Raw genomic sequence first — 65,796 nt, forward strand, 5'->3', positions numbered from 1 at the left:
GTGCTCCTATGGAATAGATGAAGATTGAATCCAGGCAGAGATGGTTGGTAGATGTTTCTTCGCTGGACCTGGAACAGTGCTGGTACTTGTATCCAGCAAATGGAAAAATGTTAACCTAACTGTCAATAGTAGGCCTGGACAACGTGTGGCTCCCCAGCTGTTGTGAAACTACAAGTCCCACCATGCTTTGCCAGTTGAACGGTGGGAGCTTATGCTGGGACTTGTGGTTTCACAACAGCTGGGGAGCCACAGGTTGGCCAGGCCTTGTCTATAGACTGGGGTAATATAAACTGTATTATGTTACTGTTTTAAATGGACACAAGCTGTATTGACAAAGTTCATGCCCACTTGGTGCCTACTTCATCACAGGGTATATAGTCCAAGATGTGTCCACCATTGATTATAGCCCCAGTGTTCCCTATGTCATCTTCAACTCAGTTGTAAAGGTGATACGTTATTATTATTTATTTATATGTATAAATGTTTTTGTATTGTATTGACTGAGAACATTTTGTTTTTCTTTGTTCCACCAGCTCCTAGGACAGTGGTTACCAAACTTTTTTGAATCACGGCATCCTAGAGTATCAGAATTGTTTTCACGGCACCCCTAAGTTTAGGTTTGTTATTGAGAGATTCAGAAAAAAAGTAAAGTGAAGTATATTGTGCTTACCTGTCCTCCTTAGGGTCAGTTATATGGTGATGGACATGTTTGAGCTTCTGTTTGCCACATATTTACATTACATTGACCATAAATAATTTGATTTGGTGCTGGACCACCAACCTGAGGCACCCCTGCAAGTGTCCCAAGGCACCCCAGGGTGGCACGGCGCACAGTTTGGGAACCACTGTCCTAGGTGATTGTATGTTTGCACACTGTGTTCTATTTTACTGTTTGATTACCTTTTGATAAACCCTGCGGTTGGACCAGCCTACAGTGGCCTAATTCTTTGTTCCCATTGATCAGTTTAAATTTTCAGTCCCATATTTAATAGCCTGCAATTTGCGAGCATCAGCGTGATTTCGGCGATAGAGCTGTTAGACTTAAAACTCAGGCTGGATACACACGTAAAGATTTTCTGTCCAACCATCCAACTAGATGATTGGTTGGAATGAAAATTTGGTAACGTATGGGAGTATATGATGATCAGCAATTTGCTCCTAAATGCCAGAAAACAGATGAAAATGGTCGTCAGACAAGTTTGTTAAATGTTTGATCTAAACAATTTGTGCAAACAACAGTTTTTGTAAATTTTCTGGCATTTGGGAGCAAATTGCTGATTGTCATTTGCTTTCATTCCTTACCAGATTTTCATTCCAACCAATCAACTAGTTGGATGGTTGGACAGAAAATCTTTACGTGTGTATGCAGCTTAAATGTGACTTTACACCTAGCAGCTGACAGACTAAAGTCTCTCACCAGTCTTTTTTAACTCAAATTCTGTCTGTACATGTGCACCAGCTCCTGCCTCAGTTTATAGCCTAGGAGGTCCTCCTCGGGGTATGAAAGGAAGTCGTATCCTCGCAGAAGTTGTTAGGTTATTGGTTTAAGTTCTAGCTCCTGTGTATGGTACTCTGGGCCTAATTCAGACCCGCTCGCGAGCGCTGAGCACTCGCAAGCGGGTTGATGTTAGGCCAGTGCGCATGCGCACGACGGAGGCGGCTCCGTCGTGTGCATGCGCGAGACCCGGATAGCGACGGGCAAGCCATCGCTATGGGTTTCGCTACAAAGGGGGGGTGCTGTCGTTGTTGAGTGACAGCACGCCCCCTTTGGTAGGCGTGCCGGGGGCATGGCTGCCCAGACGGAGGCGTTCCCTTGGGAATGCCTACTGTCTGGGGCTGGCCCCACTGACATCACAAGTGATGTCAGTGGGAGTGCTTTCGGCTCTGATAGAGCCGAAAGCACTCCAGGGCTTGCGGCAACGAGACCCTACCACAAGGGCCTCGTCGCCAGCCCGATGGTCGCGATGGTCTTGACCATCGCAACCATCTTTTTGGCCACTTGCTATAGCTGTGGGTGGTCACCCACAGCTATGCGAGCGGCTAGGAGGACGCTCTAAAATTCAGAGGGACGGCCCTGATTCAGAGCGAGCGCTCTGTCAGAGCGTCCGGCTCTGAATCAGGGCCTCTGTTTGTTATTTCCTTCTTATATCCTATATACCAAACCCACTGCTCTGTGCATCACCCCGCTCCTGCTTAGCCCTCTTATACTGTTGCGATTGATTAAACACCGTGTACCAGAGCTGTGCCTTAGCCTGCCTGCCCTTGTATCGTGCCATAAAATAATAACAATAATAAGCTGGTGTCTCTAGTCTCCGTTGCTGTTTGTCCTCCTACGTCTCCTTCCCGTCACTGGGGCCGCGCCTCCTTACAGCCTGTGTACCAACCCCGCATTGTGCCTTAAATATATATTTAGTCTGTGTTGCTCCCAGCCATTGTAGCCTACCCATGAATCTTACAACCAGCTAACTATTGTGTTAACAAGGCAGCTATTTATGTAAATCGACTAGTCTTGTCTAGTTCTTATAAACTTTGAATGTCCTCTACAAATTGTCCCACATGTTAACACAAAATAGCAAAAGAGCAAGTTGTAGCAACTTAAAAAATAGATGTCATATGTACCCAAAATCATTCAGATCTTTTGAACAAAAACTGAGCATTCTGTTGACAAATAGCCGCTATCTGCCATCCGCAATAGTCCCCTATGTGATTTGGTCAATCAACAAATCACATGTGTACCATCTTCCAAACCATATGGGTTATCTCCCCCTGTGTCATGTGACTTGCTTTATACAGAAACCAGAAATGCAAGACAGCAGAATTAGGCGGTTGAAATGAAAGGATCTTGTACCTTAGGTATTTACTGTGTTACAATGACATATATATATATATTTTTTTATAACAGATGATCATGGTGCAAGAAGTTTTCCTCAAGGTTTGACCAATCCAGTTACTACACAAGATGGTGGAATAGATCATTCTAGCATTAAGACTCCACAAGGCGGACAACCCATAAATAAAACCAAACAAAAGAGAAAAGGGCACCCAGTGAGGTATGTTATCGAGGATTCAGCCTGGGACCGAGGCACTGAAATGTATACGTGCACGGGTGCGACAATAAATATATCCAGTAATATGAAGGGAAAGTCTGCGATTTGTGAGGAAGAAAATCTCATTGACGTTTTTGCTACGGGATATGTGACCTCATTGAAGGACGGACATGTTAAGGATGATTGCAACCTGCGTAAACAACAACTGCAGACTAAAGATACAGCGGATTATAGTAAGGGTGAATTACCCTCTAGGAAACAAGGCAATGAACGTGTCGACATTTGTTCTGTAGAGCATAAATATAATTTTAAAGAAGAGTCTGTCACACGTGCAGGAGAAAATGTCATAGACTTTGTGCATATTGAAACAGCATCAGTGCATGTTAAGCATGAGGGAGACACGTCTGCAGGCATAAACAGCATTATAATATCAGACAATTCTATGAGCTTGTGTAATTTGTCTCATGATGAGGCAGAGAACAGTACTGGAGATCATATAAACCAGATGAGGTGTTCTTACATATGCCCTTATTGCGGAAAGTCCTATAACCACAAAACACACTTCAACGTGCATCAGAGGATTCACACGGGAGAGAAGCCATTTTCTTGCACCGACTGTGGCAAACGTTTCATACGGAAGTCAGAACTTGTGGCGCATCAGCGAATTCACACTGGGGAGAGGCCGTTCGCCTGTCCTGTGTGCGGGAAACGTTTCAGTAACCGCTCCAATGTCACTGCGCATCAGAGAATTCACACAGGGGAGAGGCCATTTGCTTGTCCTGAATGCGGGAAGAGGTTCACGGATCGATCAGGCCTCCAGACGCACCAGAGAATTCACACGGGAGAGAAGCCTTTTCCATGTTCTGACTGTGGGAAATGCTTTGCAAACCGCTCCCATCTTACTACGCACCAGAGAATTCACACAGGAGAGATGCCGTTTTCTTGTTCTCAGTGTGGAAAATCCTTTACGAGTAGCTCAAATCTTGCCACACACCAGAAGATTCACACTAAGCAGAAGCCATTTGTATGTTTGCAATGTGGGAAATGTTTTGCCAGCAATGGTAATCTTGCGACACACCAGCGCCTTCACACGGGAGAGAAGCCATTTTCTTGCTCTGTCTGTGGTAAATGTTTTACGGATCGCTCTGCACTCTCTATACATCAAAGGACTCACACAGGAGAACAGCCGTTCCCATGTCACCAGTGTGGGAAATGTTTCCCCAGTCGCTCCCATCTCCTTACACATGAGAGGATTCATACAGGAGAGAAGCCATTTTGTTGCGCGGAATGTAGCAAATCTTTCAACAGTAAGGCCAGCCTTATCACACACCAGAGGATCCACACGGGAGAAAAGCCTTTCTCCTGCTCAGATTGTCCGAAGTGTTTCACCGACCGCTCTGGGCTTATTGTACATCAGAGGATTCACACAGGAGAGAAACCATTTTCATGTAGTGAATGCGGTAAATGCTTCACTGGTCGGTCAGGACTGGTTACACATCAGAAGATTCACATGGGGGAGAAGCCCCACAAGTGTTCTAAGTGTGGAAAATGCTTTGTGTTAAAGAGTTACTTGACTCGCCATATGGTAATTCATGCTGGAGAGAGATGTTTGTCATCATCATAGTATATGCAAAATTACAGTAATCGCAAAGGAGAGCATTCCCCTTCCAAGTGTACAGTGTAGTCTTCATTCTAGCACCCTGCACCTGTTAAAACCAGTGCAGTTCCTCTATCCTGCCTGGGGTATCACTCTCTGCTCTGGTGCTTCTAGCACACTCAGCTAATGCAACAAACTACTAAAATACAAACCAGTGTATGCTAGAAGCACCAGAGCATAGAGCGACACCCCAGGCAGGATGGAGGAACTGCACGGGTTTTAACAGTTGCAAGGTGCTAGTATTAACACTAGTACAGTGACCTCACTGGTTATGCTGCTGTATTAGAATTTACCAAATTCTACAGATTGCTGCTGTTACTTAGGAGTCTGCAAGACAGTCTCATACGTCCTATGAAGCTTAGGCTTCGTTCCACCTTACCTTGTTTCCTTCCCTATTCCTGTATGATGGAAAAGCTACTGCACCGTAAAATAGTTTCTGAATGCATCCAGTAAGGGAGGTGGTTGAGAATAAGCTGGACACACCCCTTCATACCATTTCACCTCTTTGGTTTATATTAATGTCCACTAATGAGTTTATTTGCTCTTTAACTGGATTAAGAGCCCTAAGGGTCATAACCTCTTTACCTATTACTGATTTATTTATTTTTTTAGTACAAAAATCAGTATTTTGATTTAGCTGGTTCCAAGAACCCTAGAAAAATCTAGGGATGTGCAGGCTTGGATAGGTTCGAGTTTGCACGTTGAGTTCGGATTTTTCCCTCCAAAAAAACGGAAAAACAAAAGTCCAAGAATGATGATGTTCGTCCATGTAAGATGACGTTTAGCCTCTTTCTGAGTTCCGTTTTTTTGGAGGAAAAATCCGAACTCAACGTGCAAACTCGAACCTATCCGAGCCTGCACATTCCTAGAAAAATCCTGAACTATTTCACTGAAAACATTTAAAAAAAAATAATTCTACCAGTAACAGAGATTCACAAAGTGATGTAGCTCCGGTCTTATAGCGCATTGATGGGTAATTCTATTATAAGCCTAACCACTAATGTAGAATGGAGGGGTCCATTATGGCATGATCAGGTGTCCACTGCGCTGCTTGCGCACTGGAGTCTGCCTTTTGTAATAATGCGTAGGTCAGCATGGCGGTGTTTGTAAAAATAGAACTATATAGCCGGGACAAGCAGTTCATTAAATACAGATGCGTCCTCATACACATTATTTTTGTGCCATATGGCGCAAACCCACGGATAGCGATTCCCGTGCTGCATCCTTTTTTTTTTTTTTTTTTTTTCCATTTCTGCGTCTTTAGAAAGATAAATAGAACTACATAATGTTTTTAATTAAAGCATGTATTAATATAATACTAAGTGTGTGTGCTTAATGTGTTATATTTTCGATGTGTGTATTGTTACTAGATCCTTACTTCTTAGCTGTACCTATAATAAGCGCACAACACATGATATATTAAATTTAAAAAAATATATTTTTAACACAGAATTTTTACTTTTTAATTTGTGAATTTTCGTAAAAAATATTCAAAATAAAATGTAAATTAAAAAAAGAAAAATCAGAATCTGCTTGTCACTTTATGTACAAATGCAAACAATAACATAAAATACAAACTTGAGCACAAAATTAAGTATTTTGAAGATTTCCTAAAAGAACATCACAGTTTAAATAAGTCTATTACTTGAGATAAATAAATAGGGGATTCGTGGATTACACTAAATAAGCTGGGTTTGACCTGGTATGTGGAAGAAGGTTCCAAACTGGGTCAGACCTGGGACATACCCCCTTCATTCTCCTTTCAACCCAGGTTATTGTGCAGTGTGAAAGGGCCAGGTTGAAATAACCAGAGCCGTAACTAGACTTTTTGGTGCCCTGTGCCAGAAAGAGCATTGGCGCCCCCCTCATTTTTCAAAGGGACATGATGCACCCAAAAAAGGGGAATTGCCTCATGGGGAAGGGTCAGGGAAAAGATAGGGGAGGCCAGGAGATGCTGGGGATGAAATAAGAGGAAGCTATAAGTGAGAATGATAATAAACAGGAAAACTGACATTCCCAACAGCGCCCCCTGACCTGTGGTGCCCTGTGCGATGGCACCCGCCGCACTACCCTAGCTACGGCCCTGGAAATAACCATGGTCATGAGAAAGGTTGAACACATTTCTTCATACTGTGTGATGGGCTTGGGAGAGAGGTTGCTGCCTCTGCCTCACAGGGAAAGAGCGGCTGAGCGTGAAAGGAAGGGAAGAAGAGGGGAGGTCTGTTGCTGGAGGGTAGAAGGTGGGGAACGTGCCGGCAGCCGCTGCTGTGAGCAGGGCTGGTGCTACCATTAGGCAGCTTTAGGTGGCTGCCTAGGTGCGCCAGCCACTGGAGGGCGCCGCTGATTCCACACAAAAAAGGAATTTTTTTTTCAGTCCCAGCTGGGTCTACTGATGACCAAGGCTAATGCAGGTGTGTGTGTGTGTGTGTGTGTGTGTGTGTGTGTGTGTATTGGGGCATGGATGTGTGGCATAATGTATTGGGGGCACAGTTGTATGACATATAAAGAATTTAGGGCACATGTGTGGCATATGTATTAGGGGCATTGTATAGCATAATTCACAGCATTGTGGCATTCACGGCTATGTGGCATACAATACATTTGGTGCACATCTGTGTGGCATATGTATTGGAGGCATTGATGTATAGTATAATTATGAATTGGGGATACAGCTGTATGGTATATAATGAATTTGTGGCACAGTAGTATGGCATATTATGAATTGGGGCCAGTGTTATGAGGCATAGCATGATTGTGGGGCTTTGCTGTGTGGCATATTAGTTGGGACATTTCTATATAGTATATTATGAATTTGGAGTGTGGCATATTATCAATTGGTGTCACTAATGTGTTGCATAGTATTGGAGGGAGCAGGGGCGGTGGATGAAATGTTGCCTAGGGCACTCAGACAGCTTGCACCGGCCCTGGCTGTGAGGGAAGAAGGGGAGAGGTCTGCAGCTGATGCGGGAGGTGGAAGGGGGGGGGGGCGCAGGCTGTCGCTGCTGTGAGAGGGAAGAAGGGGAGAGGCCTGCAGCTGATGGGGGGGGGGATGCTGGCTACCGCTGCTATGATAGAGCAGAAGGGGGAGGTCTGCCAGCTGATGTGGGAAGGGGGGGTGCTGTCTGCTGTGCACTGGGGGAGAATGGGGGCTCTGGCTGTTGCTGGTGAGAGGAAGGGGGACACATAAAAGACACCACTGGAGGGAGGGGGCGGAGAATTTCAATGAAAGGGGTGGAGAGTGGGAGGAATGGGGTGGAAAGGGAGCTGCAGCAGAGCATTGTGGGACCATAGCGCTCGCCAGCACTGGATAACAGCATCTCCAGGACGGAGAAATCAAACTAAGACAATGAGCGGTAAGGTCAAAATACAGCTCGTTGATAAATACAAGTCTGCATAGATTGTAAATGGGGGTATGAAAAAGAAAAAGGCTAGCTGAAAACCAGCGCTATTTACATTAATAAATACCAGATTCCTCCTCTGTAACACATGTTCAACACACATCACCTCCGCATGGGTCTGTGAACACCTGAAGGAGACCAATCAACAGATGATGTCACTGCCATCATACCAGCGCCACATATTAGTAAGAGGCAAAACAAGGTCCTTACAGAGGCGATGTTCAGATCTCATAGTGGCACCAAAGTTCAGCCTAAAGATTATGGGAAGATCTGGAGTGAAATTACTAAAAAAAAAAAAAAAAAAAAAGTGAATTCTGTGGGCTCCATTATCCGTAGCGCAAAATATCCTCGCAGATGCTAATATTCTAAAAATATATATATATTTAATATTTTTCTTTTAAAAACCAACAACCCAATAAATAACTTCAAAATGGGTGTGTGAGCAGATATTATGTGTTACGAGCTGCGTATAGTCTAATTGTGGAATATGCTTATTACTTCTGTTGTAAATAACATCCTTTATTTGCAAAAAAATTTCATATATTAGAATCAAAATGTTTTTAAGATGGAGTGACCTTCGCAGCAGGCTCAGGACCAAGTCGAAATCCCGGATCCAGCATGAAAGTGAGCGTGGTGGTCCCATCCCATCCCTCAGATCTTGGAGTTAACTCCACAAGACTTGTTAATAGTGGGGTCCTTAGAACGGGGGTTGTTGGCAGGTGCACACTTAGGACATAATTTTTTTTTTCATCTATCTAAATTTATCCATCTAAATATTTTTATTCTTTTCAAGAGAGGTCGAACATCAAGGGCTGCAGTCGGATGGGGGGGCAGACACAATCTCCACCATCGGTGTCACCCCCATCCACCACTGCCGCCCTCATAGATGTCCTCAACGGGATTAGGGTGGCAGTGGAGAGACAGACTGCAGCCATTGAGAGTATGCATAATACTATCCAGACCAGCTTGCGGGAGAGAACCCCTGTTCTAAGGGAAATACCCCAAGATCTGAGGAAGTAAAGACAGACTACCTGGCCCAACTTCCAGCTCACAATAGGTGGACCAGCGACTTGCACAGCCAGGAACCAGCTCTGGTCAGGGTACACCACAGTCCACTTGGATCCGGGAAACGTCAAGTCCTCAGTCTGCTGCGAAGCGTCCAAGCACAATAATTTTATTTTGGGGTCATTTCAAGACAGATGTTTCCATGATCTATTTGAGCTTTGAACTACTATAAAATATGGACATTGCCTCTTTGATGATGTGCCGCCCCCTCTATCTCTTACTAATACCTGGCACTGGTATGTTGCCATCCTATGAGGAAGTGGAGGAGGAACATTTATTGCTTGAGCATCACCACCATCACACATCTACAAATGTGTTACCCCTACAAATCCTTCTAGAAATTCTTATATGGAAGAAAAAAAAAAGGAAAACACACAATTGTTTTCTTGATCCGGATCTCCCGTCTAAAGTGACGGGAGATTGTGGGCCGCTATTCAATTGCTCCTGCTGATCGCGCCCAAAGTGCCCGTGTTTAGCCGCGTAAATCGGCTACCCCTGACCAAAGTGCTGGGCGCGATCGCGAAAAGTGCCGTTTGGGCGCTCAAACAGGTAGCTTTTCGCCCGTGTTTAGCCGCGTAAATCGGCTACCCCTGACCAAAGTGCTGGGCGCGATCGCGAAAAGTGCCATTTGGGCGCTCAAACAGGTAGCTTTTCGCCCATTTCAGCTCGCACCCTCCTGGGGCTGAGAGCTGCAATGGAGCGCTGGCAGCTAATCGCGCCCGGCAGGAGCAGCAATTAAATAGCTCCGTCAGGCGCAAAGGGGGTTGGAAACAATTGAATTCCGCCCATTGTGTTGATTTTATTTGTTTACCAAGTCAAATTTAAAAATAATTAGCAAAAAATTAAATATTATTTCCACACTCAGATGATGTGTATGTGTTTTCTGTTTAACTATCCCTCATTCTACCTTGTCTGTAAGAATATCTAAGCATGATATTTAATATCCGGAAACATTATATAGTATATTTAAAAATATTTCGGTTTCAACAGAATAATTTCTAGCAACAAAATATGGTAACATTAAAAGTAAATGAGGATACTATGCCAAACAAATGTCAAGAGTACATAAAGAAAAAAAAATATATATATATATATATGGAGCAATATTAGACACGTTTTTGGCAAAGGTGAGGGAAATGTGTTGCATCTTTTTATTGTATTCTAAATAATTTGTGCTAATTCAATGATGACAACCTTTTTTATAGTGCAATGTCAAAATTCTCTAAAAGACACTATAATACAAAGAAAAACACAGAAGCACATCCAAATAAGCTGAATTGTGCATAAGTATACAAGCCAATGTGCTCATACCTTTTGTAATGACTATTGCTCAGCGGCATTCTCTGCACCTGTCATACACTTTAGTTGCAAGTACCATAATGAATCACAGGTGCCGTCGTTCCCAGGCCCAGCACACTCCTCCAGTACTCCTCCTCTTCTGCGAAAACATCGGTACCATCGACAAACATCAACCACTCTCGCTACATTTACAACAGCTCTGACCTGCTGCAGACACTGCAAGTCTCTCTCAAGCAGCTTATGTAATTGCAGTGCCCAATTTATGCACGCCCAAGCAACGGTGTTGAAACGGACTAGTACGTCTGCGTTTTTCTGACCACTCCCCTGTCACCTCCTCCAAACGCTCACAGCCTGTCACTCCCTCTGCGATGGATTCCTCTGTGCGTGCATAATTTCAGTACGCGCGTAGTACGGCTTATACTCATACGCAATGACAAACAATCACTGGATCTGCGTACATAGTTGCGTTTGCGATCACTGCTGGATCAGGCCCTTAGTTCGCTAATTGTGAACATACCTAAGTCACAAACTACGTGGTGCGCTAAACGGCTATTTGGCGTGATTTGAGAATAGGTGTATGTGGACACATCTGTACACAAAACACTTACATTTCGCTGTGTCCTTTTCTAAATCCTGTTCTATTTTATAATATATTCTCTCACTCCCTTCAGCTGGGTACACACTAGACAATATATTGGACGATTTGTCATTTTAACCGAATTGGAACAACATATTGTCCACATCGTCTATAGTGTTTTGCGCGCTACCGTGCGTTGTTCCTCACATCTTATCTGCTGTACTGCACGACAAATGAGAAGATATCTTTAACGATTTTGAGCAAATCTTGAAGTGTGCACACGCAACCGGACCACCAGGCCATATTTTTGTTCCGAATTGGGCTCTGAAGAGCGACTCCCATATCCTCCATTTTTCTCTTCCTACACTCGACTCTTTACATGAAATCGTTAAATTGGTCATATGGCATTTAAAAAGCAATCAATATATCATTAACGATCTAACAACCAAACAATGCAAGATATATCATTCCGTCGTTTGGAGTGTGTCACACTATACCAGTGGTCGCCAACCTTAATTGAGGTGTGAGCTACTTTAGAAAAATGAAACCTTCTGAAGAGCTGCTAAAATTGTATAACAAAAAAAATGGGGCTAATAATCGAACAATTGAAGGTAATTTAATCAAAAGGAAAAAAATGTTTCATAGAAAATAACAAAGCATTTAATTATTACAGTGATATTGTTGTAGCGTGTAAAAAAATTTAAGCACAGGCACATTTCACTGTTAATTGCCAACTCCAAGGTGGTACGTGCAATAGAGGAGCAACAGTTATAGCTAGGGCTGCTGTGTGATTTTCTGGCAGGGCTGGGCGGTACTCACTTCCTCCATCGTAGCATAGACGCCATGGGTGGAACCACGGGGAAGCACGTCAGGTGATTCATGTAGAGGCCCCGGCAATCACCTGACGTGCTTCCCTTTGGTTCCAACCATGGCGTTGACACTACGGGGGAGCACACTTCAGAGGTCACTTCCTCCTAGTTGATTCGACAGTACTGCAGCTAAGTGAGCTACCAAAATTAAGACCGCAAACTACAGGTTAGAGACCACTGCCCTATACCGTTCTGGGGATCAATGACAATTGCGTCATTTGTACATCATCCTTCCTTCTATCTCATTCTTCAGATGTTCATCTCTCCAGTTCTATTTGATATTCTTAACTTAGGTGAATTAGGCAAGCACGCAAGATGGTTCTTTGCTTGTAGCAGTAATTTTCCAATTTTCTTCCTGATCCAAAACTCTCAGGATACCGTGTGACGGTATGTGTGTAACGGACTCTGCAGATGTAAAATATTCTATTGTGTTGCCATGAGTTCATTATTTATTAAAACCATATGTATATCTTGAGAAATATTATACTCTCACCACCTATTTGGAGATTTGTCTGTGCCGGTTGTCCATGTATATTCATGGGGTCACAGAACTAATGCCAGCCTAGGTTCCTGCTTTTCGTGAAAGCCTTTATATCTAGTGACGCTGCAATAGGGCTTGCAAAATGCTGAAGTGTGGATGTTCCGCTAATAAGGAAAGAATAACTTCTATAGGGCGTGATGTACTAAACATCGCGTTAAGAGCTGTCCCTTTGCAAAGAGGATACTTCCAGGTTTTTCACCCAGAAGTACCTCTGCACGTGTGTCACAGGGATGCTGGGAGGGATCTTATTGAATAGTCCATAGGCTTCAACTGGGCAACGCCAACTATAGATGGCGTTGCCCACCGGGTCCAAGCTCCAGAAAGTATTGTATTACATATGTACATATTGGAATGCAGGCAAGACTCCAAAAACTGCAGTTTTCAGAGTTTTGGACGCATTTTTCTTTTTAGTACATACCACCCATATACTTTAGTACTCGCTTGTCTAATTTTTATTGAACCATTCCAGTCTGACCTTTATACCAACAACAAGCTTGCTTTAACTGTTCCCAGTATTACGTAATGGCTGAGTAAGGCACTACATGCAGCAGATTATACTGCTGGCCATAGCAGACACATGAGACAAATATCTTAACCAGGAGTCTATTTAAGAAATAAATATATATTTTTTTTAATATAAATATATACTGTATATCTAAGCTAAGTATAACAGTTTGTTTTTTTCAGGAATACATACAGAATTAATATTTTGCATTATGTGCAATTAGATTTTAATTGGTAACTGTAGATTTGGTTAATTAGAGGGTACCTTTACTCTGTGTATTTTATAAAAGATGTATGGAAATCTTCCTTTGGATTTCTGCGTTGATTTTTTTATGAACTGCAATGAACGATCACATCTTCTACAACCATGAGTATAATCACCAGGCAGTGTACAGTTACAGGTAGAATCACCAGGCAGTGTACAGTTACAGGTAGAATCACCAGGCAGTGTACAGTTACAGGTAGAATCATCAGGCAGTGTACAGTTACAGGTAGAATCACCAGGCAGTGTACAGTTACAGGTAGAATCACCAGGCAGTGTACAGTTACAGGTAGAATCACCAGGCAGTGTACAGTTACAGCAAATCAGCTTTGCTATAATACACAGTGAATGTTGTTTTCAATAAATCTCATAGGAAAAAAAAATTATCTTTTCCTAACAGCCCTGTCTGTAGACACCCTCCATTTAGTGCTGCTGGTTATAGCTTAGATCTTTACTGGTCTCCAGATAGACTGCATAGGTTACATCCATACTATTTTTCAGATCAGCCAAACTGTGTGCAGGTTACATGATTTGACACAGATGATCTCAGATCTACAAAGTGCTTCACTCAGGACATCTTGACTGGTTAGTCCCCATCAGTGTCGGACTGCAGCATGAAAGGCCCACTGGGGGACTGCAGTGGCAGGGGCCCACACTTTGGGGTGTGGTCAGTTATCACAGGGATGAGGCCAGCCCCCACAGGCTTGGACAGACATTAGAGACCATGTAACTGACACTCTAATGAATTATACATTGTTACTCTAAGTGCACAGTCTGGAACATGACATTAGAGCAAGTGGTGGGGCCCTCATGCACTGGGGCCCACCGGGGATTTCCCCTGTACCTCTGTGGGTCAATCCAACCCTGGTCCCCATCACCTAGCAGTGCTGTTTGTGTAAATACCCAGAAAAGTACCTTATGAGAGTCTTACACTTGGGACATAAGAGTCTATTTATTTTTATGTACATTTAGGTATGAAAGAGATATGGAGCTAAATTTATAATGTGGCATTTTTCAAAGTCGCTACTTTCTATCTTCAGCGTTTTTGCAACTGGATTTTTCTGTCAACTTTTTATTGTATCGAAAACAATTTACATATGGGATCATGTTATACAATCAATATTTCAAATACAAGTCTCGCACTACAAAATAAGGCATTGTTACATCTTTAAAACTAGCAGCAAATCTATTTTCTCTACTATAAAGGGGCAATTATATTCAACACAAAACACGCCTGGTTTTGTGTGGGAATATATTTGCCCCTTTAAATTCAGCAGCTGAAAACGTGTGAGAGTGATTGTGTGTGTGTGAGTTTGTTGGCTACTGACTTCCAAGATACTGTCAAATCACACCCAACCGCATTCGATATAAAGTGCAATCTGTTTCTCTTTCCCCGAAATGTGGAGATATGGTAAGAAGATGGTTTTGGTGGAATGCCTATGCTTTTTCTACTAGCTTCTTAAACTTCTCCAAATATTTTTTTTAATCTTGAGACATTACCATTACAGAGAAATAGCCCACATTCTCTCCTGCCCAGGGGTAAATTATATGCTAAATATCCTATATACACCGGTGGGCATCAGATCCTACCTATACCATACTTAGGATGTATACTCTGATCAGCATGGAGATGGTGCTTTTGTAAATACATTGCCTAGTGTCAGATCATTAGTGTCAGGCAGAGGCCTGAGATACTTCTCCCAGTTCAAGGTCAAGAATTTAAACCTGGTGGATGTCTCGGGGTAACTCCACAGTCAGCAAGGAAAGTGTGTGATGTCAGTGTCGGCGGTTCCTACGGGTTTTCTCTGTGGGTTGTCTGTAAGATATATTTGTGAACACGAACCAATGCACTTCGGCCAATATATAACAATATATTGTTGGTAGCACGAACAATATATCACTGGATATGTTCAGTATCCCGACAAAGGGGATGGCTGTCAGAATGCTTACGATGGAATACCGACACTTGTCAGAATCCCGGCACCGAAGGGATCAGAGGGAGGGTTAGGCATTAAAGGGGGGAGGGTTAGGATACCGACCGACAGGCAGGGGCATATTAAGAGAGGAGGGGGCCCGTGTTCACTCCCCGTCTGGGGCCCCCTCCTCGTACTGGTGGCTACCGTGCACTGACAGCCTCAGTAGACTCCAGGCACTGGATTGTGCAAGCGTAGATTACTGGGAAATGGCGAGGCAGCCATTTTCCCAGCCATTCCCCTACTGCGCATCCGCAGAACGCTGGAAAAATGGCTGCTGCGGACATTTACCAGGCATTTTGTGTAGCGCCTCTCTAGCCGACGTGGGACTTTGGAGAGGTAAGTATTAAAAAGTATGGGTGCTGGGTGTATAGATACGCCCCTGCCGACAAGTGTTGGTATCCTAACCCCGTTGGGATACCAGCGTCAGGATTTTGACCGCCAGGATCCCGAGTGCCAGTATCCCGTACCCATCCCCATATCACATAGTGTTTACACAGCATATGTTTAAGCAGAGCTGTAACTAGACTTCTTGGTGGTCCCCCCCCTCATTTTTTAATAAGCGAGATAAGATAGTGCTCCTGAAAAAGAGCCATGGCCTCATGGGGAAGGACCAGGGAAGAGATCGGAGAGGCCAGGAGATGCTGGGGATAAAGGAAGCTACAAGTGAGAATAATGATAAACAGGAAAATTGACAGGCCCAAAAAGTGCCCTCTGCGGTGCCCCGTGCCATGGCACTGGTCGCACCACCCTAGTTACGGCCCTGTGTTTAAGATTGGGTGTGTCTCGAGATGAAAGCTGAAAATGAAGTCTGGAGGTCTCTGATTGTTCTGGTGGGAACTTGGGAAGGAACTACTTCATAAAGATATAGGGCCTAATTCAGAAATGTACGCTATTGCTGTCACTACTGCGACTTTGTACGTAGCTCCACTACAAAAATCTGTAAGTGTCGCAGCCCCTGGGAGATGTATTGAGACGCCCACCGGCGACTTTAGAAATCCAACATCTGCGTAGAATTATCGCAGTCCTGAGAGAATCTATGGTACCACAGAATAGACGTAGGAATTGAGACGTCGGAGCCTAGTGTCGCAGGGTGTGACATACACCTGAAACAGTTGTGACACACCTGCGTTCCCTGTCGCCACTCCCCGCTGCCTCCCCAAAACGATTCCTTACGGTCAATCACACTGTGAGAGTAAATAGTCGCTGCGAGCAACTACGGTAATGGTCTTTGACACATGCGCAGTTTATTGATATTCGCTCAACTCCATAAACATCGGAATAGCGTACAGCTCTGAATCAGACCCATAGGCCAAAATGTAATAGCCTGTGATTTGTGAGCACGATTTTGGCGATCTAGATGATAGATTTAAAGCTCCGATTAGTTTTAAGGCAAAATTGGATTGGACCATAAATCGAGGGGAGAACGCTCATTACAATACAGGTTATTCTTCCCAATCAGGAGCTAGTTCTTCAATTTATTAAGATCACATTTATGGATAGAAGGGTAGTTAGAGAGTAGGATTTTATGTTTATTAATGATATTTACATTTTTCTTTCATTTGGAGGCTATAAATTGGGGATCATAAAATATGGAGGAGTACGGTTAATTCAATTGTTGCACCGTTCGGCCGCGCGCAGCCAGCTGGCGCTGACATTTCTATTCGCAGCCCCCGAGGTGGCGAGCAGAAGTGACTGAAAAGTGACCCGTTTGTTGCTCCCGCGAAAAGTCCCGTTTGAGCACTCAATGTCCCGTCATTCTGACGGGATGCTAACTAGTAAGATAATAAAGCTGAATGCATCTTATAGCGTAAAATAATTGAGGAGAGATGGGTGCAGACAAGTCTTACCTCCTGTTATACCCTTAATGTCCGATGAGGCAATCATAAGGGCATTAAAGGAGATTACGGGCATATTTAAAAGCTGATGGGGTGACCCATGAATTACTACCAGTGGTATCCAGAGAGGAACTCAGTGGTAAAACTGGTCCTAAGTACGGCGGATTGCCAACTCTAAAGCCAGGTACACACTATAAGATATTTTGCCCGATCTTGCGATTGAGATGTACCCTCAAATCCACTCAATTTATTGTTTGATGAGTCGGGGGGTTGCATCTTCCCAGTTGCTGTGAAGATGTACCCATCAGTTGGGACAATGCTGTGTTGTTACATTAGGCATAAAACGATATATTGTGTCGACTTACGTTGGATTGTGCAATGTTTACGGCGATAATATGTTTCTTCTTCAGGGTCCATAGGGCTCCAGAGGGAGACCTTGTGGTGAAGGTGGTGGTTGAGAACCGGGCACCACGTAGTTAAAGCTTTTAGCTCCCAGGATGCATCAGTCCATCCCCCTATACCCCGAGCCAGAGGAACCTCAGTTTTTGCGGTGCCCGGCCGAAGTCAGGTCACCATTATGCAGTTGGCTGCTTAGGCAGCCCAAATAGCTTTATTTTAATGTTAATAATTATTTTTAGAAATTATTTGCTGAGTGGGCAGCAGCAGACTGTCCGCAGGACATCTGCGCTGCTGCTTTGTCACTCCTCGGGCCGCCACAACGCCAGCTGCGGCTGGAAATTTCGGCGGGCAACTCGGGGACCTTGCTAGCCGGCCCCGCTGATGGACCCACACTGCATCCCGGAAACACAAGGGGACAGGTAAGGCGGGTCACCTCCGTTCTCAGGGGACTGACTGAAGGTGCTGAGAGTGAACACAGGCTTTGTCCACAGTGATCCGCTAGACCACCAGGGTACATATGGAGCGGGAATCCAGCGTCCCGGTGGTTAATAATCAGCATGGGGAGGTGAGCTTTCCCCATTAAAGCGACTTCTCAGCTCAGGGCGCCATTCCTCTGAGGTCTCACTTCCCTGAGCTGTTATCCTCCTCTGAGCACGCCCCCTCAGCGGCCATTTTCTCCAGGTTCAGCCACAGCTCTCTCAGGGAAACGCTGGGTCCGGTCCCCTACATACCTCTCCCTGGAGTCAGGTTCTGTAGCGCAATAGCCTACCAGATGTTGAGTCTCAAACTACAATCAACTACACAGATGATGTGGTCAAATTCTGAAGTTATATGGTATTTCTGCATTGTATGTGACTTATTCTAGCGCTGACTGTCTGTATATTTTTCTATACTGTCAGCATATGTCTTTCCCTTTTTTCCTTACTTTGCCCTAACATACAGGTGTATTCAGGGTTTTCCTGTGCCTCACATCTCTTGTATTTGTGAAGGTTGTCACATACAGTTGGTTACTGCACTGTGCCAAATTTGTGCTGTGCACTCCTGCAGCTTGCCCAAGCATAAGACAGGATCAATATATTAGATTCCTACTTGTATTCTACATACCTAGTGGTTGCATTCTACCCACTGCCATATTGTGTGCTATACTACTCTGCAGCTATGTCTAGCAAAGGCAAGAGTAGCAAGCAAGCAGCTGCACCCATACTACTATTATGCAAATTATGTGATGCAGGCTTAAATGAGGAGGATTTAATACAAGATGGGTTATGAGTTAAGTGTTATACTCCAACAGATCAATCAGACTTCCCAGCTCCTGAACAAGAGCCCCCTGGGATTCCGTTTCTCAGGTGCTGGCTACTATTGTGGACTGCCTAGCGGTCCCAGCTGTAATTCCCTATGGGGTTGCCACAACAGGCTGTAATTCCTCCTCTAGGGTTGCCACAACAGGTTCAGGCGATACAGGTAACTCCTGTTCCCCTTCCATGGGTAGACGTACTCTCTAGCTCAGTACAGAGTTTGATGGCTACCTCTACAGCCTTTCAAACTATGTTGCAAGGTAAGAAGCCCCTACCGATAAAAACTTCTAAGCGTCCTGTGTTATCCTCACAGTCCACGCAGCTCTCAGTTTCTGAGGTGTCATCTGAGGAGGCAGAAGATGCTGATCTCTTTAACACTGACTCCCCTCCGGGGGAGGAAGAGAGTCAGTATAAAATTAATATTCCTGTTTTGGTGCGAGCCTTCAGATACATCTCACTAATAGAAGAAGACGAACCAGCCCCTGAATCAAAGCACCCATTGTTTAAACGACAGAAAGTGGCTTTAGCAGAATTCCCTGAATTCTGAACACATGGCGGCAGCATGGCAGATGCCTGGTAAGAGGTTTCAGCCCTAAAAACGTCTGACCTGTATCAATTTCCTCATTGTTCAAAATGGAAGACTATTCCTACAGTATCCTCTCTGAAGGACCCTACAGATAGAAAGGTTGAAACTTGCCTTAAATCAATGTACTCTCTTTCAGCGGCTATTTCATGGGTGGGTAAAGCTATAGAGAGCTGGGAAGATGGACTTGATGACTCTTTTTCCCTCAGACGCATCTAGGATAAGATGTCTTCCATAGCTCACATACGAGATGCATCTTCTTATAATGGAGAAGCGACATTGGATGCCAGTCCCCTAACCTCTAGAGTATCAGCCATGACTGTGTCTGCCCACCGTACCCTGTGGCTACGCTCATGGAAGGCCGATGCGGATTCTAAGGGCTCAGAAATATTGCCCTACAACGGGGAGATCGTGTTTGGCCTAGACCTTGACAAGATTGTAACCACATTGGCGGCATCAAAAACTGCCTCGGATGACGTCTTTTATGTCCTTTCGTCCTCAAGGTCAGTCCTTTCCTAGGCAGTCAGCTTCCACTAGGGCCACCAATCCCAGGACCTAGCAGGTCTGGACCACCAGACGCCCTGCTTTAAAATCCGAAGACAAACCATCAGCCTGGCGGGACGGGTCTGGGGTCCTCCAGGGGGCAAGACTTCAGTTTGCCCAGTGCTGGTGTCTAACCACCACGGACGCTTGGGTAAGAGAAGTAGTCTCTCACTGGTACGCCCTCTCATTTCTAAGACTGCCACCGCACCAATTTTTCTACACAGGCCCTCTTTCAGACCAAACCAGGCCCTGCAAATCCAGAAAGCCATACAGTCCTTGCTGCAAGCAGGGGTAATTGTGCCAGTCCCTCTATCTCAGGGAGGGACCGGTTATTATTCTACTCTCTTTCTGGTTCAGAAACTGAATGGGTCACATGGGCTTATCCTCAACCTCAAATCCCTGAAGAAATTCCTCAGGGTACCCAGTTTCAGGATGGAAACCCTACACTCTGTCATCCTAGCTATGGAGCCTGGGGACTTTATGGTATCTCTGGATATTCAGGACGCTTACCTACATGTACCTACAGCGTCCTCTCATTAGCGATATCTCCGCTTTGCTATACTACAGCAACACTTCCAATTGTAGGCTCTGCCCTTTGGACTATCCACAGCTCCACGGGTATTTACCAAAATTCTGGCTATCATGGCGGCCCACCTGCGTGGTCAGGGTGTCCAACTGCTACAATATCCCTGAATCCTTAACAAAAAATGGTTAATCTGGGAGCCCTGCTAGATTCTCAGGATCAGAGAATCTTTCTGACATCAGACAAGATCTCCACACTTCAAACTACAAGTGCACAGATTCCTCCACAGTCGTTGAGTGTCAGTCCAGTCAGCAATGCAGGTTCTGAGATCCATCTTCGACATGGTGGAGTATGCTCAGTTCCACTCCAGGCCTCTGCAAAGGTTAATCCTCTCCAGGTGGAACGGGTTGCCCCATCGGATCAGAGCTCAGACGATGGTGCTCTCCAGAGGTTCGTCTCTCGCTATCTTGGTGGCTACAGACATCTCATTTAACCAAGGGTCGCCCCTTTTGGATCCCGGACTGGGTACTCCTAACAACGGACGCCAGTCTTCGGGGCTGGGGCGCTGTGACCGGTCAACACTCCTTCCAGGGTTGTTGGACATCAGTTGAATCAACCCTGCCAATCAACATATTGGAACTTTCAGCTGTCTACAGCGCCCTCATACTGGCCAAGGTCATTCTTCAAGGAAAACCTGTACAGGTACAGTCTGATAATGCCACAACAGTGGCTTACATCAACCATCAAGGAGGTGCTCAAGTCAGGCAGCAATTACAGAAGTGTCACGCATTCTGACATGGGCCGAGGGTTACCTCCCAGCCATCTCTGCGGTGTTCATTCCGGGAGTTCTCAAGTTGTTACTCGTTTCCACATGAGGAAATTGTAGTCCCGGCCTTTCAATCAACCGAGACCAATCAGCAGGTAAGGCCTCTTTGAATGTGGTTTGTGCTCTCAGGATCTAAGTGGGCCGTACCAGTTCTCTTTGGAAATCAGACTCATTTGTTGGCTGGCCATCCCTTCTTGAGAAATCCCTAGAGCACAAACAGTCATGCAAAGCCATCTAGCCAAAGTCTATCTCACAGGGACGCAGACAGGCCTTCCTGTACCGGCTACTGTTACTGCTCATTCTACTCGCTCTGTGGGTCCCCCGTGGGCAGCTCGCCCTGGCGCCTCAGCTGAACAGTTTTGTAAGGCGGCCAGGTGGTCCTCTGTCCATACCTTTCTGATGTTCTATGCCTTCAATACATTTGCCTCTCAGGATCCTTCATTTGGACGCTGGATTCTCCTCTCAGTGCAGGGCGTCCCCACCCATGACTGCTTTGAGACATCCCCAAGGTCCCCCTGTGGAGCCCTATGGATCCTGAAGAAGAAAATGAGAGTTATGGTAAAACTTACCTTTAACTTTCTTCAAGTCCATAGGGTCCACAGGGCACACACCTGGCTTCACATGGACTATGTTTTTGGTCACCAGTTTCCCGTCTCCTTCTACGTGAGAGTGTGATTCTTGTGTGTACCAGTCTTCCTTCTCTCTTCTCCTCATCCAGCCTATGGCTTGTCATGAACTGAGGTGCCTCTAGCTAGAGGGCAAAGTATAGGGGGATGGACCGATGCATCCTGGGAGCTGAAAGCTTTAACTGCGTGGTAGCTGGTCCCCAACCACCACCTACACCCCAAGGTCTCCCTATGGACTTCGAAGAAAGAGAGTTAACAAAGGTAAGTTTTACCATAACTCTCATTGTTGTTACATCACATTAACCACTTAACTGGCATGGTTGCATGTGAAGCGCCGGAGACAGAAGTACTTCATCTGGCAAGGTCGCATCACATGCGAACACGCCAGCAGGTCTGTCCCTTGGCTTCTGCACTTGTGCAGCATGGATCTCCTTTGACTCCCTGAACCCCCTGCAGTAATGCGGCAGTTTGTGACTGCAGGAGTCGCGCTCCAGAATACTGTGCGAATGTCACTCTGGGGCGCATGCGCCTAAAGTATAAGTGCAAGGAGGGGGAACATAGTTCCCCTTCGAGCAAAAATATGCTGATCTCTGCTTATGCAGAGATCAGCTGTAGCAGGGGGGACCCGTTTATCAGAACCCCCTGCAACAAGGTGAGGGAGCGGAGCTAGGCCACGGGCAGGTGGGAGAATGTGGGGGTCATCTATTGGCACTGGGGGGAGGGGGCTATGCTGCCAAATATTTTTTGGGGCTGGGGCATGCATATATATATATATATATATATATATATATATATATAGATATATACTAAAAAGTACATATATAGTGACACATGGGGAGGGGTGGGACTACACTGGCAACCCATTGTCCCTGGGGGGTGAGGGTGGGGTCTCTGCCACAGGGACATATTACCACTAGGGGGTCGGTGTTGATATTGCTGGGGATCTTTTGACACTGGGGGTGGGGGTATTTCTGATGGGGGTGGGAAGTGAAATTACAATGGGGGCCTATGGACATGGGTTGCAAAACATCCCCTAGGTATATTTTTTTAAATAAAATATTTAAATATACTCTTTTTTACTTAATTAAAACAAAAATTTCCATGGTGTTTCACAGAAAAAAAACCCGTCAGTTAAGTGGTTAAGGCCTGGCAGAGGAATTCCAGGATTAAGGTTTCTAATTGATCTTGTTGGGAAATGTTGTATAGTTCTGATTACTTCCACAAATGATAGGTTAAGGTACCTTTTATTTGAAATGAAATAGATACCTTATTACCCCCTTCCATTATATATGTGTGGGTCATACACTTTAAGGCGTTTTATGTGTTTTTATTAAAGCATTAAGCTTAATTCTCTCTTTCCTGTGGGTAGTTTAGAATAGCTTTATTTTTGGTGGTGTAGTTTTTGTTCACATTCTAATAGAAGGATTCTCATGATCAGATCTTCAATTTAAATTAATCTTAATCTTAGTCTTTTATTATGGCCGGCAAAGCCACATGGGCCTCCTGGAACGTGACTTTGCTTATACCTGGTGATTTAGTTTGATATACATAGCTTAGATTTGGATTAAATTGAGAAGAGTCGTTTCTCTCCAATTAATATATTAGTGAAACAATGTTACCAGAATTTAATAAAATATTTCCCTCTTAAGAGAAGTATCAATGTAACAGCTTCTAACTACTTTTTCAATACATAATTGCCTTATAAGTGTACTGTAATTCCTATCCTTCTGATTGGTCAGATAGATGCCTTGGTTTTACCTCGGCTTAACAATGCTTTTATGGCGGTTTTATGTTAGGTCAAAATCCCATTGTACGTATAAACACCCACAAAACATAAAACAAATGGGCATCGCCAGCGGTATACAAAACCCCATCAAACCTGCTGAATAGTAAATACAATATCCCAGCAATGTGCTGAGGTTTCAAAACACCTGAAAAACCGACACTTGGTAAATTTACCCCCATGTGTCGTAATCTTTTATTTCCGATACTCCTAAATCCATTGTGAATCTTGTTTTTTTTTAAGTAACTTGCCTGCTCTGTAAGAATATAGACCCCTTGCAGCCAATACATGAAGTCAGGGGTGGCAGTGATAACCCGGACAATTGTGATATTCTGGGTATTATGACAGGGGCAGGAAACTGGTTATTACCTCAACTATTACTAGACATCAATACTACTGAATTAGCCTAGACGTAAGTATGTCAGCCCACCGTCCATGATTGGAAAATGAGTTTCAGAACAATGTCAGCATGCAGTCAGGGAACCCTAGCTCCCTCTCTGCACTTATTCTGTGTGGGAGATATAAAGCATGACTGACTTCCAAGGCTTGTTCTCATAGTCCAGTCCCACCTCTGAAACAGATTTGCATCCAGGAGGTTTGGAGCGGATCTGGGGAGCACAGCTTGGCGAATAGAGCACACTAGTCTAGGCTGTGTCTCCTGGGATTCCCAAGAGACAATGGGGTGATGTATCAAGCAGTGAAAAGAGTGGCTGCTATGGGCAACATCTCCAACTATCCACTTCTCCAATCTGGCTTTGAGATTGCATTTCTCAAGTACATTCTATAGAATGATAGGTTGCAGCTGATAGGTTACTATGGGCAGTTTCTCCACTAATCCAATTCTCCACTCTTCACACTGTTTGATACATCACCCCCAATGCCTCATCCACGTTTATCAGAACCATTTTGGGGTTATTAGCGGGGCCTCCAGCACTGTTGTCCCCAGACTCAAGACTGGAGGTGCGACAGTCCAACACTGCCTGCTGCTGTCTATCTCTGGTCTTCAGCCCCACAAGACCATCAGCGAGGAATCTTTTCAGGAACACATATATACTTACGTGTAATAAATACTAAAAACCTAGTTGTGCTATGTGTCTTGCCACATTGCTAAACAACCGACCCCGGGCATCTCGCAACATTATAAAAGGGGCAATGAGGAAACAAAATGAGCCTTGTGAGATCAATGTAAACCCTATTTATGTTTTCTTTCCAGGTACGTAGTTAGTGCCAATTTAATAGGCAAAATAAAAACACATATACAAATAAATATAAGAATAATTAAAAATGTCTGTCTGCTTGTTCCTTTTTTTTACAAATGCATTCATTAAAAAGTCTTGTCATAAGAGCAATATTGGCTGACGTGAATTTTGCGAGACCAGCGATTGATTTTATGAGGGGTCCAACTGTCTGGCACACTGGTGCCCACACCGTTTTCTGTGTTGGCCACTGGCATTTCCGCCGTATGAGTCCTCAGGTGCCTGTTGAGGTGACCCTTGTGTCCAAACCGTTTCCCACAGTCAGAGCAAGAAAATGGTTTCTCTCCCGTATGTATTCTCTGGTGTACGACCAGATTGGATTTGTTAGTGAAACACTTCCCACACACGGGGCAAGCAAACAGCTTCTCCCCTGTATGGATCCTCTGGTGTATGACCAGGCTGGACTTGTAGAAGAAGAGCTTCCCACACTGTGGACAGGCCACCTTATCCCCATTGTGCACTGTCTGGTGTTTGATAAGACCAAAGCTGGAGGTGAAGCTCTTGTCACACGTCGAGCAGACATACATGCTGGCCGTGGCCTGGTGATTGGCAGATGATACGTTATCAGGACGGGTGTTATTATAATCCCTGTATTTTGAAAGTGAAAAGTTCTTGTGTCTATTTGAAGTATAGTTTTTATCTCTGGAGTCGTTTTTTCTCGGAGTTGGTCTGTGGGAATATTCTACGGGGGTATAAATGCCGTAGCTTTCTCCATATGAGATTGCTTCCTCCTTGATAGGATTAGATGCGGATTGTGTTTGTGTGTGATCTGTAGGAGTATACACATTGGGGTCCATAACCGTCTCTTCCCCATCCGAGACACATTCCTCCTTAATAAGAGTAGCCGCTAGGCCTGCAGCTGTATAACTAACAGCATCTGGGAGATTGGTTTCATAAAATGAGCCGGATTCCTCCTTAATATAAGTAGATGTGTATGGTGTATAATCTGTGCGAGTATAAATAGCAGCAGCTGTGATATCGGTTTCCTCGCATGAGGTTGATGCATAGGGTACTTGTGTAGGATCTGTGGGTATATAAATATCTATAGGGTACCCTGCTATGACAGAAGGGAACCCCTCAGGATGACTAGATGTAGTAGCGTATACTTTGTCTGTAAGTTCTCTGGGCTGGAAAACGTTAGCGCCTAAGAGATTTCCTGCGATGGATGGGGAGGCCGCCTGCTTAGCCCAGCTAGCTGTACACGTCTGTGTATGATCGGTTGGACTAGAATTATCAAAGTTTGTACTATTTTTTATTTCACATACGCTGGGATTGTTGTTATTTACAGCTGTAGAAGCAACAACGCTCGGAAGGTTGCCTTCTTCACATGTAGATAAGTCTTTCTCGACGGGCGATGTGCACTGTGGCCCTGTTTGATCGGTGGCTATAGACATGTTTTTCGCTACGGCAGGTTTTTTTTTAGTTTTCCAAACCCACTTAGCTCGTCTTTTCCGTGGCCTTTTCCTTTTGGAACCATTGATGCCACCGTTATTCTGAAGGACGCTTTCATCTTTATTGACACCCGCCGCCAGAGGTGACACTTCGCCGTCTTTAACTTTTTCGTCTTCCATACTTAAATCTGTGAGAAGAAAATATAAATACGAATTATCCCGTAAGGACAATGACAGGCTTCATATTCTTCATACAAATAAGCCTCTACTGATGAGCAGAATAGAATTCCGGCCAATGCCTTTAATGTGATAAGTAATCTATCCAGACGTCTATTCTGCTCTTGGGGTGGCTTATTTGTGTATCATAGTGTTCATTCTAGCACCTTTCACCAGTCACTACCCGTGCAGTTCCTCTTTCCTGCCTGGGGTGTCACTCTCTGCTCTGGTGCTTCTAGCACACTCTGGTCTGTATCTCAGCAGTTTGATGCATCAACTGAGTGTGCTAGAAGCACCAGAGCAGAGAGCGACACCCCAGGCAGGAAAGAGGAACTGCACGAGTTGTGACAGGTGCAGGGTGCTAGAATGAACACTATCATTTCTATGGAGAAGAACTTGGAAACCTCTGTAGAAAGCAATCTCCGACTGCAAATGCACCGCACCATGTAGATGGGTTCATCTGTCCATTGACAAACTACTCTTTCTGTGAAAGGGGCCGTTGTGGAGGTAACTGGCGGCGACCATGAGATTGCACGGAACTGATCCGTGTCATTGGCATGTAAGTCAACGTTCCTACTCGCTCCAAGTATGGAGGGGGTACAAGTTCAATGCTAATGAATGCGGATGGAAGAACAGTGGCGAGCCAGTCTAGCTAACGCAGACGCACAAGATACTCGACATGCCCGGCGGATACTCGTGTTAGCATAAGGTAATACGCAGGCGATCGTAAGGACTAGTAGCTGCTGATGTATTAGACTCAGCATCAGCAGATTTCTGTGCTGGGTGCCCCGTGGGTAGATAACCCGGTGACCAAAATGGGTCCACATTGATTACTATGCCTAAACAGATTTGGTTTAATATTCCACTATAAAAAAGTGGCAAACAATGGAAGATACCTATGCTAAATAATACGGACTTTAGCAAAAGCTTACAATGTGGTAGTAATAATAATATATGAAAAACAATTGAATGGCTAACAGGTTAGATGCAATTTACAGTTACAGTGGGGAACACTTACCATTTTGCTTGCTCAGATGTTGATCCTCCGTCATAACGTCCTTGTACAGATCCTTGTGTCCCTCTAAATACTCCCACTCCTCCATGGAGAGATAGACAGTGACATCCTGACACCTTATAGGAACCTGACACACACAATGATACAGTCATTACCCAGACACATCCCCTGGTGTTACTGTATAATGTCCCATTCCCAGCAGTCACCTCTCCAGTCATCACTCAGACACATCCCCTGGTATTACTGTATAATGTCCTATTCCCAGCAGTCACCTCTCCAGTCATCACCCAGACACATCCCCTGGTGTTACTGTATAATGTCCCATTCCCAGCAGTCATCACCCAGACACATCCCCTGGTGTTACTGTATAATGTCTCATTCCCAGCAGTCACCTCTCCAGTCATTCATCCAGACACATCCCCTGGTATTACTGTATAATGTCCCATTCCCAGCAGTCACCTCTCCAGTCATCACCCAGACACATCCCCTGGTGTTACTGTATAATGTCCCATTCCCAGCAGTCACCTCTCCAGTCATCACCCAGACACATCCCCTTAGTGTTACTGTATAATGTCCCATTCCCAGCAGTCACCTCTCCAGTCATCACCCAGACACATCCCCTGGTGTTACTGTATAATGTCCCATTCCCAGCAGTCACCTCTCCAGTCATCAGCTGAATGATCTTGTTGGTGAGTTCCAGGATCTTCTGGTCATTGTCTCTTTCCTGTATCAGTGAGTGAGGTGGAGGCTCCGTGATGAGGCTCTGCGTCCTGCTCAATATTCCAGATACTTGAGAACCAGTGCTTCTTGTGACATGCATTAATGACTTCTTCCCAGGTACATAGTTCTGTAGGTGTAGAAGAAAAACAAACACACGGAAATATAATTTTCAAGTATTCAATGAGGAGAGTGAGAAGAACAGAATTTTGGTACTTACCGATAAATCCCTTTCTCAGATTCCACAGGGGACACTGGAGTTCAAGACAGTGGGTATAGACAGTGGTAGAGTAGAGCCTGGCACTTTAAATAATTTAGAAGTGTGACTGGCTCCTCCCCCTCTATGCCCCATCAGCCCCAGTTTAAGAACTGAGCCCGAGAGGAGACGGAGGACAATAGGAAGACAAGGAGAAGGAGAAAGTCCACAGAACGGAACAAGACCGATGGAAGGAGAACAGAGGAACCCACTGCAGGGAACACATGCAGTCACACAACCTTATAAGGAACCAACCAAAACGGCAGGTACGCAGCGCTGGGCGGGCGTCCAGTGTCCCCTGTGGAATCGGAGAAAGGGATTTATTGGTAAGTACCAAAATCCTGTTGTTTTCTCCTTCATCCACTAGGGGACACTGCAGTTCAAGACAGTGGGGACGTCCCAAAGCCAACCTCCCGGGTGGGAAGCCCGGAGAACTGGCCAACCCCTTGCCAAACCTAAACAGGGACTGCCAATAACCGTAGGCCCAAAGAAAAGGCAAGGGCTGAGGATCAAGTGTCGTAGAGCACAAAAGACAAACAGAATTCCATCACTGAACAGCCACAGAATTTCCACAACATACAGCATAGGTGGAAAGGTACAGAACGGCTAGCGAGGCAACGACCGCAGATGAGAAGCTACAGAACACTGTAAATCTCAGGTGAAACAGACCAAACCCGGACTGTTGGTAGCAGAGAGCTCCAACCAGAATCCATTGGAGAAAGTCAATAACACGAGAAGAACTCGAGAAAATCCCAATGTAGAGTCTAAAACAGGAAGATGCCACAGTCGCAGACAGGATAATCCCAGCACTGCCGGACATAAACAAATCATACAGATACGTATAAAGATATCGACACTGATGCAACAGCCACTAAGGGAGAGCGAGCTACCCATATTGTGAAGCATCCCATAAAGCAAGGTTAGAGCACTAGAACAACCATGAAAGTACCCGACAGGAACCTGTCAGAGTAATGAAAGTATCAACAGGTACTGAACAGGAAAGCCAACCAGTGTACCTACAGCACCTGGTATTCCCAGGTGGTCTCCCATCCAAGTACTAACCAGGCCCAACACAGCATAGCTTCCAATATCATGTGTGGTGTGGCTGTAGTTTTTGCGTCAGGCATGGAACATAGTGAATGTCACACTTCCACGTAAGATGGGCATTAGCCCATAGATGCACCCTAGGCCAGAACCGAAGCGATTCTAATAGAATAGTGGCACTGATTGCTATGTAGGAACTATGAACCTACACGCCCGTATAAGCTCGAAAAAGTGTAGAGCCAACAGATATGAACAGGTGTCATAAAGGAGTACATTGGCTGCTAGGACAGCAGCTAGGGTGCAGAAGAGAATAACGATTATGTAATGTTAGGTTGCATGGAATAGGAGCATCTTCCAAGACCTTAGTGGGTAAGCCCACTTACCTGTGAGCAACCAGAAGCCTTCTGGACGCTATGTAGAATGTCACTGACCTTTTCCATCCCACAGCAACTTGCCTTAACTTTGAGAGTGGCTTTGTTGGGTAAGAACCCATGCTCTACAGCACTAACTGCAGTCTGGAGATGTTAGAAAATATTGTAGAAACTAGCAGAATGTTAGTGGAGACATGAAGGTCATCAACAGGACCACATTCTATACCTGAGCTTGTTCCATTAGGGATGTGTATCCATATAGAAATTATACATATACCCCAAATCCGGTCTACTAGTGTATCATTACAATAACACTTATAATGATGAAGTACTTATAAGCCAAGAGTCAGAATTAAGGTATTAACTAAAATCCTGTACAGGTCAAGGAACACATGGAAATATCACCTATTAGATGATGGATACCTACCAGTGACCCCTGACATCATAGTAGTCACAACAAGAGTGATATGGAAAACAAACATTTTACTTTATGCCCATCATCTAATATAACCCAGGCCTGACCCTGCCTATATCAGTAGGTGGCCCCAGGCCTTCAGGCATAGGAGCAGCAACTCTATTGTAATTTAACCACTTAAGCCTTGAGGATGGAACAGAACTTGGATTCTCCATTCTCCGATAGGAAACGTATCTAGGGGCCACTGTAGAGATTCTGATTTCTGAGATAGCTTGTGCCGTATGCGACAAATCAATAATATGGAATACCGCAAAGGGTACCGTGCATCATTTTCCCATGAAAGGGATATATCGTCAGTCATAACCCCAGTTAGGGATTATAAACCGGACTTCCCAATTATTAGGAAATATTCATACAAGGAATGGGATAATAGCAGTATATAATATATATATATATTAGGGATGTGCAGGCTCGGATAGGTTCGAGTTTGCACGTGGAGTTCGGATTTTTCCCTCCAAAAAAACGGAACTCAGAACGAGGCAAAACGTCATCTTACATGGACGAACATCATCATTCCTGGTCTTTTGTCCAGGAATGATGATGTTCGTCCATGTAAGATGACGTTTTGCCTCGTTCTGAGTTCCGTTTTTTAGGAGGGAAAAATCCGAACTCCACGTGCAAACTCGAACCTATCCGAGCCTGCACATCCCTAATATATATATATATATATATATATATATATATATATATATATATATTATATATCATACTATATACGCACACACGTACACACAGACACCTACATAGGTGCATGGGAAGTCAATCTCTTTGAAAAGAAGAGTTAGTACTAAGTTGACTTGGCAGACTGCTGCACCAGGAGATTAGCATGCTTATATAGTACTTAGAATACTGCATTTTAGTGTCTTATAATGTTGTGCACTGGTCCTGAAAGTACTTACTGAGCACTGTCAAGTGCGCCCCAAGAAATTAATAGGTTCCCATAAAAGGGGGGCTGTAGATATTGACTGACGTGAACAATTATACTAGATATTGTCCAAGGTCGCAATGCGATAGCCCAAGACCTAATTGTTGTGAGGCAGAATGCCTCTTAGAACAGCCTGAGCTGAACCTAGACACCTAGAGTCCCAGGAGCATCTATGTAAGTACATAGAGTTACTAACAAGGCGGCCACAGGACATGAATAGGGTCCCTTATAGAAGTGACTCTAGTCTATAAAGCCACCTAATCAATAGTATACTGGATCTAGAAACCAGTTTATAAATATGCTAGGTATCAGACATAAAACCAATACGAACAGATCCTACCCTCGCCTTTAGGGTAAGAACGATATATATATATATATATATATACACACACACACACACACACACACACACACACATATACATACATACACACACGTACCTATATACCAGATTAATAGGTGACGAGCATACTTTAAGTAGAATATGAGCTGACCCAAGGTCCTTGAGCCAAGGTACGAGGTCACTCCGGACTAGTATATGTTCTAAACATATATACACACACACACACACACCGCTACGGCGTAGGGGGGCAAGAAATTTTATTTATTTTATTTTTTCTATTTTATTTTTTTCAGCGTGCTGTCCCAGACTGGTTTCGATCCTGGGAAACTCCTGTCACTGGTGTACTCGCCTTATCAGGTGAGCCATTCAAGCTCTAGTTTTACCTACTTTGGAGGCTTTCCCCAATGTAGGACTAAGGCACGGGCCACCATGCCAGTCTGCGTTAGTTCATGCAAATAACAAACAAGCTAGGTATTTATAACCCAACCCACTATGAGGCCAGCGAGACAATGTCTAATAAAAAACAGGGCCTCAACCAGTCGCTGGTGAAAACCTCCCAGCTGATCAGTATTCAGAAATGTATGAGGCAGTGCTAAAAACCTTCACCCGGCAGTGCTGCTGAGGACTCTTGTAATAGAGGAATGACAGCGTCCCCACATGGGGAGCTTAGCTTCCAAGATCAGACGAGATCGGGCGCCATGCGCCTAGTGCTGCCTTCTGTATAGTGGAGAGCAGGAGCTGTCATCTCTTACAATAACTAACTGTAGCCGCCTGCGCTTATAAGGAGCAAGGATGCGCAAAGGCTGGTATCCATCCCCAAGACAGTGGGATGTGGCGGCCCCCACCTATCAGCACTATGCATTATGCCAGCAGAGTCGCTGGCCAGATGCTGCTTTAGGTAGCCAACTGCTCCTAAGATGCCCGGAGTGACACTCACGAGCAGTCTTGTTGCAATTATGCTTCCGAAATCTACGATATCGATTCCGCCCCACAGTCCCAAACCAGGAGATCATGATGTGCCATGCACGGCACAAGAAACTGTTACATTTTTACTGTGCTGACCTCTTAGGAGCAGGACTTTACAAAATGCGGGGCCGCACTGTAACTCCCTGCTACGGCCCTCTTAGTTATAGGAGCAGTGGGATGCCGCGGTCTTCTCATTAATAGAGACTGATGAGAAGGACCACGCCCGGGGGTCGGCATATGTCTGCTAAGCCTATGCCCATCTAGTTGTTACAACCACTGCAGAGCATCTGGCCGCCTGCCTACAGAGACAGCGCTTAGTGCGGGTCTCGAACCCGGATCCCAGGTTGGCTATTTTACGGCACACTCCACTGTGCCGGTCTTATTGGCTGCCCGCCTTACAGACCCCTGAAAGCTTTTAAGCGCTAGCCTCTGCGTACCGGCGTGGTATGAGAGCTCTCTACTGGCTGACATCTCGTGGGCACAGCGAGGCAGAAGAGGGGAGAGCCCGACTCAAATGGCACCGCTATATATATAGGACGCGCCATTACTCTGGAATGGGCGGCAGGTTTAGCCACTATGGCCGCCGGTAAACTCCGCCCCTGCTAGAACGGGTGTTTGTTTTTTTTACAGGGATCTTACTGCTCCTCTTAGTGCTACTGGCGCTGCACCTACTGAGACAGCGCCAGTGTAGATCCCCGGAGTAGCGGGATGCGGCAGTCTCCCTCCCTGTGTATAGAGGAGGGAGGAGAAGGCGTATCAGTAACGCTGCACATTACTCTGCTGTAGAGGGGTCCGCGCTCCATCCCCTCATTAAACAGAAGGGGGGCCAACAGCCGAGAGCGCTGTAATGAACAGCCGCGCTCTCCAGCGGCTCTGAGCCCAAGCCAGCGCGGTGCTCTTTGACAGCGCAGCAAGCACTCTGACTGTGGGGGGAGGGGCGGGAGACCCGGACTCAGCCGGTTTCAGCTGTGGCGGGCCCAGACTTCATTTCTCTCCTGAGCGGGGATGAGACAGCGCTTGCTGCGCGACTCCTCCTATAAAAGAGGGGGCAGAAACCCGTGTTAGGACTGACTGCCAGCTATGCTCCGGCAGTGTTCCACTATAAATGGCGGGCTGCTGAGTGCGCTTAGCGGCTGTTGTACAGAGCTGCCCTTACCACAGTGAGCCACTTCTCCGGGATGCTGCTGCATAGCCTGAGAGGGAGAGCCCGTACCAGTGGCGCCGCTGTGCAGGTTGCGCCATTATTAGCTCCGCCCCCGCTAGCTCTGGTGTTTTAACCGGGAATTATGTCCCCAGGCCCGTCGTGGAAAGTTTGGGGGGGTAGGGGGGGGGTGGGGTTGGAGGTTTTAGCAGCGCCGCCAACAGTGACAGCTAGCGGCATGTCACTGAGCCCGGCTCTAACGTTATACTTACAACTGCTGCGGCCGGGATGCTGGGCTGAGGGGGCGGCGAGGAACCCGGACACATGCCGGTGTCAGCAGTGGCGGGTCCTCGCAGGGTCCAATGACTCCCTCTGCTGTGCCCCCTCCTCAGGGTCACCGGACACAGGCTGCAGTAGCCGTGGCGGTGCCCTTCCCGGCGGCTCCCACGTAACAGGCAGACTGCCACAGTAAGCAGCCTGCCTCTCCTCCAAGCTTGTAAAAAATCTTAATTAAAATTATATGAAAAGGCTGGAGACAGCCTAATGTGCGACGGCTCTCTCGGGCACATTCTAAAAACTGGGGCTGATGGGGCATAGAGGGGGAGGAGCCAGTCACACTTCTAAATTATTTAAAGTGCCAGGCTCTACTCTACCACTGTCTATACCCACTGTCTTGAACTCCAGTGTCCCCTAGTGGATGAAGGAGAAATACAGTATAAGAGCAGTTTGCAATAATGGTCAGCAGTAAAGGCCAGCATGTCCTCAGGTCAGGAACCCCTTCCATTTACATTATATAAAAGAATGGGAGACAGAAATCATCCTTTTTATTTAATTTCCATCTCCTGCTCTGTGTGTGCTATTCAGAGCCACAGGAAAGAAGGTTGTCTTGTACTGTACGGTTGGGCAACCTCTGACTCGATAGCTGTAGTGGAACTAAAAATGCAAGCATGCTCATACATGTAGTTCCACAATGGCAAGAATGACACACCTGTCATGTTCCTGTTTTACTAGAGAGCAGTGACATCAGTGTGGCATTTCCCAGAACCCCCTCACCTCACCAGTCAAGTCCCCGATTTATTACTAGAGATCGTAGTGACGTCACTATGAAGGGTATTCATGAAAGCTTTGCGAGAGATAAAATTGTGTAATCAGCTCCTTTCACTTTACAGGCTGTGTTTGAGAAATTACAGGAGCCGATTGGTTGGTACTTTATCTTTCACAAGTTTATCTCGAGATCTGCAAGCCTGCCAAACCCCCCCCCACCCCCCCCAGACACATTTGATACTCCCAGACACGCCTTACCTCTCCGGTCAGCAGGTAGATGATCTTCAAGGTAAGGTTTAGTATCTTCTCAGTCATGTGACTCCTGTCCATCCTCAGCGAGTCTCTATGATGGTCTGACTATTAATCCTGTGAAGACATATATGGGAAAACACAATTAATTGGTTATCATCTGGGATCCTGACTTATCATTCCTGTTGATGACTTCAAGCTTTTCTTTGCTCTGACCACCATCTCTACTCGTGGCCTGTAATCTGGACTCCCCCACCCATGTCTGGTTCATCTTTCCTTGGATGCCTCCTAATTCTGCTTTCACCAATTCCTGGATCTCACTGTTACCCATGGTCTCCCTGACACTTTTCTATCTTCCCGCCTTGGGGATCTCCCGTTTCCTGGGACATATGGTATTTTATACCAAGATATTGATTTCGACTTTCACTGTTTTTAATTTTGCTTTATTATGCCACCATTGTTTTTCTTTTGTTCTTGCTTTGACAGTGTGTTAATGCCATACACTTTGTTTCATCATTCTTCTCCATTCCCCGTAGTATTGTTGCTAACTTGTAAACGAATTTATTATTTATGCCATTGCCCTCAGATTCTGCTAATGTAGTGCCCCTTTACTTTAGCTGCTCATTATCATTACCTTCTGTTACCTCCCCACCTATGTGTCTCATCTATTGTATGATTAGTTCGCTTGTTGTGTCTTGTATTGTGAAATTTCATCATAATAATTGACAACCCACTGGAAGCACCTGCTACCAAACTCATCCCCCTCATCCTCTTTTAGCCTTACCGAGTGGATCTCCACCCCCTCCAGTGGTCACACCTGGGATCTAGTGTTCTCCCACTACCGCGCCATCTTGGTCTTTCCTAACTTCCCCTTCCCACTCTCTGACCATCATCTTCTTCCCCTCTAGTCTATCCCTCCCCCCACCACGTGATTCTCACAAGCACCACCATCACTCTCTTCATCTGGCCTTATTCTCCTCCTCACTGGATTCTCTCATCTCTACCATTTCCTACCTCTCTAGCCCTGCTCAAGCTGTTCCCTCTACAACTCTTACTTCATCTTTGTCCATGATTCTGTTGCCCCAGCGGATACCGTCACCCCCTGTTGTCTCAAGATAGTACAGTTCCTTCTGAGGAAGCCGCTGAACGGAGGCGGAGAAACGCGTAAAACTCTACTACCTTGAGCCAGCTGGTCGTTAACACTCATTTCATCTCCCGGGAGAATTGTGAGTACAGGACAAATAAGCTAACAGGCTGTGTTCCTGAATTTTCTAAGGGAACAATCTTACTGGTTCCTGTCACCATGAAAAGGGATCTTAAAGCTTTAATTGCTTGCTTGTTGGACTGCCTACTAACACTCTAGGCAAAAACTAACATCTATTTTATAGCAACAGAACTGAAGTCTGGACGCATGCGTGCCCAATACTAATCGCATTACAAATCAATTTATGGAGTTGTCTGCGAGAATCTTTCCCTAACATTTTCTGCTTTGAGCATGAACTAAACATATACTCTGTATTGATAGAGTCCGAGCCTAGGATATATTTATGCTTGCTATTTCTTTTTGCACAAACTACTCATGATGTGTTTGTAGCACCTATAGCCATTTTTTCTTACAATTAGATTGCCTGGGTTATTACTAATCTACACAGTAGATTAGTCTTATATGTTTACTACAATTCTGCCTGTTTATTGTTATTAGAGTCCACTAAGTTCCAATCAGAAATACATGATCTATTGGTTTTATTATGGATATGTTATTTTTTTTAGCTTGTTTTTGTTGATGAGTGGTTATACCGGCTGGTTACATATACTCAATCATTTTAATTGTGTATACTGCTGTATTCATATTAATAATTCATATGGTATTTGTTATGTATTAAATATTTCTGTCAATTAGCGCTGTCTATATATGTTTGCTCTTATTTGTTCTTTATAGGTAGAGGCATATACCTATCTCTTGATAGCAGCAATAGACTAGAATTGTATGAATTTTTAAATTTTATTGCTACACATGTGTTTGGTATAGAGCGCCTGGTTTATTATACTTTTTTTTTTTATCATACTCCAACTGTTTACACCTCCTGTTAACATGTAAGCGCTTATAAGCAGGGCCCTCATTCCTGTTCATGTTCAACCCAAGCACTATCCTTGCGTCTAGTGCTCCTCCTGCCTCCGAGGCCCTTTCAGAAACTCACTGACTCTGGGCCTGATTCAGACCCGCTCGCAAGCGGGTCGATGGTGCCCTAGTGCGCATGACGGAGGGAGCTCCGTCGTGCGCAATGCCGAGACCCGGGGAGCGACGGGGAAGCCGTCGCTCCAGGTCTCGCACCAAAGGGGGCGTGCTGTCGATGTTGATTGACAGCACGCCCCCTTTGGTGGGCGTGCCGGGGGCGTGGCTGCCAGACGGAGGCGTTCCCGCTCCATTTTTAGGTAGGAGGGCCCTGATTCAGAGCGAGCGCTCTGGTCAGAGCGTCCGGCTCTGAATCAGGCCCTCTGTGTGCCCGTTCTTCACTGGGTACAGACTAAGTGAGTGCTAAACTGCCTTCCCCTCTCCTTGACTCACTTAAGGTGCCTACACACTAGACGATATTTTACACAATTCGCCCGATTTCGATGCATCGGAATGACAAATCCTGTCAAATATGTCCAAATCGTGAGTGTCCACTCACGATCACGAAGTTGATGCGCGTACCCACAATTCGTACATCGCATCTTCAGATCTTGCCTACTGCAGGCAAGATTTGCCAATCTCATACACGATTTTGTGCAGATAGATAGATTTTGTGCACGATAGATCTTAAGTCAGATTGGACACTTCTTAGCACCATACCGTGTCCTGGAGAGCCGGGGAGCTGCCGGGGAGAGTTCAAGGGAAACATCTCACGATATTGCATGGTGAGCACATCGTCTAGTGTGTACGCACCTTTACACTGGCCGTCAAGATACAGAGAATTATCCAACCTTTGATGCGCATTCACAGTATGAAAATTTGTATCTTATGGCGAAAAATAACTGTATGCCCAACCCTAATTGAGGCCTGCTATGGTGAATATTAGGTGCTAACTGCATTTCGGTGTGCCGAGAGGGGCATATTTGTGAGGACTCAATGTTCACTATTAGGAAATGGGTTAGAGATAGCTTTACTTAGTGTGTGATACCTAGAGAATCCAGGGGGTAAATGTAAATTTACTAAGCGTCAATTTTGCATTCTGGAAATTTACTAAAGGCAAATCCGACGGGAAATCGCAAAAAAAATACCCGACTTTAGACAGCAATAGACCATCGGAGCAAACATTGATTATATTGAATAGACAGGTGTCTGTGTCTTGTGAGTAAAATAACCACTTGTGGTTCTACAAGTGCCATCATGCTCGGACAGGCTTGATGGGACTTGTAGTCTCCCTGTAAAGAAGAACAATATTATTTCACTATTTATCACCATTATTCCCTGCACCCACTGCCCAGGGCTAGTTGTCCCTTGGGAGGGAAGACACCATTTTTTGGGGGGTCCAGACTTCCTGAGGGATTCCAGCCTTGTGCTGACCAGTTTGGATCTGTTTAACGTCATGGCAGGGGGACCCACGATGTGTCTCCCTGCTGTAGCGGTATCCCACTGGCTGGTTCAGCGCAGTGCTGGTTATTAGAAAAGAGGGGGAACCCCACACCATTTATTCACGCCAATTTTCCAATACCAGCACTAGCAGAAAGGTCCAGCACTGGTTTGGGATTTGGGGGGTGACGCCGCACAATTTTTTTTAAAGAAATCAACCATTTCTCATCTTTTACACATAAAGCCTGCACAGATCATACTGATCTGTGCAGTTCTTTGCATCCGCCACAGATTGAGGGCGGATTCATTCTTCTACTTGACTGAGTCTACGGTAAAGGGACAAAACAAAAGATGGGAATTTCAATAGACACTTAGTAAATACTGCATTTAGACCCTGCAAACTGCCGGCAATGTTCAGCAATTTGGTTTAGAAGTCAGGCATGATTTTTAGCAAATTTACCCCCTAGTACAGAGTTTCCCAAGCTCCACCACTACAGTCCACGTTTTAAAGATATCCAATGCTTGAGCACAGGTGACTTAATTAGTATCTCAGTCAATTTGATTTAACCATCTGAAATCAAGCATGGATATACTTAAAACCTGGACTGCAATGGCAGAGTTTGGGAACTTTTGCCCTAGTGTGCGATACCATACCATATTTCAGAGTGATCTTTAGGAACCATCATTGGGAAAATAAATGTATTAACCTTATAATTAATACTTTTCGCTTCTAAATCAGAAAACAAATTTATACAAATATATATTTTTTTAAATTATCTTTTGAAACGATCTGATGTCTGAATCAGACAGGCCGCAAAGTATCCCCGTTATAGACAAACTGACTATTTTAACTCTCTATTTGTGTAAAATAAAAAAATTAAAACCTGTAGTTTTGTATAAAAATCTGAATTTTAGGTCTATTAATTGCTCTGTATATCTGCAGGCTGCCTGTCATTTATAAATACTAGTCTCACAAGGCCAGTGCCAATATATAGTGTACATGTAAGTATTAAGCCGCCCATACATGGTGCGATATGACCCAACGCGACTGGGGATCCCACGTCCACACACGGTGCGATCGGGTGGCCGACTGGCCGATATGCCGCCACCCCCTCCCCCATAACGCTGCATGGTAACGTACATCTCATCCCCAGATCAAATGAACCTGCAGTAAGATCTGGAGGTACAATGTACGACCCCACAGGAGCGCGCACTGTCCGATATCATGCCCACACATGGTACGATATAGCAGCAATATCGTTATAATCCATCGGATCGGCTGCTATATCGCACCGTGTATGGGTACCTATAGAGTAGCGAGAAAACATCTATGTAAATCCTACTGTGATGTCTGCCACTGTTTCATTCATTTTTAAGTATTTCTCTAAGCCCCTTCCCCAGTGTTAACCCAATATCTCCCCATTCTTCACACACAGGTACAGCACCAGGTGTCAGTCAGTGGGAAGCTTGATATACATTGCTGGTGCTGTAAGGATATATATCTATACAGACAAAAGAATGACAATGCTGGAGGGAAAATTAATCACTGTATATAAAGCAATGGCTGGCATGGATGAGCCCGGGGTCACTAGTGATTACATGATGCATCCAGCACTGACCTGCTGCTGCTTCTCCCGTCTGTGCTGAGCTCTCAGGCTGCTTCCCATTAGCTCAGTGACCGGAAGTCCTGCACCGGAAAGGCAGAGCTTGCGTGTCACTGACACTTCCTGATTTTGCATTCCAAGCCTCATTGTTATGTTCAGTTCTGTGCTGTGATTGGATGGTAATGTGATCATGTGAATAATAGGCGACCGGTACTCTGGGAGTTGTAGTTTTGTTGTACCCCTGTGTTACCTGTAGGGAGGAGGCATGATCATAAATCCCATATAGGACATTGGTAATCATGGAAAAGGTCTGCTATGGGGTGATAGATAGCTCATCATCAGTATACATGGGATCTGTTCTCAGGTTTTGAAACACCATACTATTTAGAAACTTATTTTAGGCTTCTATGCTTCAATAGAGCAAGGCTGTTATACACTTTCTGTATTTATTTTATTCATTAACAGTTATTTAAATAGTGTACACATATTCTACGCTCTTTAATATATCAGTCATTCACACTAGTCCCTGCCACAGTGGAGAATACAATATATAACCCTATCACATATGCACACACACATATACAGGTAGGTTAATTGTCCTCTGGGAAAAATTAACCCTAGTGTGTTTTTTGATTGTGGGATTGCACCCGGTAGAAACCCACGCAAGCACCGGGAGAACATACAAACTCCACACATGCCCTTGCTGCCTCACAGCCCTTAGGGCTGTGAGGCAGCAAGCTAATCATTGCCCCTATTCAGACAAAGTTCCTGATTCAGAGATGAATGCTAATGCCACCGCTGCTGCAAACTTGCACGCAGCGGCTATGTGCAATTATGCAAGACGGCCACCGGCGGCTTCACAAATCCAAAGAACTGTGTACAAAGACGCAGCACCGGGCGCAGATCAGTTGTTTATGGTTACTCAGAATGGCCACCGGAACGGTGTATGGGACTGCAGTCACTGGCTGAGATACGCCCCAAAAATGGTCGCGTCACACCTGCGTTTCAGTCGCCACCTTCCCCCCCACCACCACCCCCCCAGTTGCCGCCATCAAAAAGTTCCCTGTCCATCAATCACTTTGCAAATAAATTCTCACTGTGAGCGACAACGGTAACGGAAACTTGATGCATGCACAGTGCGACTCAGACTTGTGCGCAGATCAGCGATAATTGCTCAACTGCATAAACATCGGCAGTGTTTCCATCTCTGAATCAGGCCCAAAGTCCAGATATCTTACTTTTCTGGAATAGCATTTAAAAAATGTATGTAACTGTACGTGTTAGGGCTTTTGCTCTGTATCGGAGTCAGGGCCTGATTCAGAGCCGCTCGTAAGCGGCTGCTCGTTCGCTCCGAGCAATGTTTGCCCAACTGCGCATGCGTACGGATCGTTATATGCATGCGCGAACCAGTCAGTGCGGCCGAAATTCATGTGCTCGCAAAATAGCGAATGCCTGATAATTTGAGTGACAGGAGTAGGCATATGTGGGTGGTAACGGGGGAAGGTGCTTGAAAACGGGGAGTGGAGATCCGAACGCAGGCGTGCTTAAAGGTCAAAATGGGCGTTTTATGGGTGTGCATAATTAATACAGCAGCGTCATTGACCACGTCACTGGGTTATTTTATAGCCAGAACTGCTCACAAAATTGTGGTAGCAAAAACCAACCACAAGAATAGAGAGCAGTTCATACCCTGGTCGATGTACTCGATTAATCTAATAAATAGCGGACATGACGTAGGATGCGAGCGGCCAGGGGGCGTATTTTTTTTCAAAAAACGACCACAAGTTTTGTTCGCTCGTTCAGATCTAGAGGCGTCAACAGACCGCAAAGAGTGAACGGTTAATTTGAATAGCCACCCCTATTTTCTGGACGAGCGAGCGCTAATTGCGTCCGGCTCTGAATCAGGCCCTCAATTTTTTATCTTTCTTGTATAACTTTCATCTGTTGTCATTTGGCGCTTTGGGGCTCCTCACTGCTGGTAATGTTGGCAGATACAGGGTCCTGCTCACGCTTATGGGTAATACTTTATTTTCATAGATGGCCGAGATGCCCAGTACTTGTACATAAAGGGTTGAATAAAATATAGGTCTACCGTGGTGTGGGTAAAAGACAGTTCTTATTCCCGCCGGCTCCATATTAAATATACATAAAAAGTCAGATCCATACTAAATACACAGAAAATACTGGATCCATGCAGAATAGATAAAAAAGATGGATCCACGTAGAAAGCCACACATACTAAATAAACAATACAAACATAAAAAATGGATCAAAATAAAAGACACGCATACTAAATACATATAAAAAGCCTGATCCACTGATTCCACTCTTACACACACTCACACTGAGGGCCTGATTCAGACCCGTTCGCTAGGATGCATTGGCTTGTAGCGAGCCGATGTTTGCAATCTGCGCATGCGTATAAGCCGCAGTGCGCCTGCGCAAATCAGTCCATGCGATCGCGAAGCAATCGCCCCTTGTACATAGACGCTCCGCTAGAATGAGTGACGGGACTACCCGTTTGTGGGTGGTGATGGGGAGGTCGATGGAAATAGGGTTTTGTGATGCGAACGCAAGCGTGTCTGTGCGTCTTAACGCCATTTTAGAGGTATGCATAATTAACACGCAGCGTTATATACATGTCTGAATCAGGCCCTGAATTTGCATCAACAGTAGGATCAACAATAAATCATCAGAAGTACAATGACTGCCATTAAAAGTAAATTAAGCATTCTAGTAACCTCCATACTGTAAATTGAGCATCCCAGTGACCGTCATACATTACAGTAAGCATTAGTGACCACCATATAGTACACAGGCCCTGATTCAGAGACGGACTCTCTGAAAGAGCGCTCGCTCTAAATCTCCATCCACAGCTATTGCGAGCGGCCAGGATGATGGTCGCGATGGTCAAGACCATCGCGACCATCGGGCTTGTGACGAGACCCTTGTGGTAGGGTCCCGTGGCCGCAAGCCCCAGAGAGCTTCTGGCTCTAATAGAGCCGGAAGCTCTCTCACTGACATCACTCTCTTCGTCACTTCCAGGTACCTGACTAGTGGGCCGCGACCTGCTCACTTGGTGCGGCAAAACCCAAATCCCTATAGGAGGGGGTCACTGGTGAAGACCACCAAGTGGGTTAGACTACACGCCTCTGGTCAGGTCGAGCCAACACCTGGGTTTGACCAATAAAGATGACATTATGGTTGACACCCCATCAGTTGCCTCCTAGCCATCCTAACCCCCCAGATCCCAGTCCTCAAACTGAGGAATCTCTTGTAGCGGATCTTGACATTATGCCAGTTACATACTCTGCCCTGACTATAATGTCACGCCCAGTGACGAAGTAAGCACTACTGCGTTACTTTGTTAATATGGCGGCACTACTTTATTATTTTAATTATGAGGGGACACTATTTTTTTATTTATTTTAATATTATTTTTTTTATTATTTAATACTTTATTATTTATTTTAAGATTAATTTGATCATATCGGGGCACCGAAGTTTGAACTATATTATAAGGGGCATATAAGGTTTTTTATTATTATAAAGACACACGTTTTGTTTTTTATCGGAGCCAGACATTTTTTTTTTATAATTACCCTGGTATCCACAGCCCACATACCAGGAAGGGACTAGTGCTGTTCACTATTGGGCCGCCATAATCTATGCAGCAGTACCACCTGGAGCATCCTTAGGACGCTTCATGTGGTCACACCACTACCCTTACAGCTCCCCGAAGCCTCCTCAGGATGCTCCGGGCATTGCTGTAATCACCGGCAATTGTGACCCCCGCCCCGTGTGATGTCACACGGAGAGAGCGTGGCCTGCACTGGGCCCACAAATATTGTTATATATATCAAAATGGCCTTCGGCAGAAAAAAGGTTCCCCACCCCTGGTCTATAACAATGTAATAATATCTTTACCGTGCTCCTCAACACTACCTTCCATCCCACACCAGTGCTAAATATAGTCAGTAACAGTGGGGGAGAGGCAAGAAGAGGTGGTAAGTGAAGTGCCAATGGGGCAGATGTATGAAGCTCTGGAAAGTGATAAAGTGCAGAGTGATAAACGACCAACCAATCAGCTCTCAACTGTCATGTTACAGGCTGTGTTTGAAAAATGACAGGTAGGAGCGGATTGGTTGGTCATTTATCACTCTGCACTTTATCACTTTCCACAGCTTCATACATCTGCCCCAATGTGCTATAATCAGCGCTATCTGACACTTAAACCAACATCAGTATGTATGAAAGCAGATAATGTAGGGAAAAATCACTTTTCTCTACGTTATCTGAAATACAATCACTGCAAGTGCACAGTACGGCGCAGTGGCTAACAATCACTTAATCTGCGTAACTGTCGGCATTGCGCACATCTCTGAAAAAGTGGTAGGCACATATAGAAACCGTTGTAATTCCTACACTGTTCACCTGATCTGGATGTAATTACCCTCAAATTAAATCTGAAAGTCTGCAGTTAAATCACATCTTGTTTGCTTCATTTCAAAGCCATTGTGGTGGTGAATAGAGGCCAAAATATGAAAATTCTGTCAATGTCCCAATATTTATGCACCTGACTGTATATATGAGGAGGAGCTCAGCTCTCTCCTTGCGTCCTTCTGACTTTGAAGAGATTACGAGGTTTATTTACGAAGTGCTGGGTTGGAAAACTTGACACTTCTGTTCATGTTTATGCCCGATGTTTAAAAGAGTAGTGCTTTTACTAGCCGTGTCTTGTTAGTAAAAAAAGCACTGCCCTTTTAAATATTGGGCATAAACAGAAGTGCCAGAGATGGCATCCAATCGCTGGCAGCAAAGAGACAGACATGTATCTCTGTCTCACAAAATAAAAATTTGGTCGATCCGGGGTGGAAGGGGGGTTTCTGGGTACTCAGAAACCCCACCTATGTGTACCACCTATGGCTGCTTTAATAGCTTTATTTTAAGAATAAGGCATGCTTCTGTACTGGTCATGCCCTTAAGGGGCACATTGACTAGGCGATATTAATGAGTGATTGCACGATTACGACATCGTAATCGTGCAAGCGCTCATTAATTGTGCACAAATCGTGCACTATAATGTCAGAAATGACCAGCGATGTGCACTCCCGCTTGTCGTTTCCGTCATCAATCATCGCCCGAACATGCCAGTCAATCTGCCGATAACGATAGATTGACCATGTTCGGGGATGATGGAGGGTGCCTACACCGAATGACTAATCGTTCAGTGTAGGCACTACAGGGGATGGGGAATGACGGTACGATTACGATGTTGCCATCGTACTCTTTCCCTAGTCGGCATGGATGTGCGCCTTTAGAGTGTGGCTTGATAAATAGGATCTGAAAATGGGGATTATCCCTGGTGGTATTTATTTATCATCAGTAATTTATAGAGAGAGCTATTCACTGATAGCTCCAGTAAGGAACCTGACGCTTGTATGGGCAAATACAAATAAATATATATATATATATATATATATATATATATATATTAGGGGTGAGCGGGTTCGGATTTCTGAAATCCGAACCCCCCCGAGCCCCCCCGATCCGAGTCCGATCCGAGTCAGGCTCGACTTTTCCCGCCTGACTCGGATCTGACATCGAGGCAAAACGTCATCATCCCGCCTTCCGAGTCTCGCGGGTTTTGGATCCTATATAAGGTACCCGCGTCGGCGCCATTTTCTCACTCGGCTGTGGACAGTGAAGAGGGAGGGTGGGAGTTAGGGCTGTGTAGTGTAGTGTAGTGTAGTGCTGCTGTTGTCCACTACTTCAAAGTCCATAGGGGCTGGCTGTGTTATGCTGTGCTGCTGTTGTTAATAGGGGCTGTGTCCACTACTTCAAAGTCCATAGGGGCTGGCTGGACTGTGTTGTGCAGTCAGTTCTCCATAGGGGCTGTGTCCACTCCAAAGTCCTGTGCAGTGTCCCAGTCCTAAAGGAGTGCTGTAGTGTTGTCCAGGGGGTGCTCTGTCCATCAGGGGTGCTCCCCCCAAGTGCTAAAAAAATAATATATTTTCTGTGTTTGTGAATTGTGTGCGCAGTAGCCGCACGTGCATCAACAAAGTAGTGCCAAGCGTGCGCCTGTGTCATAAGTAAAGGGCCGGCTGGCTTGACCGTTAAAGGGTGCTGTAACCCCCGAAAGTACACTCCAGTCCAAACCAAAAAAAAATTATTTTCTGTGTTTGTGAATTGTGTGCGCAGTAGCCGCACGTGCATCAACAAAGTAGTGCCAAGCGTGCGCCTGTGTCATAAGTAAAGGGCCGGCTGGCTTGACCGTTAAGGGTGCTGTAACCCCCGAAAGTACACTCCAGTCCAAACCAAAAAAAAAATTATTTTCTGTGTTTGTGAATTGTGTGCGCAGTAGCCGCACGTGCATCAACAAAGTAGTGCCAAGCGTGCACCTGTGTCATAAGTAAAGGGCCGGCTGGCTTGACCGTTAAGGGTGCTGTAACCCCCGAAAGTACACTCCAGTCCAAACCAAAAAAAAAATTATTTTCTGTGTTTGTGAATTGTGTGCGCAGTAGCCGCACGTGCATCATCAAAGTAGTGCCAAGCCTGCGCCTGTGTCATAAGTAAAGGGCCGGCTGGCTTGACCGTTAAAGGGTGCTGTAACCCCCGAAAGTACACTCCAGTCCAAACCAAAAAATAATAATTTTCTGTGTTTGTGAATTGTGTGCGCAGTAGCCGCACGTGCATCAACAAAGTAGTGCCAAGCGTGCGCCTGTGTCATAAGTAAAGGACTGGCTGGCTTGACCGTTAAAGGGTGCTGTAACCCCCGAAAGTACACTCCAGTCCAAACCAAAAAAAAAATTATTTTCTGTGTTTGTGAATTGTGTGCGCAGTAGCCGCACGAGCATCAACAAAGTAGTGCCAAGCGTGCGCCTGTGTCATAAGTAAAGGGCCGGCTGGCTTGACCGTTAAACGGTGCTGTAACCCCCGAAAGTACACTCCAGTCCAAACCAAAAAAAAAATATTTTCTGTGTTTGTGAATTGTGTGCGCAGTAGCCGCACGTGCATCAACAAAGTAGTGCCAAGCGTGCGCCTGTGTCATAAGTAAAGGGCCGGCTGGCTTGACCGTTAAAGGGTGCTGTAACCCCCAAAGTACACTCCAGTCCAAACCAAAAAAAAAATATTTTCTGTGTTTGTGAATTGTGTGCGCAGTAGCCGCACGTGCATCAACAAAGTAGTGCCAAGCGTGCGCCTGTGTCATAAGTAAAGGGCCGGCTGGCTTGACCGTTAAAGGGTGCTGTAACCCCTGAAAGTACACTCCAGTCCAAACCAAAAAAAAATTATTTTCTGTGTTTGTGAATTGTGTGCGCAGTAGCCGCACGTGCATCAACAAAGTAGTGCCAAGCGTGCGCCTGTGTCATAAGTAAAGGGCCGGCTGGCTTGACCGTTAAAGGGTTCTGTAACCCCCAAAGTACACTCCAAACCAAAAAAATATATATTTTCTGTGTTTGTGACTTGTGTGCACTGTGGCTGCACGTGCATCAACAAAGGAGCAGCGCCAAGCGTGCGCCTGTGTCCCATAAGTAAAGAGCCGGCTGGCTCATTTCTTAAAGGGTGGTGTAACCCACAAAGTGCACTACTCTCCAGCAAAAATAAAAAAATATTTTCTGTGTTTGTGTGCGCTTTAGCTGCACGTATAAATCAATATAACATAAATGGAGGATCAAACTTTCTCCGATAAAAATAAAATAGGGAAAGATCAAGAACCACTTCCTCCTAGTGCTGTTGCTGCTGCTGGGAGTTGTTCATCATCCCAGAGAGGAAGTAGGAACATCACTACTTTTACTAAACAATTGACCCTCCAACAGTCCCTAGCGATGAGGATGAAGTACGACAGCAGTCATCCTGAAGCAAAACGTATAACTGAGGCCTTGACTGCTATGTTGGTGTTAGACGTGCGTCCGGTATCCGCCATTAGTGCAGTGGGATTTAGACAATTGATGGAGGTAGTGTGTCCTCGGTTCCAAATCCCGTCTAGATTCCACCTGCATCCTCAAAGCAGCAGCGACAAGCGTGCGTCTGTCTGTTAAAGGGTGGTGACACCCTCAAAGTGTGCTACACAAACAATTAAAATATTGTTCTTTTTTTTTCGGTCTTTGTGAAATGTGTGGGCTGTAGCCGCACCTGCATCCTTAAAGCAGCAGCGACAAGCGTGCGTCTGTCTGTTAAAGGGTGGTGTAACTCTCAAAGTGCTCCAAAAAATAAAAAACTATTTTTTTTATGTGTTTGTGACTTGTGTGCGATGTAGCCGCACTTGCATCCTCAAAGCAGCAGCGACAAGCGTGCGTCTGTCTGTTAAAGAGTGGTGACACCCTCAAAGTGTGCTCCACAAACAATAAAAATATTCTTCTTTTTTCTGTCTTTGTGAATTGTGTGGTCTGTAGCCGCACCTGCATCCTTAAAGCTGCAGCGACAAGCGTGCATCTGTCTGTTAAAGGGTGGTGAAACCCTCAAAGTGTGCTACACAAACAATTAAAATATTGTTCTTTTTTTTTCGGTCTTTGTGAAATGTGTGGGCTGTAGCCGCACCTGCATCCATAAAGCAGCAGCGACAAGCGTGCGTCTGTCTGTTAAAGGGTGGTGACACCCTCAAAGTGTGCTACACAAACAATAAAAATATTCTTCTTCTTTTTTCTGTCTTTGTGAATTGTGTGGGCTGTAGCCGCACTTGCATCCTCAAAGCAGCAGCGACAAGCGTGCGTCTGTCTGTTAAAGGATTACATCGGTGACAGCATCCAAGTAGGCATGTCAGACAGTCCGTACCTGTACTGGCAGGAAAAAGAAGCAATTTGGAGGTCCCTGTACAAACTGGCTCTATTTTACCTGAGTTGCCCCCCCTCCAGTGTGTACTCCAAAAGAGTGTTTAGTGCAGCCGGGAACCTTGTCAGCGAAAGGCGTAGGAGGTTGCTTCCACAAAATGTGGATAAGATGATGTTCATAAAATGAATTATCAACTCTTCCAGGGAGACCAGCCTCCAGAACGTACAGAGGGACCTGTGGTTGTGGATTCCAGCGGGGACGAATTAATACTCTGTGAGGATGAGGATGTACACAACACTGAAGAGGGTGAGGAAACGGTGGATGAGGACGACATCTTGCCTCCGTAGAGCCAGTTTGTGCAGGAACAGATTAATTGCCAGCTTGTTTTGTGGGGGCCCAAACGAACCAATCATTTCAGCCACAGTCGTGTGGCAGACCCTGGCGCTGAAATGTTTGGTTTGTTAAAGTGTGCATGTCCTGTTTATACAACATAAGGGTGGGTGGGAGGGCCCAAGGACAATTCCATCTTGCACCTCTTTTCTTTCTTTGCATTATGTATAGTTTGGGGCCTAGTTTTTCAAACTGCCATCCTGTCTGCCACTGCAGTGCCATTCCTAGATGGACCACGTGTTTGTGCCGCCCACTCGTATCTCTTAGCATAGTCATCCAGCTACCTCGGTGCAACCTTTTGGACATAAAAACACTATTGTGAGGTGTGAGGTGTTCAGAATAGACTGGAAATGAGTGGAAATTAAGGTTATTGAGGTTAATAATAGCATAGGAGCAGAAAAACCCACAAATTCAGTGATTTTAGCTGTTTTTATGCTTTTTTTCAAAAAAATACAGATCCAAAACACAAAACCCAGAACCCAAAACACGGAAGGGTGGTTTTGGCAAAACCAATCCAGATCCAAAACACGAAGAAAGATCCAGATCCAAAACCAAAACACAAAACACGAAAAGTGGCCGGTGCACACCCCTAATATATATATATATATACTAAAATATAAAAATACCAATTTCAGCAGTGCCGCTGGACTATATGTCAGTTGCAATTCTGAGACTATTCTAGGAACAAAACTATATAGATAGGAGAGCGCAATGATGCTGATAATTAGGTATAATTGATTAAATGTATATGCTTGATTGAGCCAAATTATTATTATTATTATTATTATTATTATTATTATTATTATTATTATCATTTATTTATATGGCGCCACAAGTGTTCCGCAGCACCTTACAAAGTACATAGACAAAAAAGTAACCATTGACTTACAATGCAATACAATACAATACAATACAGGACATGGATAAACATTGCTATATTAGTGACATTAACCATTAACGTCCGCATAAGCAGCCAAGTGTTAGTTGCCCTAGTGGCTAGTAAGAGATAAATTAAATTACAGTAGGGAGAAGCACAAGAGGGTAGAGGGCCCTGCTCGAAAGAGCTTACATTCTTTAAGGGAGGGGAAGACAAACAGGAGTGACACAGAATGGGGTGGGCCGGGAGAAAGGCAGATGTAGCAGCAAGTTAGGATGAGAGCTGGAAGGCTTTAATGAAGTAGTGGGTCTTAAGAGCTCGTTTGAAAGATGGTAGCGAGGTGCAGAGTCTGATAGGGAGAGGGAGGGAGTTCCAAAGGTGAGGAGCAGCACGGGCAAAGTCTTGGAGGCAGGAGTGGGAGGAAGTAATCAATTGGCATGAAAGGCGGCGTGTATTAAGTGAACGAAGAGGGCGGACAGAAGAGTGAAGGGAGATGAGATCAGAGATGTAAATGGGAGAGGAATGGGTGAGGGCTTTGTAAGTGAGTGTAAGAGCCTTGAATTGGGTTCTGAAAGGGAATGGGAGCCAGTGGAGGGTTTGCAAAAGAGGGGAGGCAGATGTAGAGCGTTTGGAGAGGAAGATGAGCCGAGCAGCAGCATTGAGCACAGACTGGAGAGGAGAGAGATGGGATTTGGGGAGGCCAGCTAGGAGAAGGTTACAGTAGTCCAGTCTGGACATGACCAGTGAATGTACTAGGGTTTTGGTAGCATCCTGGGTGAGAAAGGGTCTGATCTTGGAAATATTCTTGAGATGGAAACGACAGGACTGTGAGAGGTTCTGAATGTGTGGTTTAAAGGAGAGGGAAGAGTCCAGGATGACTCCAAGACAACGCACTTTGAATAGGTTTCTCTAAATCACATATACACATTTATTTAAAAACAAAACAAAGGCAATAAACATAGATAAAATGCATCTGACCGTTCATAAGATATTGTATTACAATGTGTCCAGCACACTGCTACATATAAAGATTCCTCTAGTGCAGTGGTTCCCAAACTGTGTGCCGTGGCACCCTGGGGTGCCTCAGGGCACTTGCTGTGGTGCCTCCGGTTGGTGGTCCAGTACCAAATAAAATGATTTTTAGTCAGTGTAATAGGCAAGACTCGTGCTAATGGCTGACAATCATAAAATATGTGGACAAAAAGAAGCGCAGCCCTGTCACCCACCACATAACTGAGCCTTAGGGTGACCTATAAGCACAATTAAATTTTTGCTGAATTTCTCAATAAGAAACTTTTGGCCCAGCGGTGCCATGGAAAAAATGCATAGTGCATAGGGCCTGATTCAGACCCGCTTGCTGCTGGTGACCACCCACAGCTTTTGCGAGCGGCTTGGAGCCCATCGCGATTATCGCGACCATCGGGCTTGTGAGGAAAAGAGCAGGAAGTCCACTACTGACATCACTAGTGACAAACGCCATGCGTTCCTAAGGGAACACCTGCGTTTGTGCAGCCACCCTCCCTCCCCGCCTACAAAACAGGGCGAGCTGTCAATCAACATCGACAGCCGCCCCGTCTTGTAGCGAGACCCGTAGCGACGGAGCAGCAGTCGCTGGATGGGTCTCGCACATGCGCACGTCGGAGGCGGTGCATGCGCAGTTGGTGACCATCGACCCACTTGCGTGCGGGTCTGAATCAGGCCCATAGTCTCTGCTTAATGTGGGTTCCTTAATAATTGGATGGTATACTTTATGCTCACCAGTATTAATATAGTATATTATAGGGCAAGTCCTCCCAATTATAATTCCATTTTCGTGGTGAATAGTACCCTGGGCTTGTCCAACACGGCCATCAATTTCATGTTTAACCAGCGATAGTATGGTACCTGTAGTGCATCGGTTCTCCAATCACTTAGTGGGACCTCGGCGTATTGTTGGTTCCGGAGAGCCTTTTGATTTATAGCAGGGGTGCGGCGGTAGCAGATGCTGGTTATCTGTGTGCTGCAATAGCCACAATGTGCTGCAATAGCCACAATGTGCTGCAATAGCCACAACAGGGGCGTATCTATAATGGGTACAGGTTGTGCGGGGCACACGGGCCCCTGGGACCGGACACCCTGCACCCATAATATTACTCTCCTCTCCAGACTCCCACGTCGGCCCTGCAAAAACGTCTGGAAAATGGCCGCAGCTGCCATTTTCCCATCGTTTGCGCATGCGCAGTACAGGGAAAATGGCCGCCTCGGCCATTTTCCCGGTGACCTGCGCACAGTCTATAGACTCTGGGCGCACTCTAGGTCCCAGAGTCTATAACTCTGGCTCTGGCCGCGCACAGCTCAGTGCGCTGCCAGCCACCGGACCTAGAGGAGGGGGCCCGTGTCGGAGACTACACACGGGCCCCCTCCTTTCTAGAAACGCCCCTGAGCCACAATGTGCTGTTTACCTATGCTTCTGCTATGCTGGCCGCATACACTACACTGCTGTGGGCTTCTCCTCCCCTGAGTGTTGCTGTAATTGAACAGTTCCAAGTTCTCATCAATAAAGGTAAATCAGAAGCCATGGGTAGTGGTGAACCGCAAGTAACAAACGTAGGGCCTGATTCAGCAAGGATCACAGTTGCTTATATGCACGCAATCAGGAATTATGTCACACTGCGCATGCATACGCATGTGCAAACAGAAAGCTGTGATCAGTGACCACGCTGACCCATTGCAGAGTGATTGACAGGAAGTGCCTTTTGTGGGTGGTGATGGGTGGTCGGGCGAACGTAGGCATGCCAGTGAGTTGGGACGGCGTTGCAGGGGCATGCATAAATTATCCACAGTGATACCATACACAGCCTGAGGCCTCATGGAGTGCGCTGAAGTAGCAATTCCTGAATGAGACCTGACCTGTCTTAACTGTGCGTATGGGTCCGATGTTACTCAATGTTACCGATTACTTCGCTGTTGCCAAAGCATACGGATGTGAGTAAGGGGAAGTAGGCATCCTTATATTAGGCTGTGAATGCAGACAGTTGAATATCACCGCTGCGTGCGTATAAGCAGAATAGCCACCCTTGCTGAATCAGGCTCTCATTGTGCGTACACACTAGACGATATGCTCCCTGAGCGATATCGTCTAGTGTGTCGTTCATGACATTGAGCACACCCGCTGAACGATATCGTTAATGATATAATTCAGCTGGTGTGCACAATGTCATTAACGATATCGTTCAGCGCCGGGATCTCTTCCCCCATTCCCCAACATGCAGCAACCTGACGACATCGTCAGGATGGCCTGCATGTTAACCCGATGAACGATGATGACGAACGACCCGCTGGATTGGTTAACCCTTTCGACACGTTTCGCTCCTATCCTGGAGCTTTTTCAAGACTGCGCGTCGAAAGGGTTAACATATTCCGCAGTGCTTTACAGACAGTATTTAGCCAGTGGAGCTTACAATCTATTTTCCCGACCACATGTACACACATATACACACTAGGGTTAATTTTTGTTGGGAGCCAATTAACCTACTAGTATATTTTTGGAGTGTGGGAGAAAACCCACACAAGCACAAGGAAAATATACAAACTCCACACAGTTAGGGACGTAGTGGGAATCAAACTCACAACCTCAGTGCTGTCAGACAGTAATGCTAACCATTACACCATATGTGCTGCCCCATTACCCAAGTGAAAAAGTCCTTTTATTGGCCAAATTACCAAAATGGGTTTTCTTTCTTTGATAAGTCAGCCCTTGTGTTCTATACTTGAAACCACTGTTTAACAATGAGCCACTGCTCATGTGCCAGTGCTGGGTGTTTACCTACCCAGTCTTTAATTTGCCAGCCAGGCCCTGGCAGGGGATGGCATCCAGGAGTATGTCAACAAGTCTGGCCTGGGATACAAGATTGATTAATGCGTCAGTGGACAGCACAGGAAGCAATGCATTATCTAACTTTGGTTGTAAACAGTGATCTACAATTCACCAAAGAACTATTCGTGTGATTTATCACAATTGGGATATTTCCACAAGAAGCAAGGCGTCAACTAAAACTGGATGTAAACACAATTTACAATTATTCCGCACTGTAGCAAATAAACTGTTAGTATACTTCAGATGTACACAGGGAGGACAGGAAACCTCCTGCTGTGCATTCAGCTACAGACTGTTGTTACTCTAACACCTTCCCTTCAGACCACATGCTCAATCACAAAGCGACTACCTCCCACTAAATATAACACAAACACTCATTGCCAGACAGTCTGTCCCTCAAAAATACCTGTAACAAAAATACACTTAAATATAAATTTATACAATAATTTATTTTTCATCATGTTTTTAGTGCGGCGGAAGGTGGATACAGCCACAAAGGTCCGAAAATTAAACAAAATAAAAAGTATCTGTTTTTCCAAGTAAAAATCTTTTTCCCTTTTGAGGAGACGGGGAACCCACTTTACAGATGAGCTACAATTACATGTTTCCTGTCTCTCAATGCTCATACTAATTGGGCCATAAACCTGATTAGGAGAACCTGTCTTAGGGGTATATTTACTAAAGTGTGGGTTTTTAGAAGTGATGTTGTTGCCCATAGCAACCAAACAGATTCTAGCTATCAGGCCCTTCTAGGTGCTAGATAAATGTTAAGTAAAATCTGGTTGCTATGGATAACATCTCCACTTCTAGAAACCCGCACTTTAGTAAACATACCCCTTAAACCTAATAGTACAAAGTAACAATAAAACCTACAGTACATAGATGTTGTCTCTTGTAAGTGTTGTGAGCATACAATTCAAAAGGTAGGAATTGTGCTGATTTTGATTTGGACGCAGCCCCCATGTATTTACATTACACTAAAACCCTCAGTTTAATTATTAAAGTGCATGGTGTAATAGGAAAAACTGTGGTAGGGCATGCTGGGACTCCAGACAGCTGGAGTGCCACAAGTTGGTCAGGCCTGACTTAGGGCCTGAATCAGGTTGGATCGCAATGCCGCGTTTGCACGCAGCCAGCCGATGTGTGAAATCTGCGCATGCGTATAAGACTAAGGGCCGTATTCACTTTGGAGCGAAAAGCCATTTTCGGCTAAACTTTGTCACTGATGACGTAATTTTCGCCGGTTTCACTTATCCACGTATTGAATTTTAGCGTCTTTTCGCCGGTGCGATAACGCAATGCAATGATTTGGGGTTTTAAGAGTGCAGAGGTGCGGAAACCACTCTGAACCCTTTGTACACCCCCCTTGACGCAAACTGCGTCAAAAACACATCAAAAACACAAAGGACACCCCAAAAAAGCACTTGGAAAATGTGGGCGGAGAAATTCAAACTGTGGGGAATAAAATAAAAAACTAGCGAAATAGCCTTTCGCGCTGCAAGTATGGGGGACGTGCAGGTGCTTGCTAAAGGTGCGTTTTTGGCGCTTTTGAATGCTTGACTTTAGTGATTTTTAAATATACTTGCACCCATTTTCATGTACCCCAAATTTAATTAAACTACTTATTTTCCCCAAAAAAGTTGCTAAATGCTATTCTTCACCACTGTCCCAAAGACGCTAAATTGCTCAAATTGAGACCATTCAAAGACCCCAATACCTTTTGCAGGGCTATTCGGGGGTACCCATAGTGAACCCCCATGTCAGAGCATCTTTAGGGGGGTGTCAGTCTGATTTCCCCAAAAACTGCAGGACTTTTCACCTATTTTGTTTTCGCCGGTCCCGTTTTCGCCAATTTGGAATTGGATACGGGGATACGCGGGGACACGTGCGATAAGTTTTCGAAGGCAAAACCTCAGATGACGGCGAAAAGTCCAGCAACGGACTTTTCGCTCCAAATTTAATATGGCCCTAAGTGCACGTGCGTGAACCAGGCGCTACGATCGGGAATGTGATCGCAGCCAGTACGCAGACCCACCACTCAGTGATTGGAAGTGCCGTTTGTGGGTGGTGATGGAGGGTGGTCGTGCGAACACAGGCGTGTCTGTGCATTCGAACGCCATTGCAGGGACGTGCATAAATTATTCACAGCGAACCCACAGGCAGCCTGAGTACTCACTGTTTAGCAACTTCTGCGCAGGGTCATGTCAACCACAAGTGTGCGTGCAGCTCCGATGTTACAGATGATTTCGCTAGTACGGATGTGAGAAGAGGGTAAGGGGCGGCATTATGTAGTGCTTGGCGTCTAAATCTAGTGCTGCGATGCCAGGGTGAATGCATTCCTTAGCATATTTTCGCAGTGGCCGGTTGCGACCCAACCTGAATTAGGCCCTTGGGCCCTCATTCAGAGCCGTACGCTCTGAGCAGAGCGCACGCTCTGAATGAGGGCCGCCCTCCATAATTATGGAGCGTCCTCCTGGACGCTCGTATAGCTGTGGGTCACCACCCACAGCCTATACGAGCGTGCAGTTTGATGGCCTCGACGGTCTTGACCATCGCGAACATCGCCACTGCGAGCCGGAGCCTGCGGTTGAGTTTTCCAACCGCAAGGCCCGGAGTGATTTTGGCTCTATCAGAGCCAAAATCACTCCCACTGACATCACTAGTGATGTCAGTGGGCCGGCTTCTGACGGTAGGCGTTCCCTTAGGAACGCCCCCGTCAGGGAGGCACGCCCCCGGCACGCCCACCAAAGGGGGCGTGCTGTCAATCAACATCGACAGCACGCCCCCTTTGATCAGACACACCGAGCGAAGGAAAGTCCTTCGCTCGTCGCGTCTGGCGCATGCGCACGACGGAGCTCCCGCCGTCGTGCGCATGCGCAGTGCACAACATCAACCCACTTGCGAGCGGACAGCCGCTTGCGAGTGGGTCTGAATCAGGCCCTTAGATCACTATTTACAAATAGAGAAAGGACTTTTTTTTGCCTGAGAAAGGGCTTATTCCTATTTAACTAACCCCATGGTAGCAAAGCACGGAGACAGGAGTGATAAATGTACCGCCACCTGTTCTTCTATCTCTACTGCATTTTCAGAATGGCAATAGAGGTGGATCTGGATTTTTTTTTTACTGATAATAATGATATTTTATTGATGATAATAATAATGATATTTTATTATTTAAATAAATGATACTTTTTTTTCCACGTGTTAATATATTATTTTTTAATTTTTATTTTTTTTTGAATGGAAGTGCATCTGGATGTCCGGTCTTCCAGTGGACTGCGTTTGTGTGTGCTGGCAAGGACAGTTCACCTATGCGCCGAGGGAAGCAAAGCATTCAGAGCCTGCTTACCCCTGCCTACCATTATCGCCATAGAGCTGAGTAGTCCTATGCTGCCTCGCCAATATTTCCATGATAAATTGGATAAAAAATATAATTTCTATTGCTGCGATAAGCAACGATAGGAATTCTTCTCGCTCAGTCTTGTTAAACAGGCCTGTAAAAGAGCAAAGAAATATTCTGCCCAGCCCATAATGTTACTCTAATTTCAGTTTTTCTCAACTCTAGTCCTCAAGTACACCCACCGTGTCATGTTTTCAGGATTTCTGCCTGTGGGATAATTAGTGGCTCACACCACATGAATATACTCTGCTCTGGCCCTGATTCAGAGCCGCTCGTAAGCGGACGCTCGTTCGTTCTGACCGATGTTCGCACATCTGCGCATGCGTACGGATTGTAATACGCATGCGCGAACCAGTCACTGCGGCCGAAAATCATTTGTTCGCTATATAGCGAATGCCTGCTATTTTGAGTGACAGAAGGAGGCGTATGTGGGTGGTAACAGGGGAAGGTGCTTGAAAACGGGGAGTGGAGATCAGAACGCAGGCGTGCTTAAAGGTCAAAACGGGCGTTTTAGGGGTGTGCATAATTAATCCAGCAGCATCATTGACCACGTCACTTGGGTTTTTTTTTACACAGAACTGCTCGCAAAATAGCGGTTGAAAAAACCAGCCACAAGAATAGCGAGCAGTTCATACGCTGTTCGATGTACTCGATTAATCTATTAAATAGCGGACATGACGTATGGTGCGAGCGGCCAGGGGGCATATTTTTCAAAATTACAACCGCAAGTTTTGCTCGTTCGTTCAGACTTAGAGGCGTGAACAGACCGCAATGAGCGAACGGATCATTTGAATAGCCACCCCTTGTTTTTGAACGAACGACCGCAAATAGCGAGCGGCTCTGAATCAGGGCCTCTGTGTCTGCAGTATGGTAATCACTGTCTGCATTTATGGCCTATGGTAAAACTGCTGCCTCTTCCTGTAAGATGGCTCCTCCTTACATTCCTAATGAGGAAAGGAGATCTGACTGAAAAATCTTTTGTATACAGGCTTTATCCATGCATTTGGGGACAGCTTACAGGATGCCATAGGATTCACCTTCTACATCAACAGAGCGTGATTTGTAAGTTACTGTATTATATTTATCCTAGAACTACATTTAATTTTTTTTCCTAGAATTACTGTGTGTATAAGAACTATATATTTCAATTTAGATTGTAAACTTTTCCTTCATATTTAAGAGAAATTCACAAGAACTCTTGTATATGGCTGTTAAATATCTAGAAATCTCAGTGATGGCTGTGTTCAGACACTGTATTTCATTGTAATGCATACATTTAGCTTACATGTTATTTACTATTAACAGTATTTTATATAGCGCACACATATTCCACAGTGCTTCTCAGAGGATATTTGGTCATTCACATCAGTCTCTGCCCCAGTGGAGCTTACACTCTATATTCAATACCACATGGGTTAATTTTTTGTCAAAATCAGTTTACCTACCTTTATGTGTTTGGAATATGGGAGGAAACCACGGCACCTGAATTAAACCCGTGCAGACATGTTGAGAACTATACATGAACTTGAGAACTTGGTGGGAATTGAACCCAAGTACTGCAGAGGTTACCAAACTCCATTACAGTCCAGGTTTTAAGGATATCCATGGTTGAGCACAGGTGACTTAATTAGTACCTCAGCCAATTTGATTTAAACATCTGGACTCAAGCATGTATAGCCTTAAAACCTAGACTGTAATGTGGAGTTTGGGAAAGTCTGCCATACTGGAAAGATAAATATAACCTACGCTTTAATTAATGTGGTCCTGTTTTCTATGCCTTAATATCTGGTAAAGTGTAGATACAGCATACACTGGAGATCAGGGATTCAGATGTACGTTATCGGAATTATATTTGGACCTCTGGAAACATCACACCATTTTAAGATGTTCAGCAATGTTCAATAGGGTTCATACATTTTTGGTGTCAGATACTTTACGATACTGGAATTTTATATGCACCTGATTTGTGATGTAGTTTACGTGAGGATAATTGACATATTTTGTTATTTATTTCAAATTAATTGTGCATAGTTTTTCATACAGATCAGAACTCCATCATGCATCATCGGTCCAGGCATCTTGTAGTGAAGAAGAAAATCGGTGGGGAAAACAAAAAGGTATAGTGCAACATTAAAGGTGCCCACACACATACCGATCTGCACACGATCCCACGATGTGTGCGATTTCCCCTGAACTCTCCCCCGGCAGCTCCTACACACGATTTGGAGTAAACAGCATAAGATCTATCGCGCTTCTTAACTTTCTTTTTCCCAGTGCATTTTGTCCGAGATTGTCAGATCTGCCCTACTGCACGGCAATGCGCGACCAGCGGGGACGCGCATCGCATCGTGATCGTGAGTTAGGACTCACGATTTCCTCACGATTTGGCCATATTTTACATGATCTGTCGTCACGATTCGTCAGAATCGGCCAGATCGGGTAAAATATCGCTATGTGTGTGGGCACCTTTACATTACACATATTCCTTTACATTAAAATGCTTGGGACAGTCAGTTAAGGGGAAAAATCAAAACAAAGCCTAGTTAAATCCTAAAGGACTCTTATCCACAATGGCCTATTCTGTCTTTTTGTCCGGAAGACTACTAACTTAAGGATCTTATCCACAAGCAGATAGTGGAACGACAGTATGATTGATTACAACATTGTAATGGTACAGTCGTTCCTCATCCCCTGTAGTGCCAACACCTCCCTCATCCCTGAACATGGTCAATCTGTCGTAATCGGCAGAGGTGATGATTGATGTCGAAAACGACCTGTCGTTTTTGACAGTTTGATGCCGGAATCATGCACGATTAATGAGCGATTGAACGATAACGATATCGTTCAATTGCTAATTTTAATTGGCAAGTGGATACGCGGCTTTAGGATGGGAGCAGTGCTTAAGTGCCCTGACATGTGTCCAGCGCTGCAACCAGCGCAAATTACATTTGCAATCAAGCGCATTTTATGCCTGCTTTTTGCCGCAAAAATGTGTCCAGCTCTGCATCAGACCCTGAGAGGGCAGGATGCATGAAGCATCGCATTTGCATGTGATGCGTACCGCCAATCATTCGGTACATGCCGGCGTAAATAACGCTGGTATGCATGACTTACCTTGAGAGCTGCCCTTTGCAATAGAACGACTTTCAGGGAGGGCTCTCTCGCAGCACATTGTGACTAGAAGCCCATAGGCATTCCAGAGCTTGGTGCATTTGCTTTAAGAGGCCTAAACTTCGAATACCTCATTTTCGGAGGTTTGACCCCAAAAACCGCAATGATGTATCTGGCTCTGAGTGAGCAGGAACTTTATGATGATATTTATGTTGTCATCCTGCTTGCCTGGCCCATCCTATCATGAATGATGTCATCAAGCCACACCCACTTCATCCTTTCATATAGCTCCCTTCTAAATCATGTATGCTCAGTCTAAACCTATTTTTTATTTCTATCTTATCTTTGCATTGGTCTCTTGTAAACATTACAGTATTATTGTAATACGATGTTACCTACAGTAGTATACCCTTCAGGCTAGGCCCCACAGTGGCTGCACCTCTGTAGTTCTGCCCTTGTTTAGCTTATATATACATTGCATTGTGCTAAGCATAGTTTTTTTTAACATTACAGTGTGTTTAAAATTAAAATGTCACAAAACAACACAAAAGGTAATATTGCTTATACCAGGGGTCAGGGAACTTTTTTACCTTTTACCCCAAAATATATTTAGATACGCCGACGTTACCCGCTTGATTTGAAAGGAAGAAATCATATAGTAGTGCCCCCATATAATGCCCCTGTAGTAGTGACCCTGTAGTAGGGATGTGCAGGCTCGGATAGGTTCGAGTTTGCACGTGGAGTTCGGATTTTTCCCTCCAAAAAAACGGAACTCAGAAAGAGGCAAAACGTCATCTTACATGGACGAACATCATCATTCCTGGACAAAAGTGTCCGGAGACACAGGATCAACATTGCTGCCATCGTTCTCTATGGACGCAGTCATCGCCCATCAAGGTAATTCTAAGCTTACTCAGAATGGGTGACGGAACTCTGCAGGCGCAGACCCTTCCCTCGGCACTCCCGCAAAATGAAGGCAAGACACCTCAGTTTTGGGGAACTGTCCCTGCCAATGTCATGACAGGCTGCGGTGTCCAGGGCACCACGGCTGGGGTCGCAGTGGCATGGGCAGCACATGAGCACTGCGGCCCCGGCGCTTGCTCCGTCCCCGAAACATCGGTCAGTTGCGACCGATAGGGGACTGCATACAACTCTGAATCGAGCCCCTAGTAAACCAGACCAATCTACCCATCCCCCCAATCCCTCATCACCCCTAGCAATGCTGGCTGCTTTATAGCACCATTTCCTGTACTTATCTAGGAACAATGCCTGTTCGATGAGGTCGCCATTTACTTCTCCAAGGAGGAGTGGGACTGTTTGAAAGCAGAGGAGAAGGACGTCTACAAGGACGTCATGGTGGAGAATTACCAGACTATGACATTTCTAGGTAATGAAATCTCACACTATAGGAAATGTCATCTCTCCATGGACTTTGGTGTACAGACCTCGTCCTACCTGGGTACTGAACTAAATCATTGTGTTATTACTGTCATTATGCATCCACAGGACTGATCAGTGTTAAACCTCCACTTGTATCAGTGATTGAGCGAGGGGAAGAGCCTGTTATGAAGATTCCCCAGCAGATAAATGCTCAGAAGGTTCCGAGGATCTCCAGCAGAGGTCAGTAATGCTCCTAGAATGTCTGTTTTAGGTAGGGAGGCCAATTCCAGTCACGGAATTCGAAATTGAATTGCACTTAAGATGGGCATAGTATGATTGATTTTTTATTGTGCCGGGCAGATGCTACCGACCCCAACAGCTGGGCAGCCGGGGCCGGGCAGGATCTGAGGCTGAGCCGCAGCACTATTAGGGATGGACATCAAATGATGGTTCAGCTTCCACCATTGAAACTTTCGATGTGATGTTAACTAACCATCACATCAATAGAATTCGATGACAAAAACTTTTTAAATGACTGGTGGCAGGGGGAGGAGCCATGCGGCTCCCCCGATTACATCACTGTGGAGGCGTGCCCAGCATTCTCCGAGATGCTGGGCTACCCCATGCTCCCACTATACAGAGAATAGATGCTGTGCGCATGGGCATGGTGTCTTGCATCCAATGGCTGGCAACCATCAAGTTCCCGGTATTCGCTGGAAAAAGTACTTCCATCGAATCGGAAACATTGATGGTTGCTAACTATCGGTTTCCGATGTCCATCCCTAAGCGCTAGTGCTCAGCAGCGCTGCCCAGCCCCCAAAAAATACAATCATCCTATGACATCTGAACCCTGCGAATCTCGGGATTGGAGGCTCCAATCCTCGGATTCAAATCCTGGCACTTTTGGCCTGAAATTCCAGGATCCCTCCGATCCCGGGATTGGCCACCCTAGTTTTAGGCCTGTGCCACATGGGCTATTTATAATCACCATCATTTATCATCTGGGAGTAGACCAGAATGGGAAAAGGGGGTGCGGTGCAGTCAGAAATCACCGGGTAAATGGCCCTGCGCAGTAAAGAAGTCTGCAGGAACTTAGGGCCCGATTCAGACCCGTCTGCTAGGATGCGTTTGCACGCAGCTAGCCAATGTTTGCAATGTGTGCATGTGTATGCATTGCAGTGCGCGAACCACTCCATGCGATCGTGAAGCGATCGCCCCTTAAGCATAGCCAGCTCGCTAGACTGAGTGACAGGACAAGCCGTTTGTGGGTGGTAACGGGTTGGTCAATGTAAACGGGGGTGTGGTGGTGCGACCGCAGGCGTGTCTGAGCGTCTTAACGCCGTTTCAGAGGCGTGCATAATTAAGACGCAGCGTCATAGTACATGTCACTTGGTTGTATTTAACACTGAAGCACTTGCAGTAGGGTATGGTCAACCACAAGTGCTGCGATCGCTTCCGATGTTACTCGATGTTACCGATGGTTGCATACACTTCCTGGAGATGACATGCATAAGTGGGTGTCTTATGACAGGCTAGTGGGCATCTAACTCACACCGCGATCACACGTCAAGACATAGTGGCCGTGCTAATGCCTTGCTGTACGATTGCGGAATTTGCATACTTTGGCTGCGTGCCAACGCATCTAGCGAGCAGGTCTGAATTGTGCCCATAGTGTGGGCACCATGTTCCCGGAGACCTACACATGCCCAGTGGCCTCTGGCACAAAGCCAGAGTCTACTGCGCTTCCGGAGAGATGGGAGTCTGCACGGAGATTGCACACGGGCACCCTCCACTCTTAAACCACCCCGGAGTAGGCCATATTAATAGTTGCGTTCTGTTTAGAAGCTGAACACCGCTGTGGGCAAACTACCATGGTAAAAAGGGCATAAAGATCCCTGATGGAGCTATATTTTGTGCAGCAGTGAAATAAACATGCCGTTTTATGTTACACTGGATAAATACATCAGTGATCTTACCAGTCCCTATACTAATCAAAATGTGCTAGACATCCCCCATCACTTTATCTTCCTGCATTCCCACTTGGTATGGTTTCTGTAAGGGTTTGAACCCAAACAACTGTTATATATATTTATACTGGAAGCCATGTTTTTGTCCCCACAATATTGTAAGGGAATCTCTTTGGGTTCCATTAAACAATGTTTAATGTTGTGGAATCATGTCCTTGCTAAAAGGACAGCTGAGGCTCCACCTGCTCTTAATAGTCATAGGCTTCTGAATGCTGATTATCTTCTGATTGAAGTCTGATCTGGTCATATCTGGGATGACTTTGACAGCAATTGGCCAAATTGAGAGAGAGACACCAGGCAGAGCTCCCGTGGCTGACGCAGGCGTTTTTTTAAAGCCGCTAAAACAATGCCTGCGCCAGCCACGTGCAATGTTTAAAACATTTGGAGCATCTTTAAGGCTCTCACGAAAAAAATGAATACATTTTTTAGGGTATTGCCCATAGCAACCAGATTGTAGCTATCCTCTATCTAGTATATTCTATAAAATCCTAGAATCTGGTTGCTACAGGCAACATCTCCACATGTCCCCTTTTGCATGGTTTGCTAAATCTTACCCCTATGTGCAGAACCGTAAGTAGACTCTTTGGTGTCCTGTGCCAGAGAGAGCATTGGCGACCCCCCCCCCCCATTTTTTAAATAGGGACATAAGATGTACACCTGTAAAAGGCCCATGGCCCCATGGGGAAGGGCCAGGGAAGAGATAGGGGAAGTCAGGAGATGTTGGGGATAAAAGAAGAGGAAGCTAAAAAGTGAGAATGATAATAAAGAGGAAAATTGACAGGCCCAAACAGTGCCCCCTGCCCTGTGCCATGGCGCTGGTCACACTACCCTAGTTATGGACCTGCCTATGTGTCTTTACTTACGAACTATATGTTAAGTTTCCAGTTTCGGCACTGTACTAAAATTGTGAATATGGAACCGGCATATGTGAAATGTTTAAGGTGGTTAAATCAAAAAGTGACATGTGGTGACTCTGTCAGTAGCTGCACTCAAGTCAGTTTTGCAGATGGATCTCACATGCTCCATAGCTGAGTGTATGCATCCATGGGCGACTCACAGTCCTGCCCAACTCGGTCCCATTACCACTTGTGGTATAATCAGCATATCTGGTTGACACCGGGTTTTTGCACATAGACTAAGTTTAGTGAGGCATAATGATGGCATTGCTTGCTATGCTGGGTTGTGCGTAGTCAGTGATCCGTCTGACATCAGGCTATAACGCACCAGGGAAAGGGCTGGTGCAAGTGTGGTGCAGTAATCATGTTGACAGCCGGTGTAGGTAAAATGACAGGCGTCGGGATCTCGACTCCTGTCATTTAACCCTTGCCGGGATTAGACAGTCGGGATTCCGTCCATCGGCTTCCCGTTGTCAGTATTGTCTCTTTGTCGGTATTGCGTTTGTAGTATTTGTTAGTTGTTTGTATTTTGGGAATTGTTTGTCGGCATTGTGACTATCGCTGTCTCGTTCAACGAGATATTGACTACATCCCTTCTGTACACAGTTGTTCCAGACACTTATAATAAACACTTAATACCACATTGCTTCTTGTGTCCACTTACAGGTCCTTTGTTTCGATCTGATGGATCCACAAAGAAACATAATCCTGAAAGACAACAACACATCAGCGCGCCAGACTCCATCCGGAAACATAACATGATGCCCATACGCAGAAGTACCCGAGGGAACAGCGCGAGGAGATCTACGGAGAAAAACACAGAGGGTTTAAACCCACATCAAGGAGAAAATCTCCCACAGTCCCTTTGGCCACACAAAGGAGACACTAGAGCACATGATTCTTCTATATACATTAT

The 65,796-nt window shown here is 45.3% G+C and overlaps 2 protein-coding genes and 1 non-coding gene across 5 annotated transcripts in view; 1 reads left to right on the top strand and 2 right to left on the bottom strand.

Moving 5' to 3' along the window:
- The window catches only part of LOC148473258 (uncharacterized), a 7,025-nt gene extending 2,241 nt beyond the window's left edge, over positions 1 to 4,784 (top strand). For both annotated transcript variants that reach the window (XM_088459884.1, XM_088459885.1), the window contains exon 3: positions 2,903 to 4,784. In XM_088459884.1, coding sequence (XP_088316010.1) covers positions 2,903 to 4,671 — 1,769 coding nt within the window. In that variant the 3' untranslated portion in view covers positions 4,672 to 4,784. The remainder of the gene's footprint in view (positions 1 to 2,902) is intronic.
- A 20,010-nt stretch (positions 4,785 to 24,794) lies between these two features.
- Positions 24,795 to 58,996, bottom strand: LOC148473259 (uncharacterized). Of its 2 annotated transcripts, none has more exons than XM_088459872.1 (5): positions 58,912 to 58,996; positions 35,027 to 35,134; positions 28,145 to 28,333; positions 27,490 to 27,613; positions 24,795 to 26,443 (listed from the first exon to the last, which is right to left on the bottom strand). In XM_088459872.1, exons 2-5 carry the CDS (start codon positions 35,096 to 35,098, stop codon positions 24,933 to 24,935), a joined length of 1,896 nt encoding a protein of 631 aa, XP_088315998.1. In that variant the 5' UTR covers positions 35,099 to 35,134; positions 58,912 to 58,996; the 3' UTR covers positions 24,795 to 24,932. The 2 variants fall into 2 exon arrangements, with proteins under 2 accessions (XP_088315998.1, XP_088315997.1); XM_088459871.1 differs by lacking the exon at positions 58,912 to 58,996 and adding an exon at positions 40,190 to 40,280.
- Positions 32,531 to 32,661, bottom strand: LOC148473260 (U11 spliceosomal RNA). The gene has a single exon (XR_015872988.1). It is a non-coding gene; the product is annotated as a U11 spliceosomal RNA (small nuclear RNA).
- Positions 58,997 to 65,796: the final 6,800 nt, after the last annotated feature.

Source organism: Taudactylus pleione, unplaced genomic scaffold (genome assembly GCF_031769625.1).
Source record: "Taudactylus pleione unplaced genomic scaffold, aTauple2 ptg000946l, whole genome shotgun sequence".
Taxonomy (NCBI): domain Eukaryota; kingdom Metazoa; phylum Chordata; class Amphibia; order Anura; family Myobatrachidae; genus Taudactylus; species Taudactylus pleione.

What these genes read in the sequence shown, in the direction of transcription:
- LOC148473259 (XM_088459872.1), bottom strand. Translation starts at nt 35,098, where the DNA reads ATGGACAGGAGTCACATGACTGAGAAGATACTAAACCTTACCTTGAAG. An exon ending in TTCAGCTGATGACTGGAGAG is followed by an intron (nt 27,614 to 28,144) that starts GTGACTGCTGGG and finishes TGTGTGTGTCAG; the next exon opens with GTTCCTATAAGGTGTCAGGA. An exon ending in ACATCTGAGCAAGCAAAATG is followed by an intron (nt 26,444 to 27,489) that starts GTAAGTGTTCCC and finishes TTCTTCTCACAG; the next exon opens with ATTTAAGTATGGAAGACGAA.